Raw genomic sequence first — 68,522 nt, 5'->3', positions numbered from 1 at the left:
GGTGCCAGAGGCATATAGAAGAGAGTGGGGATGCAGAATAGAGCAGGGTGCCAGAGGCATATAGAAGAGAGTGGGGATGCAGAATAGAGCAGGGTGCCAGAGGCATATAGAAGAGAGTGGGGATGCAGAACGGAGCAGGGTGCCAGAGGCATATAGAAGAGAGTGGGGATGCAGAATAGAGCAGGGTGCCAGAGGCATATAGAAGAGAGTGGGGATGCAGAACGGAGCAGGGTGCCAGAGGCATATAGAAGAGAGTGGGGATGCAGAACGGAGCAGGGTGCCAGAGGCATATAGAAGAGAGTGGGGATGCAGAACGGAGCAGGGTGCCAGAGGCATATAGAAGAGAGTGGGGATGCAGAACGGAGCAGGGTGCCAGAGGCATATAGAAGAGAGTGGGGATGCAGAACAGAGCAGGGTGCCAGAGGCATATAGAAGAGAGTGGGGATGCAGAACAGAGCAGGGTGCCAGAGGCATATAGAAGAGAGTGGGGATGCAGAACGGAGCAGGGTGCCAGAGGCATATAGAAGAGAGTGGGGATGCAGAACGGAGCAGGGTGCCAGAGGAATGTAGAATAGAGTGGGGATGCAGAATAGAGCAGGGTGCCAGAGGCATATAGAAGAGAGTGGGGATGCAGAACGGAGCAGGGTGCCAGAGGCATATAGAAGAGAGTGGGGATGCAGAACGGAGCAGGGTGCCAGAGGAATGTAGAATAGAGTGGGGATGCAGAATAGAGCAGGGTGCCAGAGGCATATAGAAGAGAGTGGGGATGCAGAACGGAGCAGGGTGCCAGAGGCATATAGAAGAGAGTGGGGATGCAGAACGGAGCAGGGTGCCAGAGGAATGTAGAAAAGAGTGGGGATGCAGAATAGAGCAGGGTGCCAGAGGCATATAGAAGAGAGTGGGGATGCAGAATAGAGCAGGGTGCCAGAGGCATATAGAAGAGAGTGGGGATGCAGAACGGAGCAGGGTGCCAGAGGCATATAGAAGAGAGTGGGGATGCAGAACGGAGCAGGGTGCCAGAGGCATATAGAAGAGAGTGGGGATGCAGAACAGAGCAGGGTGCCAGAGGCATATAGAAGAGAGTGGGGATGCAGAACGGAGCAGGGTACCAGAGGAATGTAGAAGAGAGTGGGGATGCAGAACGGAGCAGGGTGCCAGAGGAATGTAGAAGAGAGTGGGGGCATAGAACGGGGCAGGGTGCCAGAGGAATGTAGAATAGAGTGGGGATGCAGAACAGAGCAGGGTGCCAGAGGCATATAGAAGAGAGTGGGGATGCAGAACGGAGCAGGGTACCAGAGGAATGTAGAATAGAGTGGGGATGCAGAACAGAGCAGGGTGCCAGAGGAATGTAGAAGAGAGTGGGGATGCAGAACGGAGCAGGGTACCAGAGGAATGTAGAAGAGAGTGGGGATGCAGAACGGAGTAGGGTGCCAGAGGCATATAGAAGAGAGTGGGGATGCAGAACGGAGCAGGGTACCAGAGGAATGTAGAAGAGAGTGGGGATGCAGAACGGAGCAGGGTGCCAGAGGAATGTAGAAGAGAGTGGGGGCATAGAACGGAGTAGGGTGCCAGAGGCATATAGAAGAGAGTAGGGATGCAGAACGGAGCAGGGTGCCAGAGGAATGTAGAAGAGAGTGGGGGCATAGAACGGAGCAGGGTGCCAGAGGAATGTAGAAGAGAGTGGGGATGCAGAACGGAGTAGGGTGCCAGAGGCATATAGAAGAGAGTGGGGATGCAGAACGGAGCAGGGTACCAGAGGAATGTAGAAGAGAGTGGGGATGCAGAACGGAGTAGGGTGCCAGAGGCATATAGAAGAGAGTGGGGATGCAGAACGGAGCAGGGTACCAGAGGAATGTAGAAGAGAGTGGGGGCATAGAACGGAGTAGGGTGCCAGAGGCATATAGAAGAGAGTGGGGATGCAGAACGGAGCAGGGTGCCAGAGGAATGTAGAAGAGAGTGGGGGCATAGAACGGAGCAGGGTGCCAGAGGCATATAGAAGAGAGTGGGGATGCAGAACAGAGCAGGGTGCCAGAGGCATATAGAAGAGAGTGGGGATGCAGAACGGAGCAGGGTGCCAGAGGCATATAGAAGAGAGTGGGGATGCAGAACAGAGAGTGGGGATGCAGAAATGAAAAAAAAAGGGGAATTGCACTATATGTTAAAAGCTGGCTAAACCCAAAAATAGTTGACTGTGACGAAGAGGGTAGAATACTCATAATAGAAATCGAAATTAATTTTAAAAAAAACAAATTTAATTGTGATTTATGCTCCCAATAAAGACCAAAAAACCTTCTATAAAAAGCTGTACCAAAAAATAATAAAAATTGAAAAGGGAAATATTTGTGTGATTGGTGATTTTAATATAATAATAGACTATGATAAAGACTATAAAGGTAAAGAAAAAAGTAAAAAGAAAAAAACAATACCAGAAGAACTTAAAGATATTATAGAGGAATTCAAATTAAAAGACACATGGAGGGAAAGACATAGAGATGAATGTAAGTATACTTACTACTCACATCCGCACGACTCATGGTCCAGACTAGACATGATATGGACAAGCATAGAACTACAACAAGAGATAATATCAGCAGAAATAGAACCTAACCTTTGGGCTGACCACAATCCAGTAAGTATCACAATTAGAGGAAACCAAATTAAAAAAAAAAATGGACAATGAATACAAAAATTATACAAGAAAACAAATACAAAGAATTTGCAAATAAAGAATTAGATATTTTCCTAGAAAAAAACTGGAATGAAGACACAACTATACAAAACATATGGGACACAACCAAAGCATATATAAGAGGGATAACTATTGCATACACTAGCAAAAAAAAACAAGGATAAAAATAGAGAGATGAGAGAAATTCAAAAAGAATTAGAACAAATAGAAGCCGAGTGGATAAAAAATCCGAAAAAAACCGAACTAAAGGAAAAAAAAGATGTAATTAAACATAAAATAAATTTGATAGCACAAGAAGAAATAGCCCAGAAAATTAAAAATGCTAAACAAAACTACTTTGAACACGCAAACAAACAGGGAAGGTGGCTCGCCTATAAAATTAAAAAACAGAAAGAGAAAAAATATATTCAACAATTAGAAGATGAAAAGGGAGAAAAACAAATTGACATAGAAGAGAAAAAAAAGATAATACAAAATTACTTCCAACAGCTATATAGGAAAGACGATATAAAAGAAGAAGAAATAGACCAGTAACTAAACGAGATTGAACTACCCCAAATATCGGAGAGTAATATAGTTATAATGGATAAAAATATAACTATGACAGAACTAGAACTAGCAATTAAAAAACAAAACAATAACAAAACCCCAGGAGTAGATGGAATACCAGCCGAATACTATAAAGAAATATATGAACCAGTTAAAAAATTACTGTTACAGATGCTGAATGAAGTGTTAGACAAAGGAGCAATGCCGGAATCCTGGAAGGAAGGGTTAATAACACTAATACCAAAAGACCCAGAACAAAAATATTCAATAAAACAATACAGACCAATTGCATTACTAAATTCAGATTACAAAATTTTTACAACAATACTAGCAGAAAGGTTTAAGGGGATAATTAATGAAATCATACACCCAGATCAGAATGGCTTCTTACCAAACAGAAATATAAAAAATAATTTGAGAAACATTATAAATATTTTAGAATACTATGAGGCAAACCCTGGAAAAAATTTGGCCCTAATATTTTTAGATGCGGAAAAAGCCTTTGACAATTTGATTTGGAACTTTTTTATTAAACAACTGATTAAAATGAAATTTAAAGAGAAATTTATAAAAGCAATTAGGACAATATATTCAACACAATCGGCAAAAATTATAATAAATGACCAATTAACACAAAACATAAAAATTGAAAAGGGAGTACGACAAGGATGTCCGCTTTCCCCATTAATATTTATTTTGGCCATAGAAATTTTATTAAAACAGATAAGGTTAAACAAAAATGTTAAAGGATTAAATTTGAAAGGACAAGAATACAAAATCCAGGCGTTTGCCGATGACCTAGTATTTAACATTGAAGATCCCATAGAATCAGGGGAAGTTTTATTGAAGGAAATTAATGAATTCGGCAAAGTAGCAGGACTAAAAATTAACAAACAAAAAACCAAAATATTGACAAAAAATTTAACAAATACAGAGAAAAAATTATTAGAAGATAGATTAGGTTTACAAATAGTAAAAACAGTTAAATATTTGGGAATAAAATTAACAGCAAAAGCAATTACAATAAAAGAAGATAATTATTTGGTTTTAATAAAAGAAATTAAAAGGAAACTAGAAAAATGGAACAAATTGCCTATCTCACTAATAGGCAGAATCTCAACAATCAAAATGTCTATACTACCCAAAATTCTATATTTATTCAGAACGATACCAATTATATTAAAAAAAAGTTTCTTTCAAAAATTAAATAGAATGATTACAAATTTTGTCTGGGCTGGAAAAAAACCTAGAATTAGAATTCAATATCTACAAGATAATATTAAACAGGGAGGATTTGGGCTACCAGACTTTAAATTATACTATAACGCATCGATTACGGACTGGTTGAAAGATTGGTTTAAATTAGAAAATAAAAGGCTACTAATATTAGAAGGACACGATATGAGAACAGGGTGGCATGCCATTCTATGGGAAAATAAAGAAAAAACGCATAGTTATTTCAAACAACATATAATAAGGAATTCACTATACGCAACCTGGAAAAAAATCAAAAAAATTTATTACCATCAAATACCGAAGTGGTACTCGAGCTTGAAGGCGACGATATACCCAAACTCAAGAGAATTAAACAAAATGCTAAATTACTACCAAACACTAGAAAAAAACGGGGAATTAAAAACAAGGGAACAACTAGAGGAAATTGGAATTAAAATTGACTGATGGACTTATAATGTAATTAAATCAAAATATCAAGAGGGGAAAAATAAAGAAATACAAATAAAAGAGATAGAATTAGATAAGATAATTCTAGGCCAAGAAAGGAAAATGATTTCCAAAATATATAGATACATGTTACATCACAAAATGGAGGAACATATTGTTAAAAACAATATACATAGTTGGGGCAGAAATTTAGGTTACAGCATAAGTTTAGATAAATGGGAAACAATTTGGACTAAAAATTATAAATTAACAAAATCAACAGCTTTTAGGGAAAACACATAAAAAATGTATTACCGGTGGCACCTTCCACCAGCAACATTGGCTAGAATGTACAAAGGAATAAAACCAAAATGTTGGAGATGCAAAAAAATGGGGACCTATTACCACATTTGGTGGACCTGCCCAAAAATAAAAAAAATTTGGATCAAAATGCAGAATTGGATAGAAGAGATATTACAAATAAAGATAAATAAAAAGCCCGAAGCCTTTCTACTTGGAATTATAGATCAAAAAATTGAAAAAAATAAATATTATTTATTAATTCATATACTGACAGCAATTAGAATAGCGATAGCTCAAAATTGGAAACAACCCGAACCACCAGACGACAATTTGATAATTAACAAAATTTTAGACTGTGCTGAATCTGATGCGTTAACAATTAAATTAAAAAACAAAGAAGACTCCGAACATGATAAAACCTGGAAACACCTTTATAATTGGTTCAAGAAAAGAAATAAAACTCAAAAGAAAATACAAAATTAACAATACTTTATATCCTTTTTATTACAAAATTACAAAAGACATATATACAAAAAACCTGTTTATAAAGAAAAATCTGTATGATATTAAAGAAATGGAATATGAATGAAAGAAGGCGGATAAAAAAGAAACAAATGATTGAAGGAACAGTGACAACCTACAAGAGAAAATGGTATATACTGAGGATATAAAATGCTTCACCAGAAAATAATTTAAAATTAAAAATCATTCACAACTTACCTCCTAAAGGGGTACATAAGTACAAATATTATAAAATATATTAAGTGAATAGTTATTGTCATTAATGTACTTAAATAAGCAATTAGATGTTAAGAATCTTTTTTTGTTTGTTTGTTTATTTGTTTGTCAAATTTGTTTGTCTGTTTGTTACATGTGGATTCAGATTTGTATTAATATATGATATAAAACAGATATTGTGTGTAAATGTGTATATATATGTAATAAAAAACTTTTTAAAAAAAGAGATTTGAACTGCTGACCTTCAGATCTATAAGTCAGCTTCAGTGGCCTGCACTACAGCACTCTACCTGCTGCGCCATCCCGGCTCAACTTTCCAGCAGTTATATAATTATAATTAAAATAATTAAAATCAATTTGAAAAAAAAGAAATAAACCTATCTATCTTATATCACTATGTAATATATTCAATCTTTCTTCCTCTTTCTTTGCATGCTTCCGCCCCCCTCTTCATTGTCTAGTCTTGCTCGCTCCTCACCCCACCCACTCGACATCTTTCCGGGGCCACCGCCATTGGCTGACTCCCTCAGTGGGGCCGAGCCACCCAGGTAGGAGGGCTCGCTGGCCGTGACAGCAATGGGGGGGAAGGAAAGGGAAGCGCAGCTTTGGTGTTCATCCCCCTCCTCCTCTGACAGCCCATCTGCTGTGCTGAGTGGGTGGGCAGGGGAGCGGCGTTTGCACCAGGTGGGAAAACCTATCCGCTCCTTCCAAGCAGCAGCTGGCCCGGTGTATAGAGATGGGTCCAACCTAGCCCAACGTTTTTCCTCCCTGATGGGCCTTGGGCCTTGCGCCAGGAGTAGAGAGATTGAGCGCGCTCTGCCTCTCCGTCAGAATTGCCTCGAAAGCAGGTGAGAGAGGCAATGCCCATGCCCACCAATGGAATGGTAGAGAGAGAAAGGAAAAGAGAGAAAGAAAGGGAGAGAGAGAGAAAGAGAAAGGGAGGAAGAGAGAGAGAAAAGAGATAGAAACATAGAAGTCTGACGGCAGAAAAAGACCTCATGGTCCATCTAGTCTGCCCTTATACTATTTTCTGTATTTTATCTTAGGATGGATATATGTTTATCCCAGGCATGTTTAAATTCAGTTACTGTGGATTTATCTATCACGTCTGCTGGAAGTTTGTTCCAAGGATCTACTACTGTTTCAGTAAAATAATATTTTCTCATGTTGCTTTTGATCTTTCCCCCAACTAACTTCAGATTGTGTCCCCTTATCCTTGTGTTCACTTTCCTATTAAAAACACTTCCCTCCTGGACCTTATTTAACCCTTTAATATATTTAAATGTTTCGATCATGTCCCCCCTTTTCCTTCTGTCCTCCAGACTATACAGATTGAGTTCATGAAGTCTTTCCTGATACGTTTTATGCTTAAGACCTTCCACCATTCTTGTAGCCCGTCTTTGGACCTGTTCAATTTTGTCAATATCATTTTGTAGGTGAGGTCTCCAGAACTGAACACAGTATTCCAAATGTGGTCTCACCAGCATTCTATATAACAGTATCATAATCTCCCTCTTCCTGCTTGTTATACCTCTAGCTATGCAGCCAAGCATCCTACTTGCTTTCCCTACTGCCTGACTGCACTGTTGACCCATTTTGAGACTGTCAGAAATCACTACCCCTAAATCCTTTTCTTCTGAAGTATTTGCTAACACAGGACTGCCGATACAATACTCAGATTGAGGATTCCTTTTCCCCAAGTGCATTATTTTACATTTGGAAACATTAAACTTCAGTTTCCATTGCTTTGACCATTTATCTAGTAAAGCTAAATCATTTACCATATTACAGACGCCTCCAGGAATATCAACCCTATTGCACACTTTAGAGTCATGGGCAAATAGGCAAACCTTCCCTACCAAACCTTCCCCTATGTCACTCACAAACATATTAAAAAGAATAGGACCCAGAACAGACCCTTGTGGCACACTGCTTGTAACCTGACTCTGCTCAGAATACTCGCCGTTAACAATAACTCTCTGATGTCTACGCTTCAGCCAGCTGCAAATCCATTGAATTATCCAGGGATTAAGCCCAATCTTAAGATAGGAAGGATGGAAGAGAGAAAGAAAGAGGGACAGAGAGAGAGGAAGAAAAAGGAAGGAAGGAAGAGAAAGAGGAAAGGAGAGAGAGAGAAGTAGAGAGAAAGGGAGGAAGGGAGATATAGAGAAAAGGGAAGGGTTTTTTTGCTCCATGTAGACCAAATTTTTAATCAAGAACCCACCCACCCCAATCATTGGTGTCCCTCTTTATCAATGTGAAAATCTGGTCACTTTACCACAGGTAGAAACAGTCAGATTGTAATGAGACTTGTTTCTTAAATACATTTTCATTAGGGGAAATGTAGTGAAATTGCACTCTGGGTAATGTAATTCTATATGTGACTACATCTGCACATTCCTATATTTATTGATTGATCTTCAAACACACAGGTTCAAAGGGCCTTGTGAGAATGGGCCTAAAAACAACAACAGATGGGTCTTTGCCAGTCTTAGTTATCCTATTCACTGCCTGAGGCCAGTTAGGATTTAGAGGCCAGAGCACAGACTGACCCCTAAAGGCAGCAAGAAAAACAGCTAAAGCACAAGGCCCAGTGGAGGAAGGTCCCTGACTGCTGACTGTGGAATTCTGGGTGTTGAAGTCCATTCATCTTCAGGTTGTTAAGCTAGCAAGTTTTTTCTTAACTGCTCTGTTTGTTTGGGGGGGGGGGATGTTGGTGTGTTTGTGTATGTCTCTTTGTGTGTATATATGTGTGAGAGAAAGTTTTTTTTTTAACTCTGCAAAGTTCTGGTAACTAGTTTTTCACTAAAGTTGCATCAGCCCTTTTGTGTGGGGCCTTTGAGCTTTAACTTTCAAAATAAAGTTAAATACATGTTGGCTTTAACTCAGCAGGCGGCTATTTCAGATCTGTGAGATGCTCTGGCATTAACTGGCCCCTGGGATTTTGTCTTCATGCCAAGAAATCTCAGATTTATTTTTTTCTTCAGGCATAGTTGCCATGTATTCCCTCCAGGGTCAGTTTAAAATATGGAGCTCCCAAACCTCTCATTTCTAGATGACCGGTTTAATCCCATCTCTGCCCCTGCCATTATGTGCCATATGGGGATTATTTCCCTTTCATTTCTCTCCAGAGAATTCCCCAAAGTTGAATTATCCAGGGATCTCTCCTGAGGGAGAATTATGATAAATGTTTCAGCTCTGCTCTTTGGCTGAATCCTCCAGGGGAGACTTTGGGCAGAGAAATATGGAGTTTGGGGACAGGCAGAGTCTGTGCTCTTGCATGTACGTCTCTCTTTTTTCCAGTTGAAGCTGTGTTTCGATCAGGAAAGCAACTGGGCCATATTCTACCTTCTGGAATCCTCTGAATTCTTCAAATTCTTCTTTAGGAACAGGAAGGAGATTGATTGAGTCACCCCATGAATAATGGATCTCCTTCTTCTGCTCCTGATGCTGCTTTTGTCCCATCCAGTCTCTGGGAAGCTGAGAAGGAAATGCCCGCTGAGTTTCGAGCACCAGGATGGAAAACAACCATGGAGCTTTTACAGCCCAGGAGACCATCTCATTGGTATAGTCACCAATGGAAAGGAAACACTGCATGTAAAGTTGCTTTTCAATGTGCCTCCTTCTCTTCAGTTTGTTTTCTGTGATCTGTAAGTCATTCAGGGTGATGGAATTGCGCTCCCTCCATTCTAACACTCTCCTTTTTTTCTCATCCCCCCCCCCCCATTTATTGCTATATTGGGGAAGTTGTCTAATTTCCTGAATGATTTTGATTTCCAAGGCTTCTCTCTCTTGTATGATTTTGTGAAAGACACTCAAATCAAAAAAATCTGAAAAAAAGCTGAAAGGGCTGCAGATTACTTTCATCTCTCTGTTCAATCCCTAATTTATCACTTGAATTTTATTTGAAGTAGTGGTGGAATCAGTTGTAATTTCTGTACCTCAGACAAGTTCCATATTTGTGTAACTGATCGTTGCTTTTGGTTCAATGTTAGCTTAAGGCTCAGTAGGCTCAGTAGGATTATGTATTAAAAGAAGTATTTGTTGTAATAATTTGTTGATTATAACTTTTTTTACAATAGAGATATGTATAGTTTTCAAAATGGCTTAGGATTCATTTTCAACATTCAACTGATCAATAAGAATTCCAAGCTCCTGCACAACCTCACACTGGGCTACAATGTCCATGACAACTACTATAGCACTTTCCGCACTTCTGATGCCTTGCTGGACATTCTCTCCACTGGAGAAGCCAATGTCCCCAACTACGGCTGTGGAAGGAAGGACAACCTATTGGCTCTTCTTGATAGAGTTAGAAGGGAAATCTCCATCCAGATGTCAACAGTAGGAGGCACCTACAAAGTCCCACAGGTTTGTGTGTGTTTTTCTCCACCTGGTAAACTGAGGGGTGGGTGGTGGTGGGTGAGCAACAGATGCAATCATGTCTTCTCCATGGAATTCAAGAGCTGCTTTTTTCTATATTAGCAAAAATGTCAATGTTTTACCCCATTATGTTCATGTTGAGATTAATCATAAAATGCCTGTAATGCAAGTAAGACGTTCCACAAAGAAGACTAATTAATTGGTCAAAAATATCTCTAGTTGTTGGGGCCTCTATTGGCATCTTCATTTTAGAAGACAAGACCTGTCCTATCCACTTGGATTAAAGTTGGCAATAGTAGCCTTTTATGTATCTAAAATGTGCAATAAAGAGGACTCTGGCAATTATAGACCAAATGGACTGGCAAATATTGTGGCTAAAATTTATCCCATGATCCTCTTAGTTAAACTTGAGAAAAATGCATTCCTTGCAGAAGAACCAGAAAGTTTTAGGTAAGGTTAAAAGATATATAGTTTTGATAAGAAATAATTCCTAATAATCATATATTGACTCAAATTGGTCTTGAAATATCTAATCTATATCAGTGAAGTAAAACAAGGTTTGCTGGCTTTCTAGATGTTAGTGCAGCATTTGACTCAATAGAGAAATATGGCCCTCAAAATGGAGCTCATCCTGTTGGCCCTGATCGAAGCCCTTGTTTGATAGGGAGGTTTGGGCTCAATGAAGCCACAGGAAGAAGGACCTATGCTTACCAAGCAGGGAAAGGAAAGATACATATTTGAACCCTTGTTATTCATTATAGATATGAATGACTTACTAGAACTAATGCAGGATAAAAAACAGATCATAAATAAATATTATTTCATTTTTTGACAAAAATTATTAAATTAGTGGACCAATGAAAGGCAGTGCAGGTAGTATGCAGCATTTAGATTTCAGAAAGGCTTTGACAAGGTAAACCACAACCTATTTCTTGGTAAGCTAAAAGTATGTGGGATAGAAAGCATCATGCCCAGATGGAGTCAACCTGTGGTCCTGAATGGAACTGCGTCTGCATGGAGGGAGACCAGCAGTGGGGGACCCCTAGGTTCCATTTTAGGCCCAGGACTCTTCAACATCTTCATGAATTATTTTGATGAGGGAAGAAATGGGGAAATCATCAAATTTGAAGACAACACTGAAGTGGCAGGAATAGTCAACACCCCAGAAGATAGGCTGAAGATCTGGATCGATCTAGGGAGATTTGAACACTGGGCCTATCTAACAAGATGAAATTCATTGTAGAGAAATGTAAGGTTTTACATTTAGGCTAGAAAAACCAAATGTACACTTACAGATTATGTGAAATCTGCCTCAATTGTAGTAACTGTGAGAGGGATCTTGGAGTCTTAGTTGGCAATCACTTAAACATGGACCAGCAATGTGTGGCACCGGCCAAAAATGGCAAAAACATTAGCATTAAAATCGAAATAATGTGAAGCATTAGTACCACTTTATAATGCTTTGGCAAGACCACACTTGGAATATTGCATCAAATTTTCATCACCATATTATAAAAAGGTTGTAGAGACTAAGATGATTAAGGGTCTGGAGACTAAAAAATATGAAGAACAGTTGCAGGAATTGGGTATGTCTAGTCTAGTGAAAAGCACTGGGGGTGCCATAATAACAGTGTGCAATATTTCAGGGGCTGCCATAAAGAATAGGGGAGGTCAATCTATTTTCCAAAAACCAGAAAACAAGGCAAGAAACAATGGATTGAAAGTTGAAATTAATCAAGGAGAGAAACAATCTAGAACTAAGAACACCTTTCCTAGCACTTAGAACACTTAATCAGTGGAATAATTTGTCTCCAGAAGTTGTGGGTGCTCCAACACTGGAGGTTTTTATTTATTTTTTTTCCAAATATTTTCATTAATTTTCTTTAAAATGACAAACAAACTTACAAACATTTAACATACAATGTAGGGATGTATCATCCCTGCTCTTCTCAAAAGTATAATTGCAGATACAGAAAAAGGAATACACAGTGGAATATCTAATTCAATGCTACTAATACAAAAAATATCTAGTAAAAAAGTTTAATGTCATATAAAAATTTCTAATTAATTTCAAGTCAAAAAAAATCTTTAGAAAAAACAAATTTCTATTCTATCTATGTAAACTAAATCTAATATAAATCTTAATAAGAAAAATCATCTAAAATATCTATACTTATTACTACTCTTCTTTCTTTATTTTTTTATTCTTATCTATCCATTCATAAACATTGTTCCATGTTGCGTAAAATTTGGTTTCTTCCTGTTCATTCAAGTGTCTTGTCATCATGTCCATTTCCGCGCAGTCTAATATTTTTGCAATAACTCCCTCTTCTTTGGGGATATCTTCCCCTTTCCAGTTTTGCGCGTATATAATCCTTGCCGCTGTAAAAATGTGTATAATCAAGTACAACATTTCTTTTTTATAATTTTGGTTAGTAATTCCTAGCAAACAAAACTCCGGGGTGAAATCTATTTTCTGCTTTGTGATTTCTTTTGTCATTTTTTCTATCATTTTCCAATACATTTTAGCTTTATTACATGTCCACCATTGATGGTAATAGGATCCTATTTCTTTCTTACATTTCCAGCACAGAGGTGATGTCTTTGGGAACATTTTTGCTAATCTACTTGGTGGGAGATGCCATCTGTAAAACATTTTAATTTGGTTCTCTTTCAAAGAAACTGATTTTGTCATTCTCCAGTTACACATCCAAACTTTCTCCCATGTATCTAAATCAATTTCTTTACCTATGTTTCTACACCAATGTATCATACTATCTTTTAATGTTAATTCAATATTTTTGTGGGTAATCAAATATTTATATATTTTTCCAATTACTCTGTTGTGGTTTTTAGTGATTAACTCACTTAAGAGGTTTTTACTTTTGTTAAATATGTAAAGTGTACTATCTTTCTGATATCTGGATCTAATCTGTGCGTAATGCCACCAATCAATTTGTATCCCTTCATCTTGTAGTTTAATTCTAGATTTTAATTTCATTTGATTGTCTAACAAATCTTTATATCTTATATTTCTTGTATCATTAATGGAATTTGGATGTATTATTGCGTCCAAGGGGGTAACCCAATCTGGAATTGTTAAAAAGTGGTTTTTCTTTATGTCTTTCCAGACATCAAATAAGTATTTTCTCAGCGTGTGTCTTTTAAAGTAAGAATGGTTTTTATCTTTATCGTACCACACAAATGCATGCCAGCCAAGCATGAGGTCGTGTCCTTCTAATATTGATGTTCTCATGTCCTCTAAAGTTATCCAATTTTTAATCCATGTTAAAGCGGCTGCCTGATAATATAATTTCCAATTTGGGAGCGCAAAACCCCCCCTCTCTTTTATGTCTTCTAACATATTTATCTTAATTCTTGCCTTTTTCCCTTGCCATAAAAATTTTTTAACCACGTTTGTTAAGTTTTTTAAAAAGTTAGCCCCTGGATTAATTGGGATCACTTGAAATAAAAATAATACCTTAGGTAAGATATTCATCTTGATCGTAGCAATTCTTCCCAAAAATGATATTTTTAAATTGTTCCATATTTCTAGATCCTTTTTAATTTCATTAATTAATTTTATATAATTATCATTTTTTAATGTTATTGTTTTGGCTGTTAGCCATATTCCCAAATATTTTACTTTTTTAACTATTTGCATTCCAGTAATACATTCTAAATTGCTTTCTTGTATTTTACTCATGTTTTTAGTTATAATTTTTGTTTTATTTTTATTTATTTTCAAACCTGCCACCTTGCCATATTGTTCTATTGTTTGGATTAATCTTGGTGCTGTGACTAACGGATCTTCCATTATAAAAGTCAAGTCATCTGCAAAGGCCTGGACTTTGTATATCTCTTTTCTAACTGTTAAACCTTTTATCTTTGGATCTGATCTTATTTTTATTAAGAGTGCTTCTAAAGTCATAATGAAAAGAAGAGGTGATATGGGACATCCTTGCCGCACTCCTTTATTTATTTTAAACGCTTCTAATTGTTCATTGTTTAATATAATTTTTGTCGTTTGTTCTGAATAAATAGCGTCTATTAAATTAACAAATTTGGGGCCGAATCTCATTTTATTTAATTGCATCTTTATAAATGTCCAATTCACGTTATCAAAAGCTTTTTCAGCGTCTAAGAACATTAAAGATAATATTTTGTCTGAATGTTGCTCGTAATACTCTAATACATTAATAATTGTTCTAAGATTATTTTTAATTTGTCTACCTGGAAGGAAACCATTTTGGTCTGAGTGAATTTTGCTATTTATCACATTTTTCAATCTATCTGCATATATTGCTATAAAAATTTTATAGTCTACATTCAATAAAGATATTGGTCTATAGTTTTTAATTTTTTCTTTTGGTGTATCTGGTTTGTGAATTAAAGTTATCAAAGATTCTGACCATGATTTAGGAATTTTACCATCCACTCTACATTCATTAAAAATTTGGAGCATATTATTTCTTAATACTTCATTTTCTATTTTATACCACTCTGCCGGGATAGCGTCCGGTCCCGTGGCTTTGTTGTTTTTCTGCTTTTTAATAACTATAAGGAGTTCTTCCATTGTTATTGGACTCTCCATCTTTTCTTGTTGCTCTTCTGTTATTTGTGGTAACTCTGCACTCTCTAGGTATTTAAATACGGCTTCTTCTTCAATATTATCATCTTTATACAATTCTTTAAAAAAGTTTTGAACTATATTTGCTTTTCCCTCTGGATCATATTTTATTATTCCATCTTTATCTTCTAATTTTCTAATTAATTTAGATTGTCTCTGTTTTCTCAGTTTATATGCTAACCATCTACCTGATTTATTGGCATGTTCAAAATATTGTTGCTTAGCTTTCTTTATTTTTTCCAGTATCTGATTTTGTTCTTGTAATCTAATTTTGTGTTTAATTAAATTTATTTTTTTCCCCAAGTCTTTATTTTTCACATTTTGTTGTGATAGAAACTCTAGTTGTTTTAATTCATTTATTAATTGTTCATATTTTCTTTTTCTTTCTTTATTATATTTTGCAGTGTAGGATATTGTTAATCCTCTTATGTATGCTTTAGTTGCATCCCACAAGTTCTGAGGGGTGGTATCTGTATTTTTATTAATTTCAAAAAATATTTTTAATTCCTTTTCAATCCATTCTTTATATTCTTTCTCTTTCAAAATATTTCTATTCATTTGCCAATTACGATGTTTTTTAATATTTCTCATATAGACTATAACTGGATTATGGTCTGCCCAAGTATTAACATCTATTTCTACGTCTTGTATGTACTCTGCTGTTGTTTTGGGAGCCCACACCATATCTATTCTAGTCCAAATTTTGTGGGGGTTTGAGTAAAAAGTATATTGCCTGCTGTGGGGATGCCTTTCCCTCCATATATCATTCAATAGCAATTCTGCTTTCATTTTTTGAAAAGTTGAGGGCAATAAATTCTTTTTTTTCTTTTTACAACTTTTCTTCACCCCCGAATGGTCTAATTGTCTATTTGTTATGGCATTAAAATCTCCAATAATTAACATATTTTCCAAATTTAATTCTAAAATTTTTTGATGTAATTTTTCATAAAATGCAATTTGGTCATCATTTGGGGCATATATAGAAACAATAGCAAGCGATTTGGGTTCAATATCAATCTGGACAATCAAAATTCTACCTTCATCATCACTATATAGTTGTTTGGAATTTATAGAACTCTCAACATACATTGCCACTCCTCTTTTCTTTTGGTCTGCTAACGCAGCATACATCTTTCCAATTTTATTATTTAACAATAAATTCCGATTACTCTTTTTTATATGCACTTCTTGGAGTATCACAATTTGAGCTTTTTGATTCTTAATTTTGGAAAACATTTGTTTTCTTTTTTTTGGTTCATTAAGTCCATTAACATTTACTGAAAAGATTTTTAAATCTCTCAATGTAGTCATTTGTTGTATTTCTTGGTTTCGCGTTGGGGTTGCTTTCTTCTGGCCCCTTGGTCCTGGTCCTCCACTTGTGCAAGTGCCCCCATGGCTTCGGCCTGCATTGCTTCCAGTTCTTTTGTTATCTGTTCCATTTCGCATATTCCACTGTTTTCATAAAAGTCTCTTGCTTGGTCTAGATTCTCCAATTTATATCTCGTTGATTTCCATGTCAATGATAGACCTTGTGGAATAAGCCAACGAAAAGTTATGTTTTCTTTAATCAGAAGTTTGGTCAAGAAATGATAGTCTCTTCTAGTCTATCGAACACGTCTTGGAATTTGTTTTAATATTTTTATTTCTCTGCCTTGGTGTTGTAGTTGTCCCGCTCTTGACCAATGCAATATATCATCTCTCATGCTTTTTCTTACAAATTTGATGTGAATCTCGCGTGGAAGATTAAAACGGCGAATATAGCTGTTAGAAATTCTGAAGACTTCATCGATTTCTTTTTTTATGTCATCTGGGTCCATCTGGAGGATTTTCCCAATAATGTCAGCCATAATGGCCTTTAAATCTTCATCTTTTTCTTCTATTACGTTTTGAAATCGAAGTCCATATGACGCACGTTGCATTTCCAGATGTGTAATTGATTCATCATACCCTCTGTAACGTGAAGCAGCTTTGTCCTCCAAGTGACCAATTCTTTTCTCCACCTTTTCCGCCTTTTCTTCCACTGCCTTCATTCGTACTTCATTGTCTTGCAAGGCTTGCTTAATCTCCTTCATCTGGTCTTTCATTTCACCTGTGTCAACTTTCATTTCCGCCATCTCTGCTTTGATTTCATCTCTCTGTTGTGTTGCATCTTGTTGAGATTTTAGCATAAAGTCATTTAATGTTGTTAATGTCTCTTGGATTGAAGCCAGAGATGGTTGTTTCTCCCTGTCCTTTTCCTTGGTGAACATAGTTGCAGATAAAGTCTGCTGTGCGGGAGATGGATGTGGTGAACTTTGCGGGGAAGAAATAACAGTTGTTTGCTTCTTGATTGTTTTAGTATGGGTGGAAGAACTTGACATTTTCAGATTTAAATTTAGTGTTATTTTATGTTAGCAGTATGTAAAGAGATTCTGTAAATTCCAAACCCACAGTAACAGTTATACTAAATTAATAGCAATTAATTAATAGCAATAAAAATTCTAATTCAAATAAAAGGCTAAATTTCAAATACACTTAAAATTTAAAATATATCTAATTAATGCTCAACTTGTTAATTCTTATTACTCTAATAAAAGTTTATATCAAGAAGATGTGAAGAAGAAAAGGGGAAAAAGGGGAAAAGGTTAGTTTAACACAGCAGCAAAGATAAGAAGGAAAATTCAGCAAAGTGAGAAGGAGGGTAAAAACATGTGAAGAAAGGGGGCAATCAGAGTTAAAGACTATTATTCAATTAGGAGGGACAGGGGACCAAAGACCAAAAGAAAATTTAGCAATGCATAAACAGAACCACTTGTAATATAATGTAATATAGAATTAAAATTCAAAAATTAAAATTATCAAAGGGAAAACGCAAAAAAAAACCAATTGATTGAAGATCTAATTTGTTGTCAGAAACACCTTAATGAGTACTGCAAAGGTATTCCGTTTTTTGAAGAAAGGTATAGTCTGTAGAAAATTTATAAAACTTTTTCCAAGCAAATGCAGTTTAATTTCACGAAGTTAAAATGAAGTCGGTCCGTCTCTCACAGCCCAGGAAGAAATCTCTCCGCAGTAAATCCAACGAAAATGCTGTTAATCCACAAACAACTATTAATCCAAACGAAATCCAATGGAAATAGTCCAACAGAATAATCCAAAAAAAAGTCGATTAAATAATCCAAATTTTAGAGTTCTCAAATGTAGGAAAAGAGTTTTTTTCCCCTTTATAAATGTTTATTCAGAATTTGTAGGTAAATAGTGAGCAGTCTGGTCCTTCCGCTAGAAAAATCCCAGCCCGGACTTCATTTTTCAACTTTCGGTAACCAAATGTTTCAAAAATGTTTCAAAAGAGGAAAAAAATTTTTTTTCAACCAAATAATGTCATTTTGTAAATAATAAATCCTTTAATGTCTCATTCTAAAATCTTCTAGATCTCCTTGTTTGCAAAAATTTAACAGTTCAAAACAAGTGAAAGTGGTTAGAATAAGTTCCGGCTGTTAATTCGCGCCTGGATACAATGTTGTTTTAACAACTTTCTCTTTCGCCTTCGTTTAGACTCCGATTCAATTTTCTTGTTTTTTAAACTTCTTGTTTAGCATGGAACATAGAAAAAACTTTTACCTTAATTGTAGCTTCTTTGGCAATATTCCTTTTTCGATTAGGGTTGTTCAGTTTCTCTGCTTTTTACTCTCTTGATGTTTCTTGCTTCCCACTGGTTAGGTGGGATCGCAATGGCCGTGTCCTCTTGGGAGAGGACCGGTGCTCCCTGCACCAGAGCTGCAGGATGAACCCTCTGTCCTGGAGCCTCGGCGATGGCTCCCCGGGCAGAGGGGAATCCCCTTTTCTAGGACCGAGCCATCCGGACTCGATCCGATCGCGCTGGGGCGACCTCTGGGAGGGTTGGAGGGGTCTCGAGGCAGAGCCCTGCCAAGAGACTCCGCTGCGATCCTCAGCGAAACCGGAAACTCGGATAGTATACTATCAAATACAGAGTAGATATAACAAAAACTTGGTAGAATTTGGAATTATTTGTTTGTTTATTTTATTTTATGTATGTATGTATGTGTGTGTGTGTGTGTGTGTTTGTTTGTTTGTTTATTTATTTATTTATTTATTTATTGGATTTGTATGTCGCCCCTCTCCGGAGACTCGGGGCAGCTAACAGCAATAATAGGACAGCGTATAACAATAATCCAATACTAAAAAAAATTAAAAACCCATTATAATAAAAAACCAAACATACATAGAGACATACCATGCATAAAATTGTAAAGGCCCAGGGGGAAAGGGTATCTCAATTCCCCCATGCCTGGCGGCAGAGGTGGGTTTTAAGTAGCTTATGAAAGGCAAGGAGGGTGGGGGCAATTCTAATCTCTGGGGGGAGTTGGTTCCTGAGGGCCGGGGCCGCCACAGAGAAGGCTCTTCCCCTGGGTCCCACCAAGCGGCATTATTTAGTGACGGGACCCGGAGAAGACCCACTCTGTGGGACCTAACTGGTCGCTGGGATTCATGCAGCAGAAGGCGGTCCCTGAGATAATCTGAATTAGTAAAAAAATAATATAATAGACAAATTTTTATTAGGTTCAGAAAGGAAATTTATTACCAAGATGTATAATTTTTCTTAAATTATGAAAACTTAGAAGAAATGGCAAAGGAAAACATGATTGCCTGGATGACCAACTTTGGCTACACTATTCAACTAGAAGATTGGGAAAAGATCTGGAAAGTTAATTTTAACCCAGAAAGAGGTGATGTAATTTTTTAAAAAACATATTCGGGTTAAAAAGTTATTCTAAAAATTATCCTAAAATAATTTTACTTATTCTGAGATTCCTTTGATTCCTATTTTATTTCTTTATCAAATTTTAACGTCTATCGTGAAATTATTTATGTCATGTTATCTGTCATATTACCTTTTAGAATTCTAAATCCTAGAGTCAGCCACGGAAGCTAACAAGCAAACAAATAAAACTGAAGATCTCTTACCTCAAATACAGCTTTTCCTACATAATAGAGGAAAATATCCATGATGGAAATAAAGTAAACCCTAACTAAGCTAAACTACTGTTTAATATATTAAACAAATATAATATGCGAAATATATGGAAACAAATATAAATATATATTTATAATATATATATATATATAATATGAAGTAAATAGATGAATAAGAGGGTAGAATACTCATAATAGAAATCGAAATTAATTTAAAAAAAAACAAATTTAATTGTGATTTATGCTCCCAATAAAGACCAAAAAACCTTCTATAAAAAGCTGTACCAAAAAATAATAAAAATTGAAAAGGGAAATATTTGTGTGATTGGTGATTTTAATATAATAATAGACTATGATAAAGACTATAAAGGTAAAGAAAAAAGTAAAAAGAAAAAAACAATACCAGAAGAACTTAAAGATATTATAGAGGAATTCAAATTAAAAGACACATGGAGGGAAAGACATAAAAATAATTTGAGAAACATTATAAATATTTTAGAATACTATGAGGCAAACCCTGGAAAAAATTTGGCCCTAATATTTTTAGATGCGGAAAAAGCCTTTGACAATTTGATTTGGAACTTTTTTATTAAACAACTGATTAAAATGAAATTTAAAGAGAAATTTATAAAAGCAATTAGGACAATATATTCAACACAATCGGCAAAAATTATAATAAATGACCAATTAACACAAAACATAAAAATTGAAAAGGGAGTACGACAAGGATGTCCGCTTTCCCCATTAATATTTATTTTGGCCATAGAAATTTTATTAAAACAGATAAGGTTAAACAAAAATGTTAAAGGATTAAATTTGAAAGGACAAGAATACAAAATCCAGGCGTTTGCCGATGACCTAGTATTTAACATTGAAGATCCCATAGAATCAGGGGAAGTTTTATTGAAGGAAATTAATGAATTCGGCAAAGTAGCAGGACTAAAAATTAACAAACAAAAAACCAAAATATTGACAAAAAATTTAACAAATACAGAGAAAAAATTATTAGAAGATAGATTAGGTTTACAAATAGTAAAAACAGTTAAATATTTGGGAATAAAATTAACAGCAAAAGCAATTACAATAAAAGAAGATAATTATTTGGTTTTAATAAAAGAAATTAAAAGGAAACTAGAAAAATGGAACAAATTGCCTATCTCACTAATAGGCAGAATCTCAACAATCAAAATGTCTATACTACCCAAAATTCTATATTTATTCAGAACGATACCAATTATATTAAAAAAAAGTTTCTTTCAAAAATTAAATAGAATGATTACAAATTTTGTCTGGGCTGGAAAAAAACCTAGAATTAGAATTCAATATCTACAAGATAATATTAAACAGGGAGGATTTGGGCTACCAGACTTTAAATTATACTATAACGCATCGATTACGGACTGGTTGAAAGATTGGTTTAAATTAGAAAATAAAAGGCTACTAATATTAGAAGGACACGATATGAGAACAGGGTGGCATGCCATTCTATGGGAAAATAAAGAAAAAACGCATAGTTATTTCAAACAACATATAATAAGGAATTCACTATACGCAACCTGGAAAAAAATCAAAAAAATTTATTACCATCAAATACCGAAGTGGTACTCGAGCTTGAAGGCGACGATATACCCAAACTCAAGAGAATTAAACAAAATGCTAAATTACTACCAAACACTAGAAAAAAACGGGGAATTAAAAACAAGGGAACAACTAGAGGAAATTGGAATTAAAATTGACTGATGGACTTATAATGTAATTAAATCAAAATATCAAGAGGGGAAAAATAAAGAAATACAAATAAAAGAGATAGAATTAGATAAGATAATTCTAGGCCAAGAAAGGAAAATGATTTCCAAAATATATAGATACATGTTACATCACAAAATGGAGGAACATATTGTTAAAAACAATATACATAGTTGGGGCAGAAATTTAGGTTACAGCATAAGTTTAGATAAATGGGAAACAATTTGGACTAAAAATTATAAATTAACAAAATCAACAGCTTTTAGGGAAAACACATAAAAAATGTATTACCGGTGGCACCTTCCACCAGCAACATTGGCTAGAATGTACAAAGGAATAAAACCAAAATGTTGGAGATGCAAAAAAATGGGGACCTATTACCACATTTGGTGGACCTGCCCAAAAATAAAAAAAATTTGGATCAAAATGCAGAATTGGATAGAAGAGATATTACAAATAAAGATAAATAAAAAGCCCGAAGCCTTTCTACTTGGAATTATAGATCAAAAAATTGAAAAAAATAAATATTATTTATTAATTCATATACTGACAGCAATTAGAATAGCGATAGCTCAAAATTGGAAACAACCCGAACCACCAGACGACAATTTGATAATTAACAAAATTTTAGACTGTGCTGAATCTGATGCGTTAACAATTAAATTAAAAAACAAAGAAGACTCCGAACATGATAAAACCTGGAAACACCTTTATAATTGGTTCAAGAAAAGAAATAAAACTCAAAAGAAAATACAAAATTAACAATACTTTATATCCTTTTTATTACAAAATTACAAAAGACATATATACAAAAAACCTGTTTATAAAGAAAAATCTGTATGATATTAAAGAAATGGAATATGAATGAAAGAAGGCGGATAAAAAAGAAACAAATGATTGAAGGAACAGTGACAACCTACAAGAGAAAATGGTATATACTGAGGATATAAAATGCTTCACCAGAAAATAATTTAAAATTAAAAATCATTCACAACTTACCTCCTAAAGGGGTACATAAGTACAAATATTATAAAATATATTAAGTGAATAGTTATTGTCATTAATGTACTTAAATAAGCAATTAGATGTTAAGAATCTTTTTTTGTTTGTTTGTTTATTTGTTTGTCAAATTTGTTTGTCTGTTTGTTACATGTGGATTCAGATTTGTATTAATATATGATATAAAACAGATATTGTGTGTAAATGTGTATATATATGTAATAAAAAACTTTTTAAAAAAAGAGATTTGAACTGCTGACCTTCAGATCTATAAGTCAGCTTCAGTGGCCTGCACTACAGCACTCTACCTGCTGCGCCATCCCGGCTCAACTTTCCAGCAGTTATATAATTATAATTAAAATAATTAAAATCAATTTGAAAAAAAAGAAATAAACCTATCTATCTTATATCACTATGTAATATATTCAATCTTTCTTCCTCTTTCTTTGCATGCTTCCGCCCCCCTCTTCATTGTCTAGTCTTGCTCGCTCCTCACCCCACCCACTCGACATCTTTCCGGGGCCACCGCCATTGGCTGACTCCCTCAGTGGGGCCGAGCCACCCAGGTAGGAGGGCTCGCTGGCCGTGACAGCAATGGGGGGGAAGGAAAGGGAAGCGCAGCTTTGGTGTTCATCCCCCTCCTCCTCTGACAGCCCATCTGCTGTGCTGAGTGGGTGGGCAGGGGAGCGGCGTTTGCACCAGGTGGGAAAACCTATCCGCTCCTTCCAAGCAGCAGCTGGCCCGGTGTATAGAGATGGGTCCAACCTAGCCCAACGTTTTTCCTCCCTGATGGGCCTTGGGCCTTGCGCCAGGAGTAGAGAGATTGAGCGCGCTCTGCCTCTCGGTCAGAATTGCCTCGAAAGCAGGTGAGAGAGGCAATGCCCATGCCCACCAATGGAATGGTAGAGAGAGAAAGGAAAAGAGAGAAAGAAAGGGAGAGAGAGAGAAAGAGAAAGGGAGGAAGAGAGAGAGAAAAGAGATAGAAACATAGAAGTCTGACGGCAGAAAAAGACCTCATGGTCCATCTAGTCTGCCCTTATACTATTTTCTGTATTTTATCTTAGGATGGATATATGTTTATCCCAGGCATGTTTAAATTCAGTTACTGTGGATTTATCTATCACGTCTGCTGGAAGTTTGTTCCAAGGATCTACTACTGTTTCAGTAAAATAATATTTTCTCATGTTGCTTTTGATCTTTCCCCCAACTAACTTCAGATTGTGTCCCCTTATCCTTGTGTTCACTTTCCTATTAAAAACACTTCCCTCCTGGACCTTATTTAACCCTTTAATATATTTAAATGTTTCGATCATGTCCCCCCTTTTCCTTCTGTCCTCCAGACTATACAGATTGAGTTCATGAAGTCTTTCCTGATACGTTTTATGCTTAAGACCTTCCACCATTCTTGTAGCCCGTCTTTGGACCTGTTCAATTTTGTCAATATCATTTTGTAGGTGAGGTCTCCAGAACTGAACACAGTATTCCAAATGTGGTCTCACCAGCATTCTATATAACAGTATCATAATCTCCCTCTTCCTGCTTGTTATACCTCTAGCTATGCAGCCAAGCATCCTACTTGCTTTCCCTACTGCCTGACTGCACTGTTGACCCATTTTGAGACTGTCAGAAATCACTACCCCTAAATCCTTTTCTTCTGAAGTATTTGCTAACACAGGACTGCCGATACAATACTCAGATTGAGGATTCCTTTTCCCCAAGTGCATTATTTTACATTTGGAAACATTAAACTTCAGTTTCCATTGCTTTGACCATTTATCTAGTAAAGCTAAATCATTTACCATATTACAGACGCCTCCAGGAATATCAACCCTATTGCACACTTTAGAGTCATGGGCAAATAGGCAAACCTTCCCTACCAAACCTTCCCCTATGTCACTCACAAACATATTAAAAAGAATAGGACCCAGAACAGACCCTTGTGGCACACTGCTTGTAACCTGACTCTGCTCAGAATACTCGCCGTTAACAATAACTCTCTGATGTCTACGCTTCAGCCAGCTGCAAATCCATTGAACTATCCAGGGATTAAGCCCAATCTTAAGATAGGAAGGATGGAAGAGAGAAAGAAAGAGGGACAGAGAGAGAGGAAGAAAAAGGAAGGAAGGAAGAGAAAGAGGAAAGGAGAGAGAGAGAAGTAGAGAGAAAGGGAGGAAGGGAGATATAGAGAAAAGGGAAGGGTTTTTTTGCTCCATGTAGACCAAATTTTTAATCAAGAACCCACCCACCCCAATCATTGGTGTCCCTCTTTATCAATGTGAAAATCTGGTCACTTTACCACAGGTAGAAACAGTCAGATTGTAATGAGACTTGTTTCTTAAATACATTTTCATTAGGGGAAATGTAGTGAAATTGCACTCTGGGTAATGTAATTCTATATGTGACTACATCTGCACATTCCTATATTTATTGATTGATCTTCAAACACACAGGTTCAAAGGGCCTTGTGAGAATGGGCCTAAAAACAACAACAGATGGGTCTTTGCCAGTCTTAGTTATCCTATTCACTGCCTGAGGCCAGTTAGGATTTAGAGGCCAGAGCACAGACTGACCCCTAAAGGCAGCAAGAAAAACAGCTAAAGCACAAGGCCCAGTGGAGGAAGGTCCCTGACTGCTGACTGTGGAATTCTGGGTGTTGAAGTCCATTCATCTTCAGGTTGTTAAGCTAGCAAGTTTTTTCTTAACTGCTCTGTTTGTTTGGGGGGGGGGGATGTTGGTGTGTTTGTGTATGTCTCTTTGTGTGTATATATGTGTGAGAGAAAGTTTTTTTTTTAACTCTGCAAAGTTCTGGTAACTAGTTTTTCACTAAAGTTGCATCAGCCCTTTTGTGTGGGGCCTTTGAGCTTTAACTTTCAAAATAAAGTTAAATACATGTTGGCTTTAACTCAGCAGGCGGCTATTTCAGATCTGTGAGATGCTCTGGCATTAACTGGCCCCTGGGATTTTGTCTTCATGCCAAGAAATCTCAGATTTATTTTTTTCTTCAGGCATAGTTGCCATGTATTCCCTCCAGGGTCAGTTTAAAATATGGAGCTCCCAAACCTCTCATTTCTAGATGACCGGTTTAATCCCATCTCTGCCCCTGCCATTATGTGCCATATGGGGATTATTTCCCTTTCATTTCTCTCCAGAGAATTCCCCAAAGTTGAATTATCCAGGGATCTCTCCTGAGGGAGAATTATGATAAATGTTTCAGCTCTGCTCTTTGGCTGAATCCTCCAGGGGAGACTTTGGGCAGAGAAATATGGAGTTTGGGGACAGGCAGAGTCTGTGCTCTTGCATGTACGTCTCTCTTTTTTCCAGTTGAAGCTGTGTTTCGATCAGGAAAGCAACTGGGCCATATTCTACCTTCTGGAATCCTCTGAATTCTTCAAATTCTTCTTTAGGAACAGGAAGGAGATTGATTGAGTCACCCCATGAATAATGGATCTCCTTCTTCTGCTCCTGATGCTGCTTTTGTCCCATCCAGTCTCTGGGAAGCTGAGAAGGAAATGCCCGCTGAGTTTCGAGCACCAGGATGGAAAACAACCATGGAGCTTTTACAGCCCAGGAGACCATCTCATTGGTATAGTCACCAATGGAAAGGAAACACTGCATGTAAAGTTGCTTTTCAATGTGCCTCCTTCTCTTCAGTTTGTTTTCTGTGATCTGTAAGTCATTCAGGGTGATGGAATTGCGCTCCCTCCATTCTAACACTCTCCTTTTTTTCTCATCCCCCCCCCCCCATTTATTGCTATATTGGGGAAGTTGTCTAATTTCCTGAATGATTTTGATTTCCAAGGCTTCTCTCTCTTGTATGATTTTGTGAAAGACACTCAAATCAAAAAAATCTGAAAAAAAGCTGAAAGGGCTGCAGATTACTTTCATCTCTCTGTTCAATCCCTAATTTATCACTTGAATTTTATTTGAAGTAGTGGTGGAATCAGTTGTAATTTCTGTACCTCAGACAAGTTCCATATTTGTGTAACTGATCGTTGCTTTTGGTTCAATGTTAGCTTAAGGCTCAGTAGGCTCAGTAGGATTATGTATTAAAAGAAGTATTTGTTGTAATAATTTGTTGATTATAACTTTTTTTACAATAGAGATATGTATAGTTTTCAAAATGGCTTAGGATTCATTTTCAACATTCAACTGATCAATAAGAATTCCAAGCTCCTGCACAACCTCACACTGGGCTACAATGTCCATGACAACTACTATAGCACTTTCCGCACTTCTGATGCCTTGCTGGACATTCTCTCCACTGGAGAAGCCAATGTCCCCAACTACGGCTGTGGAAGGAAGGACAACCTATTGGCTCTTCTTGATAGAGTTAGAAGGGAAATCTCCATCCAGATGTCAACAGTAGGAGGCACCTACAAAGTCCCACAGGTTTGTGTGTGTTTTTCTCCACCTGGTAAACTGAGGGGTGGGTGGTGGTGGGTGAGCAACAGATGCAATCATGTCTTCTCCATGGAATTCAAGAGCTGCTTTTTTCTATATTAGCAAAAATGTCAATGTTTTACCCCATTATGTTCATGTTGAGATTAATCATAAAATGCCTGTAATGCAAGTAAGACGTTCCACAAAGAAGACTAATTAATTGGTCAAAAATATCTCTAGTTGTTGGGGCCTCTATTGGCATCTTCATTTTAGAAGACAAGACCTGTCCTATCCACTTGGATTAAAGTTGGCAATAGTAGCCTTTTATGTATCTAAAATGTGCAATAAAGAGGACTCTGGCAATTATAGACCAAATGGACTGGCAAATATTGTGGCTAAAATTTATCCCATGATCCTCTTAGTTAAACTTGAGAAAAATGCATTCCTTGCAGAAGAACCAGAAAGTTTTAGGTAAGGTTAAAAGATATATAGTTTTGATAAGAAATAATTCCTAATAATCATATATTGACTCAAATTGGTCTTGAAATATCTAATCTATATCAGTGAAGTAAAACAAGGTTTGCTGGCTTTCTAGATGTTAGTGCAGCATTTGACTCAATAGAGAAATATGGCCCTCAAAATGGAGCTCATCCTGTTGGCCCTGATCGAAGCCCTTGTTTGATAGGGAGGTTTGGGCTCAATGAAGCCACAGGAAGAAGGACCTATGCTTACCAAGCAGGGAAAGGAAAGATACATATTTGAACCCTTGTTATTCATTATAGATATGAATGACTTACTAGAACTAATGCAGGATAAAAAACAGATCATAAATAAATATTATTTCATTTTTTGACAAAAATTATTAAATTAGTGGACCAATGAAAGGCAGTGCAGGTAGTATGCAGCATTTAGATTTCAGAAAGGCTTTGACAAGGTAAACCACAACCTATTTCTTGGTAAGCTAAAAGTATGTGGGATAGAAAGCATCATGCCCAGATGGAGTCAACCTGTGGTCCTGAATGGAACTGCGTCTGCATGGAGGGAGACCAGCAGTGGGGGACCCCTAGGTTCCATTTTAGGCCCAGGACTCTTCAACATCTTCATGAATTATTTTGATGAGGGAAGAAATGGGGAAATCATCAAATTTGAAGACAACACTGAAGTGGCAGGAATAGTCAACACCCCAGAAGATAGGCTGAAGATCTGGATCGATCTAGGGAGATTTGAACACTGGGCCTATCTAACAAGATGAAATTCATTGTAGAGAAATGTAAGGTTTTACATTTAGGCTAGAAAAACCAAATGTACACTTACAGATTATGTGAAATCTGCCTCAATTGTAGTAACTGTGAGAGGGATCTTGGAGTCTTAGTTGGCAATCACTTAAACATGGACCAGCAATGTGTGGCACCGGCCAAAAATGGCAAAAACATTAGCATTAAAATCGAAATAATGTGAAGCATTAGTACCACTTTATAATGCTTTGGCAAGACCACACTTGGAATATTGCATCAAATTTTCATCACCATATTATAAAAAGGTTGTAGAGACTAAGATGATTAAGGGTCTGGAGACTAAAAAATATGAAGAACAGTTGCAGGAATTGGGTATGTCTAGTCTAGTGAAAAGCACTGGGGGTGCCATAATAACAGTGTGCAATATTTCAGGGGCTGCCATAAAGAATAGGGGAGGTCAATCTATTTTCCAAAAACCAGAAAACAAGGCAAGAAACAATGGATTGAAAGTTGAAATTAATCAAGGAGAGAAACAATCTAGAACTAAGAACACCTTTCCTAGCACTTAGAACACTTAATCAGTGGAATAATTTGTCTCCAGAAGTTGTGGGTGCTCCAACACTGGAGGTTTTTATTTATTTTTTTTCCAAATATTTTTATTAATTTTCTTTAAAATGACAAACAAACTTACAAACATTTAACATACAATGTAGGGATGTATCATCCCTGCTCTTCTCAAAAGTATAATTGCAGATACAGAAAAAGGAATACACAGTGGAATATCTAATTCAATGCTACTAATACAAAAAATATCTAGTAAAAAAGTTTAATGTCATATAAAAATTTCTAATTAATTTCAAGTCAAAAAAAATCTTTAGAAAAAACAAATTTCTATTCTATCTATGTAAACTAAATCTAATATAAATCTTAATAAGAAAAATCATCTAAAATATCTATACTTATTACTACTCTTCTTTCTTTATTTTTTTATTCTTATCTATCCATTCATAAACATTGTTCCATGTTGCGTAAAATTTGGTTTCTTCCTGTTCATTCAAGTGTCTTGTCATCATGTCCATTTCCGCGCAGTCTAATATTTTTGCAATAACTCCCTCTTCTTTGGGGATATCTTCCCCTTTCCAGTTTTGCGCGTATATAATCCTTGCCGCTGTAAAAATGTGTATAATCAAGTACAACATTTCTTTTTTATAATTTTGGTTAGTAATTCCTAGCAAACAAAACTCCGGGGTGAAATCTATTTTCTGCTTTGTGATTTCTTTTGTCATTTTTTCTATCATTTTCCAATACATTTTAGCTTTATTACATGTCCACCATTGATGGTAATAGGATCCTATTTCTTTCTTACATTTCCAGCACAGAGGTGATGTCTTTGGGAACATTTTTGCTAATCTACTTGGTGGGAGATGCCATCTGTAAAACATTTTAATTTGGTTCTCTTTCAAAGAAACTGATTTTGTCATTCTCCAGTTACACATCCAAACTTTCTCCCATGTATCTAAATCAATTTCTTTACCTATGTTTCTACACCAATGTATCATACTATCTTTTAATGTTAATTCAATATTTTTGTGGGTAATCAAATATTTATATATTTTTCCAATTACTCTGTTGTGGTTTTTAGTGATTAACTCACTTAAGAGGTTTTTACTTTTGTTAAATATGTAAAGTGTACTATCTTTCTGATATCTGGATCTAATCTGTGCGTAATGCCACCAATCAATTTGTATCCCTTCATCTTGTAGTTTAATTCTAGATTTTAATTTCATTTGATTGTCTAACAAATCTTTATATCTTATATTTCTTGTATCATTAATGGAATTTGGATGTATTATTGCGTCCAAGGGGGTAACCCAATCTGGAATTGTTAAAAAGTGGTTTTTCTTTATGTCTTTCCAGACATCAAATAAGTATTTTCTCAGCGTGTGTCTTTTAAAGTAAGAATGGTTTTTATCTTTATCGTACCACACAAATGCATGCCAGCCAAGCATGAGGTCGTGTCCTTCTAATATTGATGTTCTCATGTCCTCTAAAGTTATCCAATTTTTAATCCATGTTAAAGCGGCTGCCTGATAATATAATTTCCAATTTGGGAGCGCAAAACCCCCCCTCTCTTTTATGTCTTCTAACATATTTATCTTAATTCTTGCCTTTTTCCCTTGCCATAAAAATTTTTTAACCACGTTTGTTAAGTTTTTAAAAAAGTTAGCCCCTGGATTAATTGGGATCACTTGAAATAAAAATAATACCTTAGGTAAGATATTCATCTTGATCGTAGCAATTCTTCCCAAAAATGATATTTTTAAATTGTTCCATATTTCTAGATCCTTTTTAATTTCATTAATTAATTTTATATAATTATCATTTTTTAATGTTATTGTTTTGGCTGTTAGCCATATTCCCAAATATTTTACTTTTTTAACTATTTGCATTCCAGTAATACATTCTAAATTGCTTTCTTGTATTTTACTCATGTTTTTAGTTATAATTTTTGTTTTATTTTTATTTATTTTCAAACCTGCCACCTTGCCATATTGTTCTATTGTTTGGATTAATCTTGGTGCTGTGACTAACGGATCTTCCATTATAAAAGTCAAGTCATCTGCAAAGGCCTGGACTTTGTATATCTCTTTTCTAACTGTTAAACCTTTTATCTTTGGATCTGATCTTATTTTTATTAAGAGTGCTTCTAAAGTCATAATGAAAAGAAGAGGTGATATGGGACATCCTTGCCGCACTCCTTTATTTATTTTAAACGCTTCTAATTGTTCATTGTTTAATATAATTTTTGTCGTTTGTTCTGAATAAATAGCGTCTATTAAATTAACAAATTTGGGGCCGAATCTCATTTTATTTAATTGCATCTTTATAAATGTCCAATTCACGTTATCAAAAGCTTTTTCAGCGTCTAAGAACATTAAAGATAATATTTTGTCTGAATGTTGCTCGTAATACTCTAATACATTAATAATTGTTCTAAGATTATTTTTAATTTGTCTACCTGGAAGGAAACCATTTTGGTCTGAGTGAATTTTGCTATTTATCACATTTTTCAATCTATCTGCATATATTGCTATAAAAATTTTATAGTCTACATTCAATAAAGATATTGGTCTATAGTTTTTAATTTTTTCTTTTGGTGTATCTGGTTTGTGAATTAAAGTTATCAAAGATTCTGACCATGATTTAGGAATTTTACCATCCACTCTACATTCATTAAAAATTTGGAGCATATTATTTCTTAATACTTCATTTTCTATTTTATACCACTCTGCCGGGATAGCGTCCGGTCCCGTGGCTTTGTTGTTTTTCTGCTTTTTAATAACTATAAGGAGTTCTTCCATTGTTATTGGACTCTCCATCTTTTCTTGTTGCTCTTCTGTTATTTGTGGTAACTCTGCACTCTCTAGGTATTTAAATACGGCTTCTTCTTCAATATTATCATCTTTATACAATTCTTTAAAAAAGTTTTGAACTATATTTGCTTTTCCCTCTGGATCATATTTTATTATTCCATCTTTATCTTCTAATTTTCTAATTAATTTAGATTGTCTCTGTTTTCTCAGTTTATATGCTAACCATCTACCTGATTTATTGGCATGTTCAAAATATTGTTGCTTAGCTTTCTTTATTTTTTCCAGTATCTGATTTTGTTCTTGTAATCTAATTTTGTGTTTAATTAAATTTATTTTTTTCCCCAAGTCTTTATTTTTCACATTTTGTTGTGATAGAAACTCTAGTTGTTTTAATTCATTTATTAATTGTTCATATTTTCTTTTTCTTTCTTTATTATATTTTGCAGTGTAGGATATTGTTAATCCTCTTATGTATGCTTTAGTTGCATCCCACAAGTTCTGAGGGGTGGTATCTGTATTTTTATTAATTTCAAAAAATATTTTTAATTCCTTTTCAATCCATTCTTTATATTCTTTCTCTTTCAAAATATTTCTATTCATTTGCCAATTACGATGTTTTTTAATATTTCTCATATAGACTATAACTGGATTATGGTCTGCCCAAGTATTAACATCTATTTCTACGTCTTGTATGTACTCTGCTGTTGTTTTGGGAGCCCACACCATATCTATTCTAGTCCAAATTTTGTGGGGGTTTGAGTAAAAAGTATATTGCCTGCTGTGGGGATGCCTTTCCCTCCATATATCATTCAATAGCAATTCTGCTTTCATTTTTTGAAAAGTTGAGGGCAATAAATTCTTTTTTTTCTTTTTACAACTTTTCTTCACCCCCGAATGGTCTAATTGTCTATTTGTTATGGCATTAAAATCTCCAATAATTAACATATTTTCCAAATTTAATTCTAAAATTTTTTGATGTAATTTTTCATAAAATGCAATTTGGTCATCATTTGGGGCATATATAGAAACAATAGCAAGCGATTTGGGTTCAATATCAATCTGGACAATCAAAATTCTACCTTCATCATCACTATATAGTTGTTTGGAATTTATAGAACTCTCAACATACATTGCCACTCCTCTTTTCTTTTGGTCTGCTAACGCAGCATACATCTTTCCAATTTTATTATTTAACAATAAATTCCGATTACTCTTTTTTATATGCACTTCTTGGAGTATCACAATTTGAGCTTTTTGATTCTTAATTTTGGAAAACATTTGTTTTCTTTTTTTTGGTTCATTAAGTCCATTAACATTTACTGAAAAGATTTTTAAATCTCTCAATGTAGTCATTTGTTGTATTTCTTGGTTTCGCGTTGGGGTTGCTTTCTTCTGGCCCCTTGGTCCTGGTCCTCCACTTGTGCAAGTGCCCCCATGGCTTCGGCCTGCATTGCTTCCAGTTCTTTTGTTATCTGTTCCATTTCGCATATTCCACTGTTTTCATAAAAGTCTCTTGCTTGGTCTAGATTCTCCAATTTATATCTTGTTGATTTCCATGTCAATGATAGACCTTGTGGAATAAGCCAACGAAAAGTTATGTTTTCTTTAATCAGAAGTTTGGTCAAGAAATGATAGTCTCTTCTAGTCTATCGAACACGTCTTGGAATTTGTTTTAATATTTTTATTTCTCTGCCTTGGTGTTGTAGTTGTCCCGCTCTTGACCAATGCAATATATCATCTCTCATGCTTTTTCTTACAAATTTGATGTGAATCTCGCGTGGAAGATTAAAACGGCGAATATAGCTGTTAGAAATTCTGAAGACTTCATCGATTTCTTTTTTTATGTCATCTGGGTCCATCTGGAGGATTTTCCCAATAATGTCAGCCATAATGGCCTTTAAATCTTCATCTTTTTCTTCTATTACGTTTTGAAATCGAAGTCCATATGACGCACGTTGCATTTCCAGATGTGTAATTGATTCATCATACCCTCTGTAACGTGAAGCAGCTTTGTCCTCCAAGTGACCAATTCTTTTCTCCACCTTTTCCGCCTTTTCTTCCACTGCCTTCATTCGTACTTCATTGTCTTGCAAGGCTTGCTTAATCTCCTTCATCTGGTCTTTCATTTCACCTGTGTCAACTTTCATTTCCGCCATCTCTGCTTTGATTTCATCTCTCTGTTGTGTTGCATCTTGTTGAGATTTTAGCATAAAGTCATTTAATGTTGTTAATGTCTCTTGGATTGAAGCCAGAGATGGTTGTTTCTCCCTGTCCTTTTCCTTGGTGAACATAGTTGCAGATAAAGTCTGCTGTGCGGGAGATGGATGTGGTGAACTTTGCGGGGAAGAAATAACAGTTGTTTGCTTCTTGATTGTTTTAGTATGGGTGGAAGAACTTGACATTTTCAGATTTAAATTTAGTGTTATTTTATGTTAGCAGTATGTAAAGAGATTCTGTAAATTCCAAACCCACAGTAACAGTTATACTAAATTAATAGCAATTAATTAATAGCAATAAAAATTCTAATTCAAATAAAAGGCTAAATTTCAAATACACTTAAAATTTAAAATATATCTAATTAATGCTCAACTTGTTAATTCTTATTACTCTAATAAAAGTTTATATCAAGAAGATGTGAAGAAGAAAAGGGGAAAAAGGGGAAAAGGTTAGTTTAACACAGCAGCAAAGATAAGAAGGAAAATTCAGCAAAATGAGAAGGAGGGTAAAAACATGTGAAGAAAGGGGGCAATCAGAGTTAAAGACTATTATTCAATTAGGAGGGACAGGGGACCAAAGACCAAAAGAAAATTTAGCAATGCATAAACAGAACCACTTGTAATATAATGTAATATAGAATTAAAATTCAAAAATTAAAATTATCAAAGGGAAAACGCAAAAAAAAACCAATTGATTGAAGATCTAATTTGTTGTCAGAAACACCTTAATGAGTACTGCAAAGGTATTCCGTTTTTTGAAGAAAGGTATAGTCTGTAGAAAATTTATAAAACTTTTTCCAAGCAAATGCAGTTTAATTTCACGAAGTTAAAATGAAGTCGGTCCGTCTCTCACAGCCCAGGAAGAAATCTCTCCGCAGTAAATCCAACGAAAATGCTGTTAATCCACAAACAACTATTAATCCAAACGAAATCCAATGGAAATAGTCCAACAGAATAATCCAAAAAAAAGTCGATTAAATAATCCAAATTTTAGAGTTCTCAAATGTAGGAAAAGAGTTTTTTTCCCCTTTATAAATGTTTATTCAGAATTTGTAGGTAAATAGTGAGCAGTCTGGTCCTTCCGCTAGAAAAATCCCAGCCCGGACTTCATTTTTCAACTTTCGGTAACCAAATGTTTCAAAAATGTTTCAAAAGAGGAAAAAAAATTTTTTTCAACCAAATAATGTCATTTTGTAAATAATAAATCCTTTAATGTCTCATTCTAAAATCTTCTAGATCTCCTTGTTTGCAAAAATTTAACAGTTCAAAACAAGTGAAAGTGGTTAGAATAAGTTCCGGCTGTTAATTCGCGCCTGGATACAATGTTGTTTTAACAACTTTCTCTTTCGCCTTCGTTTAGACTCCGATTCAATTTTCTTGTTTTTTAAACTTCTTGTTTAGCATGGAACATAGAAAAAACTTTTACCTTAATTGTAGCTTCTTTGGCAATATTCCTTTTTCGATTAGGGTTGTTCAGTTTCTCTGCTTTTTACTCTCTTGATGTTTCTTGCTTCCCACTGGTTAGGTGGGATCGCAATGGCCGTGTCCTCTTGGGAGAGGACCGGTGCTCCCTGCACCAGAGCTGCAGGATGAACCCTCTGTCCTGGAGCCTCGGCGATGGCTCCCCGGGCAGAGGGGAATCCCCTTTTCTAGGACCGAGCCATCCGGACTCGATCCGATCGCGCTGGGGCGACCTCTGGGAGGGTTGGGGGGGTCTCGAGGCAGAGCCCTGCCAAGAGACTCCGCTGCGATCCTCAGCGAAACCGGAAACTCGGATAGTATACTATCAAATACAGAGTAGATATAACAAAAACTTGGTAGAATTTGGAATTATTTGTTTGTTTATTTTATTTTATGTATGTATGTATGTGTGTGTGTGTGTGTGTGTTTGTTTGTTTGTTTATTTATTTATTTATTTATTTATTGGATTTGTATGTCGCCCCTCTCCGGAGACTCGGGGCAGCTAACAGCAATAATAGGACAGCGTATAACAATAATCCAATACTAAAAAAAATTAAAAACCCATTATAATAAAAAACCAAACATACATAGAGACATACCATGCATAAAATTGTAAAGGCCCAGGGGGAAAGGGTATCTCAATTCCCCCATGCCTGGCGGCAGAGGTGGGTTTTAAGTAGCTTATGAAAGGCAAGGAGGGTGGGGGCAATTCTAATCTCTGGGGGGAGTTGGTTCCTGAGGGCCGGGGCCGCCACAGAGAAGGCTCTTCCCCTGGGTCCCACCAAGCGGCATTATTTAGTGACGGGACCCGGAGAAGACCCACTCTGTGGGACCTAACTGGTCGCTGGGATTCATGCAGCAGAAGGCGGTCCCTGAGATAATCTGAATTAGTAAAAAAATAATATAATAGACAAATTTTTATTAGGTTCAGAAAGGAAATTTATTACCAAGATGTATAATTTTTCTTAAATTATGAAAACTTAGAAGAAATGGCAAAGGAAAACATGATTGCCTGGATGACCAACTTTGGCTACACTATTCAACTAGAAGATTGGGAAAAGATCTGGAAAGTTAATTTTAACCCAGAAAGAGGTGATGTAATTTTTTAAAAAACATATTCGGGTTAAAAAGTTATTCTAAAAATTATCCTAAAATAATTTTACTTATTCTGAGATTCCTTTGATTCCTATTTTATTTCTTTATCAAATTTTAACGTCTATCGTGAAATTATTTATGTCATGTTATCTGTCATATTACCTTTTAGAATTCTAAATCCTAGAGTCAGCCACGGAAGCTAACAAGCAAACAAATAAAACTGAAGATCTCTTACCTCAAATACAGCTTTTCCTACATAATAGAGGAAAATATCCATGATGGAAATAAAGTAAACCCTAACTAAGCTAAACTACTGTTTAATATATTAAACAAATATAATATGCGAAATATATGGAAACAAATATAAATATATATTTATAATATATATATATATATAATATGAAGTAAATAGATGAATAAGTAAACAAATAAATTTTGTAAAATAGAACAAACCTAAACTACATCAATAAAATTAAATAAAAACTGAAGCAACTTAACCAACCAATCCTCAGTAACTAAGTGAAGCACCCACACAGAGATAAAAGCTCAGGTGAATAATACCTTTCATTCAGCCCACCCTAAGGTTTCATTTACTTCTCCTTTGTGAGCTCATGCACCTGTCAGAAGGATTATGAGGCATGACCTCATGAGGGAAAAGCCAAGCAAACTGAATAGCTGAATTAATGCTACTCAGTGTTTTATCTATTTTTCAATTTTGGCAGAAAAGTAAATACCAAATCCTGCTGATGCGTTTGGTGGAACAAGAGGCTGAAGTAACAAGAAAAATGCAACAGAAAAATTAGTGTCCCTGAAGAAAGCAGGGAGATGTCTGGAGAAATACGCACCGTTAAGAGTGCAAAAGTGGTAAAAGAGCAGGAGTTATTTATGTCTCTGGGAGAGTAAATTACTCTGTGGATGTTGCTCCTACAAACTTCAAGAAATACACAGTATTTTAACTTAACCTTTCAGAGCGTCCCTTCATTTTCTGGCCTGAGCTGATGAATTACATAGAGATAGTCCTCAATTTACGACCACAATTAAGCCCAAAGTTTATGTTGCCTAATGAAAAATTTGTTAAGTAAATTTTGCTCCATTTTAGGAGGGTTTTTTCTACACTTGTTAAGTGAATCACTAAAATTGTTAAATTAGTAACATGGTTTGTTAAGTGAATGTGGCTTCCCCAATATCTTTGCTTGTCTGCAAGTTTGCAAAATAGAATAAATAGAATTCTTTATTGGCCAAGTGTGACTGGTCACACAAATTTGTCTTTGGTGCATATGTTCTCAGTGTGCATAAAAGATACATTTGTCAAGAATCATGAGGTACAACCAGTGATGGGCTCCTACAGGTGTGGTCGGTACGCAGTATCAGTAGCAAAAATTTGGTCAGGTACATAGTACCAGTAGCAAAATTTTGATTTTTTTTCCTTTTTTTCCCTTCTGGGCTCTGGATATGTTTTTCCTATCGCAGTAAATGAGGTTGAATGTATATAATTTTAGAAGAGCTGTGCGTATGTGTGTGTACATACTCTTTATATAGTAGATAATTACCAAAACATAATGAAGGTTACAGAGGATATACTCATAGTAAAACATCAAAGAAAGAATAGAAGAAAGGATTTAAGAATAAAATATACCAAAGAAAGAATAGAAGAAAAGATATATAAATAAATATAGGAGAGACAATAGGACAGGGGACTGAAGGCACTTATGCACACCCCTTACTGACCTCTTAGGAATCGGGAGAGGTCAACCGTGGATTGTCTAAGGATAAAATGTTGGGGGTTAGTGAAGTAGCGAAAATGGAGCTCCACCCCAGAGCACCCAATTTGCACTGAAAGATGTTGAAACAAAACGCATAAGCCACACCCACAGTGTGGTAGTAAAAATTTTAGCAGCCCATCACTGGGTACAACACTTAATGATTATCACAGGAAACAACCAATACTAATATAACTAGTAAGGATACAAGCAACAAGTTACAGTCATACAGTCATAAGTGGGAGGAGATAAGGATGGGAACAAGGAGAAAAACTAATAGTAATAGTAATCCTTAGTGAATAGTTTGACAGTGGTGAGGGAATTGTTTGTTTAGCAGAGTGATGGTGTTTGGGGAAAAACTGTTCTTGTGTCTAGTTGTCTTGGTGTGCAGGGCTCTATAGCGACGTTTTGAGGGTAGGAGTTGAAACAGTTTATGTTCAGGATGCGAGGGGTCCGTAAATTTTCATGCCCCTCTTTTTGACATGTGCAGTAAGGGACGCTGCAACTATCATAAATATGAACCAGTTGTCAAGCATCCAAATATTAATCACATGAGCATGGGGCTGCATGCACAGAAGCAAAAAAATTGCCAAAATCTCTATGCGCATCACCTTGCAAGATTTCGCTTCCTGTGCATGTTCAGAAGCAAAATGTGAAAATCCACTGGCTGTTCAGCAGGCAGCTGCCGGGGAGAAGGATCCCCACCCTGGGAGTGCTGGGTCGGACCAAGTCCAGGGAAGGGATTAATTTGGGGGGGGGGACACAAAGGAAGTCTGTGCATCCTTTCAAATGGGAGGGGGGAAGAATTGAGATTGTCAGACCTTTTACCTTGCACAACAATGTGATGGTTGGTAAAGATCTGAGCTAATTTGGTTGTCAGTTTTTCTTTATTTTTCTTTTTAAAATACATCCTGTTATTGTTTTTGTTGTTATTTAATTCTTAATGGTTTTTGAGGTTTTGCATTTCTTGCTTTGGAGTTTTGGGAAGGGGTGCTTGGACTATGGAAGCTAACAGGAGAGAAAACTAGGAGCCTTTAATCTTCATTTGGTTGCTCGGTTTTGTCCATTGTTTTGTTTCGTGCTTACTATTTCATCATTATTAAAATATTGAATCTGTGCTTCTTTTGCCCAATGACAAATTGCGGCAACCATCACATTGTTGACCAGGGCTGAAGGTCTGACATTGTCTTTCATCAATTATGGTGATGTTGGAACTGATGGATTGCTGTATGGGGATTCCACAGTGATGGAGGCCTCCTCCTCATCTTCAGCTGGTGGTTCTGGTGACGCAACACCCTGAACGCAGAGGACAAACAATGTCACTTTCCAGGGTCTACAAGGAACTTTGGTGGGCTCTCACTGCACACCAGTTCTCTATTTATTTATGTAAACATCAAATTATAATTTTATCTTATCTTATCTATATCTTAAATTATTATATTATGTTCAATTTAAGTTTAGAATGTATTTTATTCCAACTTCTTTTTAAACCGTATGTTATTTCAATTTCATTTTAAATTGTATTATATTAAATTCAATTTTAAATTATTTTATCAAATTTTAATAATAATTTGTTTCTGCAACTTTGCTTTTTGATATGCTCCAAGAGCTAATCAATAAAAAACTCATATTATGTCAAACTATGACCAGCATAGAATATTTGTTCCTTTTTCTCACAGGGGCCACAAAAGGCCCAAAGCCCTTCAAGATGCTTCCCAGAGGGAGGGGGAGGGATGGAGGCAGGAGGGGGGAAAGGCCTCCCTCCCCCCCAATCTGTGGGCATTTTCGGACCCCAAAAAGTCACCACAGGCAGAAATAGTCAGATTGTATTGAGACATGTTTCTTAAAGACATTTTCATTAGGGGGAATGTAGTGAAATTGCACTCTGGGTGATGTAGTTTTACATGTGACCACATCTGCACAATCCAATATTTATTTATTTATTTATCTTCAAACAAACATATTCAAAAGGCCTTGTGAGAATGGGCCTAAAAAAAAAGATGGGTCTTTGCCAGCTTTAGTTGTCCAACTCACTGCCTAAGGAGGCCGGTTATAATTTAAGGCCTGATCCCAGAGTGCCCCCTACAGGCAGTGAGAGGGACAGCTAAAGCATGGAAGGTCCCTGAGTGCTGACTGTGGAATTCATCTTCAGGTTGCTAAGCTAGCCAGGTTTTTTTTCTAACTTTTCTCCGGGTTCTTTTGTCTGTGTGTGTGTGTGTGTGTGTGTGTGTGTGTGTGTGTGTGAGTGAGAGAGAGAGAGAGAGAGAGATAAAGTTGTTTTTAACTCTGCAAAGTTCTGCCAACTAAGTTTTCACTAAAGTTGCATCAGCCCTTTTGTGTGGATCATTTGAGCTTTAACTTTCAAAATAAAGTTAAATATATGTTACCTTTAACTCAGCAGGCAGCTATTTCAGATCTGTGAGATGCTCTGGCATTAACTGACCCCTGGGATTTTCTCTTCATGCCCACAAATCTCAGATTTATTTGTTTCTTCAACCACAGTTGCCGTGTATTCCCTCCAGGGTCAGTTTCAAGCATGGAGCTCCCAAAACTCTCAATTCTAGATGACCGATTTAATTCCATCTCTGCCCCTGCCATTATGTGCCATATGGGGATTATTTCCTTTTCATTTCTCTCCAGAAAATCCCCCAAAGTTGAATCATCCAGGGATCTCTCCTGAGAGGGAGAATTATTACGATCAACGTTTCAGCTCTGCTCTTGGGCTGAATCCTCCAGGGGAGACTTTGGGCAGAGAAATAGGGAGTTTGGAGACAGGCAGAGTCTCTTGCATGTACGTCTCTCTCTTTTCCAGGTGAAGCTGTGTTTCAATCAGGGAAGCAACTGCATCATATTCCACCTTCTGAGAGTCCTTTGAATACTTCTGTAGGAACAGGGAGGAGATTGATTGAGTCACCCCATGGATGATGGACACCCTGCTTCTGGTTGTGGTGTTGCTTGTGTCCTATCCAGTCTCTGGGAAGCTGAGAAGGAAATGCCTGATGAGTTTAGAGCACCGGGATGGAAAACAACCACCGAACTTTTATAGCCCAGGAGACCATCTCATTGGTATAGTCCTCTCTGGAGGTAAAACGTTGCCTACAAAGTTGCTTTTCAACGTGGCTCCTTCTCTTCCTCATCCGTAAGTCATTCAGGGTGATGGAGTTTCACTCCCTCCATTCTAACACTCTCCTTATTTTATGTTTTTTCCTCATTTATTCCTATATTGTGAATATGTCTAATTTCCTGAACGATTTTGATTTCCACGGCTTCTCGTTTTTGTCTGATTTGGTGAAAGAGACTCAAAAAGGGGTCTGAGAAAAAGCTGAAAGGGCTGCAGATTATTTTCTTCTCTCTGTTCAATCTTTAATTTATCATTTGAATCATGAATTTTATTTAAAGTAATTGGGGAATCAGTTGTAGTTGCTGCACCTCAGTCGATTTCCATATTTGTGTAACTGATCATTGCTTTTGGTTCACTAGGCATGTGGAAGATTATACATTGCTCAAAATAAATAAATAAAGGGAACACTTAAACAACAGAATATAACTCCAAGTCAAACTGTCCACTTAGGAATCAACACTGATTGTGTTGCTTTTCACCTGCTGTTGTCAGCACATTCAACTTTGTACAGAACAAAGTGTTCAATGAGGATATTTCATTCATTCAGATCTAGGATGGGTTCTTTGAGTGTTGCCTTTATTTCTTTTTTGAGTAGTATATATTAGAAGAAGTATTTGTTGTTCCTGTTGATTATAATAACATTTTGTCTTACAATAGGGATATTTATAGTATTACTTATACCTTAATATTAATTTTCAACATTCAACTGATGAACAAGAATTCCCAGTTCATGCACAACTTCACACTTGGCTGCAATATCCATGACAACTATGTGAACACTTTCCGCACTTCAGATGTCTTGCTGGACATTCTCTCCACTGGAGAAGCCAATGTCCCCAACTACGGCTGTGGAAGGAAGGACAACCTTCTGGCTCTTCTTGATACAGCTAGTATCGAAATCTCCATCCAGATGTCAACATTAGGAGGCATCTACAAAGTCCAACAGGTTTGTGTGTGTTCTTCTCCGTCTGGTAAAAGTAAGTGGTGGGTGATGGTAGATGAGCAATAGATGCAATCATGTTTTCTGCATGGAATTCAGGAACTGATTTCCTCCATATTAGCAAAAATGTCAATGTTCTACCCCATTATGTTCATGTTGATTAATCATAAAAGGCCTGAAATGCAAGCAATACCTTCCCTGGAGAAGACATTCTACCAACTAGTTAATTGATCCAAAAATATCTCTAGTTGTTGGGGCCCCTATTGGCATCTTCATTTTAGAAGACAAGACCTGGCCTATTTTTATGTAACTAGAATATGGAATAAAAAGGACTCTAGCAATTATAGACCAAATGGACTAGCAGATATTGTGGCTAAAATTTATGCCATGATCCTCTTAGTTAAACTTGAGAAAAATGCATTCCTTGCAGAAGAACCAGAAGGTTTAAGTAGAATTAAAAGCTATGTAGACTTTATAAGAAACAATGCATGTTAATGATCATATATTGGCTCAAATTGGTCGTGAAATATCTAATCTATATCAGTGAGGAAAAACAAGGTTTGCAGGCTTTCTAGATGTTAGTGCAACATTTGACTCAATGAACAGAGAAATAGGATAGAGAAACTGGATTGCCCTCCAAATGGAGCTCAGCCTGTTGGCCCTGATCCAAGCCCTTGTTGGAGAGGGAGGTTTAAGCTCAATGGGGCCACGAGAAGAAGGACCTATGCTTACCAAGCAGGGAAAGGAAAGATACATATTTGAACCCTTGTTATTCAGTATAGATATGAATGACTTACTAGGACTAATGTAGGATAAAAAACAGATCATAAATAAATGTTATTTCATTTACTAAACTAGTGGACCAGTGAAAGGCAGTGTACTTTCTGGATTTCAGAAAGGCTTTGACAAGGTAAACCACAACCTATTTCTCGGTAAGCTAAAACTATGTGAGATAGGCCGCCTGATGCCCAGATGGAGTCAGCCGGTGGTCCTCAATGGAAGTATGTCTGCCTGGAGAGAAACCAGCAGTGGGGGACCCCCAGGTTCCATTTTAGGCCCAGGACTCTTAGCATCTTCATGAATGATTTGGATGAGGGGAGAAATGGGGAAATCATCAAATCTGAAGACAACACTAAAGTGGCAGGAATAGCCAGCACCCCAGAAGATAAGGTGAAGATCCAGAAGGATCTAGATAGACTTGAACCCTAACAAGATGAAATTCAATGTAGAGAAATGTAAAGTTTTACACTTAGGCTGGAGAAACCAAATGTTCACTTACAGATTAAGTGAAATCTGACTCAATTGTAGTAACAGGGAGAGGGATCTTGGAGTCTTAGTGGACAATCACTTAAAAATGGACCAACAATGTTTGGCACCAGCCAAAAAAGCCAAAAACATTTGCATCAACAGATGGATAAAATCATATGAAGCATTAGTATCGCTTTATAATGTCTTGGCAAGACCACACTTAAAATACTGCGTCCAATTTTCATCAAAATATTATTTTAAAAATGCAGAGACTAAGATGATTAATGGTCTGGAGATTAAAACATATGAAGAACAGTTGTAGGAATTGAATATGTCTAGTTGAATGAAAAGGACTTTGAGTGACTGAGAGGAAAATGTAAAGATGGTTTATTTTGTGTAAAGAAGGGAACCAAAGTGAAGCCATATTGTGATATCAAGTTGTCTTTTAGACTCAAATGACCTTCCCTCTCTACCATTATATAACCATGCATGTGAAGCAGTATTATGATCATATATTGTATTTTTAGCACATTGTGTGAAAAACAGGATAGGAAACTGGGGCTAGCCCCTAAGTAAGGGGAAAAAATACATTAAGAACATATGTCATTGTTCACGTCATGACTTATGAGCGTGTTCGGTATACTGGGAGTCACGTATGAATTGTCGATTTGGTATAAAAATGGAGGTGTGAAGATGTCAATTGCCTTCTTCAGGGGTGATTCTCTACCTCAGTTGGCCTCTCCTTGATTAACGAGATAGTAAACATCTGTTCCTGTTCACCTGGCTCCTGTGTCATTATTTTTCCTTTTCTCACTGTGACCTAATAACAGTGTGCAATATTTCAGGGGCTGCCCCAAAGAATAGGGGGGATGGGTTAACCCATTTTCCAAAAACTGGAAAACAGGACAACAAACAATGGATTGAAACTAATCATGGAGAGAAACAACCTAGAACTAAGGAGAACTTTCCTGACACTTAGAGCAATTAATCAATGGAATAACTTGTCCCCAGAAGTTGTGTGTAGTCCAACACTGGAGGTTTTAAAAAAGAGACCACACAGCTACTTGTCTGGAAGAGTATACGGTCCCCTGATTGAGGAGGAGGTTAGACTAGAAGACCTCCAAGGTCCCTTCCAATTCTTTTATTCTGTTTTAAGTTCTGTTATAGGTACACATGTTGAGCATGCTAAATACCTATTGGAACTCACTAATTTACACGAACAAAATGATATTATCATACTTACACATTGGATTGTATACTCTGTGAACAAGACTTGGATACTTTTGGTTTCCCCCATGTTCTTACATCCATCTGATGTTTGGGGCTTCAGAGAGGGGGATGGGAGTTTTTGCCTCCGCCAGTTGGACGAAGTTCTTTCTTCCGCCGCAGCTGATCGGCCGCTGCCTTCTCTCCCTCGCCCAAAGGCCCCTAGCTCTTGGCCCCAGCCCTTTCGTCACACAAAGCCACAGCCTTTTGGCCACATGGGACACTTCGCCACCATCCAATCAGAACGGTTCTTACAAAACGCTACTTTGGGAAGGAAAGAATGGGACAGTTTGCTCTTTCATACACACACACACACCAGTTGAATGATAGAGATGGAAGGGACCTCAGTGGCCATCTAGTCTGACCCCCTTCTCATTCAGGAGACTTACAGAATGATAGAAAGGGAAGGTACCTCAGTGGCCATCTAGGCTGACCCCACTTCTCATTCAGGAGACTTACAGAATGATAGAGAGGGAAGGGACCTCTGGGGCCATCTAGTCTGACCCCCCTTCTCATTCAGGAGACTTACAGAATGATAGAGAGGGAAGGGACCTCTGGGGCCATCTAGTCTGACCCCCCTTCTCATTCAGGAGACTTACAGAATGATAGAGAGGAAAGGGACCTCTGGGGCCATCTAGTCTGACCCTCCTTCTCATTCAGGAGACTTACAGAATGATAGAGAGGGAAGGGACCTCTGGGGCCATCTAGTCTGATCCCCTTCTCATTCAGGAGACTTACAGAATGATAGAGAGGGAAGGGACCTCTGGGGCCATCTAGTCTGATCCCCTTCTCATTCAGGAGACTTACAGAATGATAGAGAGGGAAGGAACCTCAGCGGCCATCTAATCTGACCCCCCTTCTCATTCAGGAGACTTACAGAATGATAGAGAGGGAAGGGACTTCAGTGGCCATCTAGTCTGACCCCCAGCTCAAGCAGATACAGAAACAGAAAAAGATGCACCAATCCTCAAAAATAATAATAGGCCCCTTATTGGAATATAATACTTCAGTCAGCATTTCAATATGTTAATCTAATTGTGGTAAATTGTAGAGGTGGTACAGTAATATTATTCACAATGTTTATAGTTTTTAAAATTTATTCTTTTTCATTTTTATTACACAATCTTGCTAATATTCTGTTTTTAATAATGTAAACAATGTCTAACTACAAATTGTTCTAATACATTTATGAGGAGCAGGTTGGATTTATTAAAATGCAATATTTTGGATTTGATCTGACCCCAAATATGACACAGCATTTTCATTGCTTTTTCAGATCAAATATTTAAGTGCTTCAGACGCTCTGAGTGATAGAAGCAAATTCCCCTTTTTCCACCAGACAGACATCAAAGAAGGGTTCCACTACCCAGCCATTGTCCAACTGCTCCTCCATTTCAGATGGACCCTGATTGGCCTCTTTGCTTTAGACACAGAGAAGGGAGAGAATTTCATGAGGACTTTCCCTCCTGTGCTTGTCAGAAATGGAATTTGTGTGGTTCTATCACAACGATTCTCAACAACAGGGTATACAGCCTCCCTCAGGGATGCCCTCTCTAAGTGGAGACAAGTCAATGTCTTTGTTCACTTCATGGAATTTGATCCCCTTTGGGGCAGAATTCTTCCTTTCCATGAAACATTTCTGCACTTGCCGGGACTCATTGAAGAGAAAATCTGGATCCTCACAACTTTTGCATGGCATGCAATAGACAAGCACAGACTTCTCAAATACATCCACAGTATTTTGAAGTTTGGTTATCTGGGCAAAGAAAGGCCACGAGATGAAGCCTTTGAACCTCGTTTCTTTGTGGAAGAAAACTTTCAAGATCACAATTTTCTCTGTTCTCTTTCAAAGAACGTCTTTTCTGTCAAAGGCCGCAGAAGATGCACCCAGAAAGCCCCACTGGAGACCCAGGAGAAAAGGAACAGAAGAGGGTTCAGAAATCAATATGAAATTTACACCTTCATAAAGACTCTGGCCCATGTCTTGAATGCCGCCTATTCCCCCAGATCGAGGAGGAGAAGGATGGAGGGAGAAAAGAGGTTGGGGTCTCCAAGGCTGCAGCCGTGGCAGGTAGGGGGTCCCGATATGGATCCATGAATCTCAGATCCTTTGGAGGAGGAATCCCGAGGAGAAGGAGGGGAACCACCTCAACAGATCTGCCCCATTGAATTACTCAGGGAATAATGGTTCCAAAGTAGTGTGTGTGTGTTTGTGTGTTTCCCAAGTATTTTACTACCACTCTGTGGGTGTGGCTTATTTTGTGGCTGTGGCTTGATGGTCATGTGATTGGGTGGGAGGGGCTTAGTAGCCATGTGACCAGGTGGGGAGTTGGCTTCACGGTCATGTGATTCAGCAGGTGATGCTTGGTGGTCATGTCACGGAACAATTAAAAATAATAGGATTTTTCTCTTTTGCTCTTTCTTTTTCTTTCTTTCTCATCTATTTCTTCCTTGTTTCCTTCCTTTCTTTCTTCCTCCCTACCTCCCACCTATCCACCCAAGCAACCTCCGTCTTCACTCCTTTCTTCCTTCCTCCCTTCTTCATTCCCTCCTTCCTTTCTCTCTCTTTTCCTCTTTTTTACTCTCCCTCCCTCCCACTCACCCAACTTCCTCCATCCATCCATCCTTCCTCCCTTCCTCCCTCTTGCTTCCCTCATTCCCTCATTCCTTCCTTCCTTTTTCTCTTTCTCTTTCCCTCTTTCTTACTCCTCCTCCCGCCCACCCACCCATCCAACTTCCTCCATCCTTCCTTCCTTCTTTCCTTCCTTCCATTCTTCCTTCCTTCCTCTTTTCTTTCTTTCTTTCCCTCACTCCTGATTACCCACCCAACTTTCCTCTTCCTTCCTTCCTTCCTTCATCCCTCCCTCCTTTCTTTCTCTTCCTCTTTCCCTTTCTTATTTTCCCTCCCTCCCATCCAAATTCTTTCCTCCTTTCTTACTTCCTTCTTTCGTCCAACCCTCCCTCACTTTACTCTTTCATTCATTCCTTTTCTTTTTTCTTTCTTTCTCTCTCCCTCCTTTCTTTCTTTTTTCTCTTTCTCTCCCTCCCTCCCACCCAAACCTCCTCCTCAGTCCTTCCTCCTTCCACTCACTCCCTCCCCCTCCCTCCCCTTTCTTTCTTTCTTTCTCTCTCTCCCGCTCTCTTTTTCTATCCATTCCTTCCACCCTCCCACTCAACTTCTCGTTCCTTCCTTCCTCCTTCCCTCCATCCCTGCCTCCTTCCCCCTCCCTCCCTTCCTCTCTCTTTCTCTCCCTCCGTTCCTTCCTTCCTTTCTCTTTCTCTTCCCCATCTTTCTTTTTTCCCTCCCTCACTGCCACCCACACAAACGTCCTCCTTAGTCCTTCCGCCCTCCACTCCCTCCCTCCCCATCCCTCCCCTTTCTTTCTTTCTTTCTTTCTTTCTCTTTCCTTATCTTTCTCTCCCCCTATTTCTTTCCTTCCCTCCTTCTTTCCCACCAACCCAACCACCCAAACCTCCTCAGATCTTCCTCCCACCCTCCTCTCTATTTCTTTCTTTTTTCCCTCCCTCCCACTCAATCTTCCTTCTCACTCTTTCCTTCCTTGCTTCCTCCCTCCCTCCCCTTTCTTTCTTTCTTTCTTTGTTTTTATTTCTTTATCTTTCTCTCCCCCCTATTTCTTTCCTTCCCTCCTTCTTTCCCACCCACCCACCCACCCAAATTTCCTCCTCAGTCCTTCCTTCCTCCTCTCTCTCTCTCCCTCTCTTTCTTTCTTTCCCTCCCATGCTCCCACCAACCCAACCACCCAACCCTCCTCAGTTCTTCCTCCCTCCCTCCTCTCTATTTCTTTATTTTTTTCCTCCCTCCCACTCAATCTTCCATCCCACCCTTTCCTTCCTTGTTTCCTCCCTCCCTCCCTTCTTTCTTTCTTTCCTTCCTTTCTCTTTCTTTCTTTCTCTTCATTCCTTCCACCCACCCAACTTCTCCTTCCTTCCTTCCTCCTTCCCCCCTCCCTGCCTCCTTCCCCCTCTTTCCCTCCCTCTCTTTCTCTCCCTCCGTTCCTTTCTCTTTCTCTCCTCCCTTTCTTTCTTTCCCTTCCTCACTGCCACCCACCAAAACTTCCTCCGCAGTCCTTCCGCTGTCCACTCCCTCCCTCTTTCTTTCTTTCTTTCCTTCCTTTCTCTTTCTTTCTTTCCATTCCTTCCACCCACCCACTCAAATTCTTTCTTCCTTCCTCCTTCCCTCGCTCCCTGCCTCCTTCCCCCCTCCCTCCCTCCATCTTTCTTTCTCTCCCACTTTTCCTTCCTTCTTTCTCTTCCCTCTTTCTTTCTTTCTTTTTCTTTCTTTCTTTCTTTCCCTCCCTCACTGCCACCCACTCAAACTTTCTCCTCAGTCTTTCCACCCTCCACTCCCTCCCCTTTCTTTCTTTCTTTCTTTCTCTTTCTTTCCCCCTTTCTTTCTTTCCCTCCTTCTGCACATGCTCAGAAAAAGAAAAAAATAAATAAATCCCCCCCCAATCAAAAAATATTCAGAAAAAAAATTGGGGAAAAATGCCAGCCTCCAGGGACCAGTACCAGGCCAGTGACCATCATGAATGGGCCGAAAAACAGAAGGAAAAACATTTAAATTTATTTTTTTAAAAGCCACCAAAAACAAAATGGTGACACATGTGCAGTGCTGGAAACCTGGCTTCTGTGTATGCACAGAATTAGAAAAAAAATAAAGAAATCCCCAAATCAAAAAGACATTCAAAACAACTTGGGGGGAAATGGCAGCCCCTGGGGACTAGTACGAGGCCAGTACGAGGCTACCGTTGTGCCTGGACTGGACTGGACCGGTAGGAACCCGCCCCTGTTCCAAAGACCATGGAATTTCTATATTAAACACTGTTAATTTGAAAATGCTGTATAGGTTTGTGATTAGCATTGTGGAATTTGATCTTTATGAATTTGGAGGAGACCCCTGAGACCATCTAGCCCAACCCCTCTTCTCTGCAGCAATCCCAGTTAAAGCTTCTCTGACTGATGGCGGCTCCGTCTTTGCATTCAGAGAATCCACGAAGGGAGACTGAACTTCTCTGCTTTCCTGGCTCAGCTCTAAAAGAGCTCATCCTTTTGTGATATTTTTCTCTCGCGTTCATCTAAAGTCTCATCTCCTGTAACCGAGTTGATTTTTCCATGTCTGACACCCTGGAGTAACAGTGAGCAGATCTTAGGCTGGTGTGTGACGTGTGTCAGTGATTGGAAGAGGGCTGCATCCTCCCCTCCTCAATCGAGAGATGGTGTCAGTTGGAAAAGGGGCTCCCAGACTCCTCCTGATCTTCAGCTCTCCTCCTTCTTGTCTTTCCTCAAGGCTACGAGCAGCTCCTTTGATCTCTTCCTTGCCTTACCTTATTTATTTATTTATTTATTTATTTACTTACTATTTGTTTATTTATTTATTCATTCATTCATTCATTCATTCATTTATTTATTTATTTAATAGATTTGTATGCCACCCATCTCCATAGACTCGGGGAAGCTCACAACAGCAATAGAACAATTCATAACAAATCTAATAATTTAAAAACATTTTAAAAACCCCATTATTAATCAGACATACATACAAACATACCATACATAAATTGTATAGGCCAGGGGGAGATATCTCAATTCCCCCATGCCTGACGGCAAAGGTGGGTTTTAAGGAGTTTACGGAAAGCAAGGAGGGTGGGGGCAGTTCTAATCTCCGGGGGGAGCTGGTTCCAGAGAGTCGGGGCCGCCAAAGAGAAGGCTCTTCCCCTGGGACCCGCCAAACAACATTGTTGTCGACAGGACCCAGAGAAGGCCCACTCTGTGGGACATAATCAGTCACTGGGATTCATGCGGCAGAAGGCGGTCCTGGAGATATTCTGGTCCGATGCCATGAAGGGCTTTATACGTCATAACCAACACTTTGAATTGTGACCGGAAATTGATCGGAAACCAATGCAGACTGTGGAGTGTTGGTGTAATATGGGCATATCTGGGAAACCCCATGATTGCTCTCACAGCTGCATTCTTCACGATCTGAAGTTTCCGAACACTTTTCAAAGGTAGCCCCATGTAGAGAGCATTACAGTAGTTGAATCTCGAGGTGATGAGGGCATGAGTGACTGAGTAGTGAGTCCCGATCCAGATAGGGCCGCAACTGGTGCACCAGGCGAACCTGGGCGAACGCCCCCCTCACCACAGTTGATTTTTCGGAGTATAAGATGCACTCTCCCCCACACGGGATGGATTCCCATTCTGCATGGACACAAGCAAAATCTAGCAGGGACTCACACGGGCATCTCAACTTATGCTACCAAAAATGGCTCTGTTCAGTGTATAAGATGCACCAATATTTGCACCCTCTTTTTGGGGCGAGAAGAAGTGCGTCTTATACTCCAAAAATATGGTATTTAAGAAGTGAAATTGTATCTGAGAATGACCTTAGGGATGAGCAGAAGAGAGGCTGCCTAGGGAAGGATCAGATCAGAGGGGAGAATCCTGCAGCTGCATAATGGGAGAGAAGGAAACTCAGAAAGGATCCTGGATAACTCTTCAGGCTGAGAAAACAGTTGGTGGGTGATTTGGTTTTTCAGATTTGCAACATTGGGTTAATGTCACATTACCATTAAGTAGAATTAGCACATCTGGAGGTGTTTTCCATCAGGATGACCAGGGAGATTAGCCTGACACCTTTCTTCTTGATAAACCCATGCTTTCTGGAAATCTACCTGTGGTTTCTAAAGAGTTTATGAATCACTTCCCCACTATCTATTCATTTTATTTCTCATCTGCTCTAGAATGTTCCCTATAATTGACCAATTGTGTCAATTATATTTTCTCTATATTTTGTCAGTACAGTGATCCCTCGAGTATCGCGAGGGTTACGTTCCAAGACCCCTCGCGATACTCGATTTTTCGCAATATAGTGGTGCGGAAGTAAAAACACCATCTGCGCATGAGCACCCTTTTTTCCATGGCCGCGCATGCGCAGATGGTGTTTTTACTTCCGCACCTGGGAAGACCCAGGGAAGGTTCCTTCCGCCGCCCAGCAGCTGATCTGCTCGGCAGCGCCGCAGCAGCGAGGAGCCGAAGATCGGGGTTTCCCCGCCGCCCACGCAAAGGGGAAACCCCGATCTTCAGCTCCTCGCTGCTGCCGCGCCCGCCGCTTGTCCGCCCGCCGCTTGTCCGCCGCTTGTTCGCCCGCCGCTTGTCCGCCCGCCGCTTGTCCGCCGCTTGTCCGCCCGCTGCTTGTCCGCCGCTTGTCCACGTGCCGCTTGTCCGCCGCCCGCCTGCCCGCCGCCCGCCTGCCCGCCGCTTGTCCGCCCGCCACTTGCCCGCCGCTTGTCCGCCCGCCGCTTGTCCGCCCGCCGCTTGTCCGCCCGCCGCTTGTCCGCCCGCCGCTTGTCCGCCCGCCGCTTGTCCGCCCGCCGCTTGTCCGCCCGCCGCTTGTCCGCCCGCCGCTTGTCCGCCCGCCACTTGTCCGCCGCTTTTCCGCCCGCCGCTTCTCCGCCGCCTGCCTGCCCCCCGCTCGGTGCACGAGAGGGGGAAAGTGAGAAAAAGAGGGAGAGCAAGAGGGGGAGAGATAGAGAAAGAGAGAGAAGGAAAGAAAGAAAGAGATGAGAAAGGAAGGAAGAGAGTGAGAGAGAGGAAGAAAGAGAGAGAGAGAAGAGTGGAGTATTTTTTTGATTAATATTTTCTGAAAAACCGAGATATAGCGTTTCGCGAATATCGAGATCGCGAAACTCGAGGGATCACTGTATATGAGTGACAAACTTTTTCATTCACTTTTGAACATAAGGGCAGTTTTATTTAACCATATTTGGAGATTAGACAATTATAGAACAAAGACTGAATGTGGGATAAGAAACAATGTTTTCTGTATTTCAAATTCCTGGATGTTTCCATTCTAGTTTCATCCCTTTCTGGAGAAGAATGAATATTGGAATATTTCACAAGAAAAACTGTACTTGGACCAAAATGGAGAGATAAAAGCAGATCTGTTCATTGACAGCTACTTGGTTCTCCCCAAGGGGGATGTCAAGAGAGAGAGACTGGCGTATTTTGTAAGAGAGAGACTTTCTTTCAACCAAGATGCTCTTTCACGGCTAAAGTTGCTCAATAAGGTGGGAGAAATTTTGCTGTCTTTTCTCTGTTTTCCAAAGCCTGAGGTCCCATTTCAAGTGGGGAAAGCCTAGAGTCTGCAGGGTGGTTGGCCTTCCATGCCAGTTGGTGTCATCTAATAGATGTTCTTCAATATATAGGAACTAAGTGGAGCAGCTTTGCCATGTTTTATGGAAATCTTTTAAGATCTTACTGGTCAGAGGTTTCTTTCTTCATCACATTTATTCTACATTAAAAAAACTGAATGAAATAAAAGTTTCCTAAACCTTTTACAGTGAACTTTATTCTCAGTTTTAATATGAATATGTCATCATACTTAAATCTTTTTTCTCCAATTCCATCCCTCCAGACTTTATTAAATATAAAGGTACTTTATGGTAATGTTAAATTCCAAAAACAAAAGGGAGGAATTAAATGAAGAATCTGCCAGTTGTTATACCTCCTGTATCTGTTCAGAAGTAGTCAGAGATTTCATATTAACCTCAGTGAAGACCAGAGGCTAATTGTCTCCTGCCATTTTTACCTACATTTTACATGGATGGAGAGTCCTAACGTATTTCCTAACACATTCTCTTTTTTCTGCTTAGTCTTTCCCTGAGTCTAAATGTGTGGAAAGTTGTCATCCTGGATTTGTCAAGAGGGCTCGAGAAGGAGAGCCAGTTTGCTGCTACGACTGCATTCCTTGTCCGGAGGGGACCTTCTCCACTCAGGAAGGTGGGTGACACTGAGGAAAATGGGAGGCTTGGTGGAACTGGATCCATCCAGAACATTTTCATGAAAATACAAGTTAAAAGGGAGATTGAAGCAAACCTGGATTTTTAGTTGTAACCTGCACATTTTTTATCTAAAAGGAAGTAAATCAAAAAGACTTTGAAGGAGGGCTGGGAACAGGTGGAAGGATGGGGTGGCTGACTGGGCAAGCTTTACTAACAGCAGAGGAAATATCTCTTACACTTTTTAGTTTGGATAATTGCTTCTAAATTTACCTTTCTAGGAACATCTGAGATCTTTGAAACTTAATGAATTCTTTCAGGTCCACCTCCTGAAAGACCTTGCAATTCACTGTATATTGGCCTCCCCTTGAGGATCACTGAGAAGGTCAATAATGTGGTGTTGTAGATAGTTATGGGGGGAACTCGATACACAAATATTCTGCCAGTCATATCAATCAATCGATCAATCAAAATGGATCTGGAAGGAACCTTGGAGGTCTTCTAGTCCCACCCACTGCTCAAACAAGAGAACCTATACCAGTAATAGTGAACCTTTTTGGCCCTGAGTGCCCAAACCAGAACATGCAGATACACATGTCGGAGCATCAGAAACCCAAAGACCAGCTGTCCAGTCTGCATATGCCTATTTTGGCCATTTTTCAGGCCATTTTCTGGCTGGTTTTCAGGTCATTTTTGGTCTGAAAAAATCATCTGAAAACTATCTTTCTTTTGACTGTTTTCTGGATCATTTTTCAGGCTGTTTTCAGGTTGATTCCCAATGCTCCAGTGCTTTCAAAGACTGTTATGTGCACTGGTAATCAGAGATCTGGCAATGGCATGCATGCTCACAGTGAATGCTCTGCCTGCCACCTCTGCCACTCGTGCCATAGTTTGTCATCATGGACCTATACCATTTCAGACAAGTGACTGTCCAGTCTCTTCTTAAAAACCTCCAAGGTTGAAGAACCCCAAACCAGCTGTTCCACTGGTTAATTGTTCTCACTGTTAGGAAGTTTCTCCCTAATTCCATATTGCTTCCAGATGTTAGAGGATACTGCAGGAATCCTCCAAGTCCCATATATATAGCTGCCATGGGGCAGGATGTTTGCCTAAAAAGATGTTATGATTCATTATTAACCTCTAATAATATAGATTCCTATGAACATTCTACACACTACACAGAAAATAATTAACATCCTATGACTCCCCTCAACTTCATATACCTAGCTACATTTTAAAAAATACCCTTCTTAGCTCTTTTGAATGGAATTGCTTAGAAATACTTCTTGGAAAATGTTTGTGGAATTAGGTGTGGGGTTTTTTAGTTTTTTAAATTTATTATTAGATTTGTATGCTGCCCCTCTCTGAAGACTCGGGGCGGCTCACAACAGTAATAAAAACAATATAGCAGTGGAACAAATCTAATATTAAAAAAACATATAAAACCCTATCATTATTTTAAAAACGAAACAGCACATTCATACCAAACATAAAACAAAGTATAAAAAAAGCCTGGGGGAAAGGTGTCTCAACTCCCCCATGCCTGGCGGTATAAGTGAGTCTTGAGTAGTTTACGAAAGACAGGGAAGGTGGGGGCAGTTCTAATCTCCAGGGGGAGTTGGTTCCAGAGGGCTGGGGCCGCCACAGAGAAGGCTCTTCCCCTGGGGCCTGCCAAACGACATTGTTTAGTCGACGGGACCCGGAAAAGGCCAACTCTCTGGGACCTTATCAGTCGCTGGGATTTGTGCGGTAGCAGGCGGTTCTGGAGATACTCTGGTCCAATGCCATGTAGGGCTTTAAAGGTCATGACCAACACTTTGAATTGTGACCAGAAACTGATCGGCAGCCAATGCAAGCCACGGAGTGTTGAAGAAACGTGGGCGAATCTTGGAAGCCCCACGATGGCTCTCGCGGCTGCGTTCTACACGATCTGAAGTTTCCGAACACCTTTCAAAGGTAGCCCCATGTAGAGAGCGTTGAAGTAATCGAACCTCGAGGTGATGAGGGCATGAGCGACTGTGAGCAATGACTCTCTGTCCAAATAGGGCCGCAACTCGTGCACCAGGCGAACCTGGGCAAACGCCCTCCTCGCCACAGTCGAAAGATGATGTTCCAATGTCAGCTGTGGATCGAGGAGGACGCCCAAGTTGCGAACCCTCTCTGAGGGGGTCAGTAGTTCCCACCCCAGGGTAATGGACAGACAGATGGAATTGTCCTTGGGAGGCAAGACCCACAGCCACTTCGTCTTGTCTGGGTTGAGTTTGAATTTATTGACACCTATCCATGCCCCAACAGCCTCTAAGCACCGGCACATCACTTCCACTGCTTCGTGGACTGGACATGGGGTGGAGATGTATAACTGGGTATCATCGGCATATTGATAATACCTCACCCCATGCCCTTGGATGATCTTACCCAGCAGTTTCATGTAGATATTAAATAGCAGGAGGGAGAGAACTGACCCCTGAGGCACCCCACAAGGGAGAGACCTCTGACCCCCCACTAACACCGACTGCGACCGACCGGAGAGGTAGGAGGACAACCACTGGAGAACAGGGCCTCCCACTCCCAACCCCTCCAGCCGGCGCAGAAGGATACCATGGTCGATGGTATCAAAAGCCACTGAGAGGTCAAGAAGCACCAGGACAGAGGACAAGCCCCTGTCCCGGGCCCGCCAGAGATCATCCATCAACACGACCAAAGCTGTTTCCGTGCTGTAGCCGGGCATGAATCCAGACTGCTGAGAACCTAGATAATCGGCTTCTTCCAAGGACCGCTGGAGTTGGAGCGCCACCACCTTCTCAACAACCATAAAGGAAAGGTGGGAGAGTGGACGGTAGTTATTAAACATGGCTGAGTCCAGGGAAGGCTTACCATTTCGAAAATGGTATTTCTTGTAATGTTTAAAAACAAGGAAATATTACTTTTTATTTTTCAGATACTGAAAAATGCACCAAGTGTCCGGATGATAAATATCTTAATGAGCACAGAGTCCAATGTATCCCCAAAGTTATAACCTTCCTGTCTTATGAAGAATTTCTGGGCATCATCCTGGTCTCTTTTGCCCTACTGTTGTTCTTAATCACAGACCTTGTTTTAACCATCTTCATTCAGTACCGAGAAACTCCCATTGTCAAAGCCAACAACAGGGACCTCTCCTACATCCTCCTGGTCTCCCTCCTGCTTTGCTACTTGTCTCCTTCTCTCTTCATTGGTCAACCAAGCAAAGCCACCTGCCTTCTCCGACAGACAGTTTTCAGCATCATCTTCTCAGTTGCCATTTCTTCTCTCTTGGCCAAAACCATCATGGTGGTGCTGGCCTTCCTGGCCACAAAACCAGGAAACCGAGTGAAGAGATGGTTGGGGAAGAGCTTGGCCAACTCCATCATCCTTTCTTGTTCTGCTGTCCAAATTGTCATCTGCTCCATCTGGCTGGGAGTTTCTCCCCCGTTCCCTGACTCTGACCTCCACTCCCAGCATGGACAGATCATCCTGCAATGCAACGAAGGGGCTGTTGTCATGTTCTACATCACCCTCAGCTACATGGGCTTCTTGGCTGGCATCTGCTTCACGGTGGCTTTCCTGGCCAGGAATCTGCCTGGGGCCTTCAACGAAGCCAAGCTGATCACCTTCAGCATGCTAGTCTTCTGCAGTGTCTGGGTGACTTTTGTGCCCACCTACCTGAGCATCAAAGGGAAATACATGGTTGCTGTTCAGGTCTTCTCCATCCTGGCCTCCAGTGCTGGTCTGCTAGGCTGCATCTTCATCCCCAAGTGCTACATTATCCTTCTGAGGCCAGACCTGAACACAAAGGAGCATCTCACAGCCAGAACAAATGTAAAAACATGATATATAACACCAATGTAATATTGGAAAAATTGTTAATGTGACTTTTATTTCCATTTAGATAGTATGCAGGTGTCAAAGAAAACCATATCTATATGTTTCAAAATGGGAAATTGTTGAATGATGGGAATTCTTGCAGCTCTGTCCTCTTTCAATAAATCTTGCTAAAGAGATCTTTGTAAAATTCAGAAGAATTCAGCTATTTAGCAACAGCTACTGAATGTAAAAGCTTATAGAAAATAATGTGGGCTTTAACAAAATCATAGGGCCTATACATAAGAACGTTATTTTAAATTGTAAACTTGTGAACCTTTGTTTTAAAAAATCAGGCTTTGCTGGGAATGGATTTCAAAACAGTGTGAAAGGAGAAAAACAAGTTGTTTTGGGAAAATATTTTGCTCTAAAATTCTAGGAAATGATTGGATAGTAAGATAAGGGCACATCGACCTCCAAAATTGAGCCAGGAAAACATGATAGATGAGATGGAAACCCCCCCAAGAAACAATGGTGAAATATCAGAATGAAGTAATATCTTATGTGAAAAACTACTACAAATACGGGGAGGTGGAAACAAAAGGTCTTTTATATTGTAAGACACTATATATATATTTAGATTCTTTGTAACCAAGATAGCTTGGAATCAGCAAGCCTGAGCCGAGATCCTTTAATGCATAATCAGTCTTGTTCTGTATTTTTGAAGCTTCTTTAACAATAAAGTTTCTTTCTTTATTGTGCACTTTTCCTGGGCTTTTCTTTCTTGTTCATCTTGACAGCAGCTAAAAGTGTTTGTGAGAGAAAATGAGTAGGAAAAGAGGTCAGGAGGAAGCTGTTGGGACCAAGTACCAGCCTGGTTGGTTGCCTGATCCTCTCCATGAGAATGCCAGAATGATGTGAAATGACATGTTTGATCTGTTCTCAGCTTGGAAGGGAAATCTTCATCCCTTTTATATAATTCTTTCTTTCTTTGGGATTTCAGTTTGGGATTATTATTTTTTATTTCTGTACTTCACACCAAAATAAAAATGTAAACTAAATTTAAAAAATAAAGTTCGTAATGAAATTTCCACTGTTTTTTTTCCTTTCAAGCAGAGAAATAAAATAGCAGTTTTCAGGCCCTTTAATTTCTACAATTTCTGCCTAAAGCATTTTCTCTGATTCATTTCCAAGCTTGTCTTGTGTATGAAGGGCTGGAGAAGATGTCCAGAGAAAAAGGACCTGGAGACTCTTCCCAGGAAGAGATTGAAGGGATCCTGTTTAAAGGCAGGTCACAAAAGTTCAGTGCTGCATAATATTCATCCAGGTTCAAGAAGGGGGCAAATAAAGGTGGAAACCAGTGGTGGGATTCGAGAAATTTAACAACCTGTTCTCTGCTCTAATGATTTCTTCCAACAACCAGTTTGTCAAACTGCTCAGAAAGTTAATAACCAGTACTCCTGAAGTGGTGTGATCTGGCTGAATCTCATCACTGATGGGAACATATAGATTTTTGGAAGAGGCACCCATGGAAACTGTTCTGCTCTCCAACCACACAGATTGCTGATCCCTTGGGAATCAATGTTTAGGTCTCAGAATGCCTCCTAATAGCGAACGGAATCCCTTTGCAACGTCCATTTTAAGGAGATAAGAAAAGCTCTGATGGATCAGATGAAGGTCAGTCCAAGATACGCAGTAACCACACAAATACCTCTGGTTCTCCCACAAGCAGAAGGTGGAGACTTATGGCTTTGCTCAACATGAAACAGGCATTTTCCCTCAATTTAACTGTCCTCCATGTCACCACACAGGAGTGGACACTCAGCCATCTTAAATTTTATTTATTTATTTATTTTATTTATTTTGACCAATACACAATACATATTGAAGAGGATAGACAGAGAAGATACAAAAATAGAGGAGAAGATATATGAGGGAAGAAAATATATATGATATATGAGATAAGGAGAGACAATTGGACAGGGGGAAAAAGGCAGGCTAGTGCACTTATGTACGTCCCTTACTGACCTCTTAGGAACCTGGAGAGGTCAATCGTGGATAGTCTAAAAGAGAAATGTTGGGGGTTAGGGGTTGACACTACTGAGTCCGGTAATGAGTTCCATGCTTCGACAACTCGATTGCTAAAGTCATATTTTTTACAGTCAAGCTTGGAGCAATTAATATTAAGTTTGAATTTGTTGCATACTCTTGTGTTGTTGCGGTTGAAGCTGAAGTAGTCATTGACAGGCAGGACGTTGCAGCATATGATTTAGTAGGCAATACTTAGATCGTGTTTTAGGTGATGTAGTTCTAAGCTTTCTAGACCTAGGATTGATAGTCTGCTTTTGTATGGCATTCTGTTTCGAGTGGAGGAGTGAAGGGCTCTTCTGGTGAAGTATCTTTGGACATTTTCCAGGGTGTTGATGTCCGAGATGTGGTATGGGTTCCAGATAGATGAACTGTATTCAAGGATGGGTCTGGCAAAAGTTTTGTAGGCTCTGGTGAGTAGTGTGAGATTGCCAGAGCAGAAGCTGCATAGGATCAGGTTAACAACTCTAGAAGCCTTTTTGGCGATATTGTTGCAGTGGGCTGTAGCACTTAGGTCATTTGATATTAGTATTCCAAGGTCTTTTACTGAGTGGGAGTTGGCTGTGAGATTTTGTTTATTCAGTTTATATATGAGGTTTGGATTCTAGGCAGTGAAGGGCTGCACAAAATTTTACTAACACAGTCACCTTTATTTTGTGACCAGGGGATAGCTTAAAGGTCATGTGACTGACTTAAAGGTGGTCAACCTGATGTTACTCACATCAAGAGTTTGGGTTAGGATTTCTGGCCTCTCCTTGCCTCAAAGAGACACAATTTCCCTATCTATTTACTATTACTGAACATCCAAAGTATACTGTTTAATTCTATGTATATATGCCATATGTGTACATGCATATTACACACAGGCACACAAAAATATACATAATCTACTGTATAAACTGTATGTGTATCTACACACACATGCACAGCTCTTCTGAAATTATACATATTGAACCTCATTTACTGCAATAGGAAAAACAGTGCCCAGAAGGGGGGGGAAAGGGGGGGGGATTAAAAAAAATTCTACTGGTTCTGCATAACTGACCGTACCTGTAGGAGCCCATCACTAATTCCAGGAATCCCCAATTCTGGTATCCCACATTAATCTGAGACATTTTTTTGCAAGTTTCATACTTCCAATCAAAAAGCACTTAGGCGGGACTGGAACACAGGAGTCTCCTGGTGATTGGCTCAAAGTCATCCAGGACATTTATATGCTAAGGGAGGATTAGAACTCTGAGCCAGAAGATTTTCATGCCTAAATGAGGATTAGACGTCAAGGTGGACTTGGGCCAAACGGGAAAATAGACTGAAAAACACGAAAACCTTTGAATATGTACCACACTTTACACCCACGAAATGACATCGGCAAGTTGTACCTGCCAAGAAAAATAGGAGGCAGAGGGCTCTTGCAAATACAGAAGAAGAAAAACGAAGTTTGAATGATTATATGAACTAAAGTACAGAGAAATTGCTGCAAGCTGTGAAAACATGAACATTATAAAAACAACAGAAACAAAGGCAGAATAGAACAGAGTTCCAGGCAGAGAAGAAGCCCCAGTTGGTTCTTCAGGCCAAGATTGAAGAGGAGCTGGTCAAGGGGGAGAGAAAGCTCCAGGGAGGCTTCCATCTGCGGACACCTCTGAGAAAGCCAGGTGTTGGCTCCTCTCTTTCCCTCCAACTGGAAGGACCTTGGAAGGAAGGAATGGGGGGGGGGGCATCAGTTTGAGAAAGTAGCAGGAGCTGCCAGACCCCCTCTCCCCCATTGACACTGTCAACCACAAGGGAGGGAGGGAGGAAAGGAGGAAAGAAGGAAGGAAGGAAGGAAAGAAGGAAGGAAGGAAGGAAGGAAGGAGACCCATCAGGAGAAGAGGGAAATCAGAGGTTCCTTTAGGCTGAGTTCAGAGCTGGGAGGAGACAAAGATCAGACACCTGGGCATGGCAGGAAAAAAGCAGTTAGTGGGAGTCCTCGACTTACGACCACAACTGAACCCAATATTTCTGTTGTTAGAGGAGATATTTGTTAAGTGAATTTTGCCCGACTTTATGACCTTTCTCACCAGAGGTGTTAAGTTTGTAACACGGTTGTTGAGTGAATCTCGCTTCCCTGCTGAATTTGCTTGTGCGAAGGTTGTAAAAAGGGATCCCATGACCTTGGAACACAGCAGGGGTCATAAGTCTGAACCATTTGCCAAGTGTCCAAATTTAGATCAAAGGATCATGGGATGCTACAAAGGGGGCAAGTGTGAAAAATACTCATAAGTCACCTTTTTTCAGTGATGCCATTGTAACTTTGAATGGTCACTAAATGAATGGCTGTAAGTCGAGGACTTTCCTATATTATATTCATTAGGGGAAACTAAGGAAGACCCCTGTATGAACCCCTCCCTGCCTGGTATTCAACCCAGAAGGATTTCTAATTTGTAGGTCAAAGGGGAGGGGGGAATCCTTTGGATTCTGGGCAAGATCAGTGGGATCTTGCCAATCTCAGGGAAGAGATCCCTTGGATCCTCAGCTGGGAGAAACCAAAGAAGAAGAAGGAAGAGTGAAGGCAGCAACCTGGAAAGAAAGTTGAATGGAGGCAGAAGCCACCACAGCCTTTGATTCTGGGACAGCCGACCGATCAGTTTGGTCAGGACGTGGATTTTGATGCAGTTTCTTCTACAGCATTTTGGAATTAAGAGGCTGGTTTTGTTTGTTTGGTCATTTGATTTTAATTAGTTTGTCTCGCAAGGAGTCCAAAAAGTGCTGGCTTCCTTGGGCTTTTCACCTGGTTGAACCAATGTCATTCACTCTGGATGCTGGCTTCCTCGGGGCTGTAATCCTGGCTAACAGCTGAAAGGAATCCAATGATCCCTCTCTCTTTAGTGGGGCTGATGTGGCTGGAGAGCTTTCTTTGGGAATAGACAGGCCGGATTCAAAGTTCCTTCCCTGACCATTTATTTCCCTGATACCTTCATTTCCTATTTTATACCCGGTTAACCTTCATAAAAATAATAAAAGAGGAGCCTTTGTTTTAGGGGTGCTTCCTGTTTCACAGCCCAAATATGCAAATTCCTGGTGGGAAAAACTCATCAGTGTCCACATTGTATCTGCACACTTATATGTCATTTTCCCCCCTCCCAAATGTTTCCTTCTCTATTTTTCTCTGCTGAAAGAGAGGCTGCTTGGCGAGGAAAAGGGGATCCTGACCCACAGAAAGAAAGAGGGAGATTCCGACACAATCGGGGTTGAGGGGCGGGAAATCTGAAGGGGCTGCTTCGTCCAGACGTTCTGAGCAAGAGAGACGCGTGTTTGGGGGAAGGAAATCGCCTTTCCCGAGAGAGCCCAGTGGAGGATTCCCCAGGGAAGATTAGAGGATCTAGAGAGAGGATCCGGCAGGATTAGATCCCTGCAGATCCTCTCCTCTTTCTGGTTCAGCTGAGGGCTTTCCGTAGCTTCCCTTCGGATTGGGGGTGTGTGTTTCTGTGACCCCCCAAGTCTTCCCTGGCTGTGGGGCGCCTCTCCCCTCTTCTCCTCCAGCGCAGCGCCTCTTCCTCTGGCAGAAATCTTCTCTAGGAAATGGAACCCACTGCAGCCCCCCTGCATGATGGATGGATGGGGGGAGGGCAGAAGGAAGTCCACCCTCCCCTCCAGGGCTGCCATGACCCCCCCTTTGAGCTGCGGCCACCCAAGACTGAAAATATCCCATCCCCCACTTCTCTCTCTGTCCCTGAAGTCTCCTCCCTCGGCTAAAGTCCAGGGAGACTCTGCCCGGAGATCGATGACGCTGAAGAAAGGGGAATTCCCATTGGTCCTTCCGCTTCAGGTGATGCTCAGCCCTATTCCGAAATTCCAGGCAGACGCTGCCCCCCCCCCCCACACACACAACTCAGCCCCTCCCGCAGCGGCCGAATCCTCTCCGTCCCTTCCAAAAGAGCCGCCGGGGCTTCGGGGGTTTCTCTCACAACGGACCTGGCTGGTTGTAGGCGGCCTTTCTCGGCCCCTCCGGCGTTTCTCCGGCTGAGCATCACCTGAAGCCCCATTCTGGGTTGGGCAGCCTCTCCGCGACCCCTTCGCTTTGCCCAGAGGGGGAACCGGCGGAGAATCCTACTGCCTGAGCCAAAGGGATCCCGGAGATCCTGAGACTTGGCTCTTCAGCCCTTTCACTCCACTCCATTCCCTTTCTGTCCTTCCTCTATCTTCTTTCTTTTCCCTTTCTTTTTTATTTTCTATTTTATGCCATGATAATAAAAATAATAAAAAGGAACCTTTTTGTTTTAGGATGGATTATGCAAATTTCACGGGGGGGGGGAACGTCTCTCTCTCTGTCTGTCTGTGTGTGTGTGAGAGAGAGCGTGCGTACGTGCGTACGTGCAGCCAGATGTTTCCAGCCCCAGAGGAAGAATCCGCGGTTCTGCATAGGGCGGGGGGGGGCGGGGGGGGTCGCGAGGAAGCGTTTATCTCGGCCGTTGGAGGTGGGAGGGGCCAGAACGAGGGACAGCACTAATGGGAATTCTGCCTGTTGAGCGTCATCGGCTTCTAGGCAGAGTCCATTGTGGCTTCACCTGAAGGAGGAGAGAGAGAAGCGGAGAAAGTGGGAGCGGGGAGGGAGGGGGGATCTTGGCTTCTTCTCTGGGCGAAACTCTCTTCTCCGGTGGGTGAAGTCAAGGGAGAGTCTGCCGGGAGACCGATGACGCTGAAGAAGGGAGAATTCCCATTGGTGCTGTCCCTCGTTCTGGCCCCTCCCACTTCCAACAGCAGAAATAAACGCTTCCTCGCGACACCCGCCCTCCCCCGCCCCATGCAGAACTGCGGATGCTTCCTCTGGGGCTGGAAACATCTGGTTGCACACACACACGCACACACACACACACAGAGAGAGAGAGAGACGCCCCCCCAGTGAACAGTTTTAAAAATATATAAATACAAATATACATATGTACAAAACCAACTTTCAAAAGACACCACATGACATTACATAACACAAGAAGACCTAAACAGTAAAAATTAATACCAGTAATGCATACATTTTAGTAGTAACATAGTTCAACCAAAGCTTACAAGGTTTGCTAAGACTTTTATCTTATCAATAATATTTCTACACTCAGAGCTTTCCTGAGAACTTGGTACCTGGATCTTGTCCATCACCTTAATGGACAACCATTCTTCAGCAGGAAGGCAGATGGTGGGGCTTCCATCAATTTCTATTATCCCTACCTAACAAAGCAGCTCAGTCAGTGGATAACCATGCCATCTCCAAAACTATTGCTATATGCTAAATAATAATTAATATATGAATTAAAATACAGTGGGTTATCTCTAAACTCTCATGAAGTTGCTGGCATCATGCTTAAATATGTATGGAGAACAAAAAGCACCTGCCATTACTGCCTTTTACTTTGCAAGAGTATCAGGGGTTCAGTTTTGATTTATTCTGATACCGTTCTTGGTGAAATCCATTTCAACAGCAGCAAGTCCCTCCCTTTTGAACTCCTACATTATCCTTAAAGCGTGTAGACTTTTTAGTCTTTTGATATACAAGACAACTCAACTTGGACAAACTGAACTTGCAGAAGACCCTCACTCAGTCAAAGACCTTGGAGTACTCATTTCCAATGACCTAAGTGCCACAGCCCACTGCAACAGCATTGCCAAAAAAGCACTAAGAGTCACAAACTTAATTCTACGCAGCTTCTTCTCTAGAAACACCAAACTACTAACCAGAGCATACAAAACATTTGTCAGACCAATTCTTGAATACAGCTCACCTGTATTGAATCCACACTGCATAACAGACATTAATACAATTGAAGGAGTCCAGAAATACTTCACAAGAAGAGTCCTCCACTCCTCCTCACGCAACAAATTACCTTACTCCTCCAGACTTCAATTACTATGTTTAGAAAATTTACAACTACCCCACCTCCGAACTGATTTAACGGTTGTTCATAAAATCATACATCACAATGTACTCGCTGTTAGCAACTACTTCACCTTTAACAACAACAACACAAGAGCACGCAATAGATACAAACTAAATGTAAATCGCTCCAAACTAGACTGCACAAAATACGATTTCAGCAATAGAGTGGCCAATGCCTGGAATTTACTACCAGACTCTGTTGTTTCCTCCCCCAATCCCAAAATCTTCAACCTTACATTATCTACAATAGACCTCTCCCCTTTTCTAAGAGGTCTGTAAGGGGTGTGCATAAGTGCACCTTTCCTGTCCTAATGTCTTTTTATCTTTTCTATCTCTACTTTGTACTTATATTATGTTAAACATACTACAACACAATACTATATTTGTATGACAAATAAAATAAATGAATGAATGAATGAATAAATAAATAAATAAATAAATAAATAAATAAATAAAATAAGTTTGTTAGAAGCTTCCTAAAATATGTGGTCATGTATGTTAGATGGCAGGTGACTCAGATGTGTTTTATTTTCCTTTCCTGAGGGATCTTTTGTGCTATGAAATGCACCGGAAAGAAGAGAAGGAAGCTTTACATTGTATTCCTTCTTTTGCTTACAGGAGAATACTGAGGGTGTATTCAACAAGACTTGTGCTATCAGCTATGGCTCCTATCAAAATGTCTTCCCCATCTGGACCTTGGGGTCCCTCTATCATGCCAGCCCCCTTTCAGGCAAATGCTCAACAAAGGCAAGAAATGGGAGGAAAATACTGGCTGCAGAAATGACCAAGAGACATAGTTCAGGATTTGCTGCTCTGTAAATGTGGGGTTTGTAACCGATTTTAAAGGAACACCCTACTTGTTTGTCTGAGGTTCTTTTTGAGACAGGAACTTGTGGCCAATCAAAAGACTCTTTTCCAAGGAACCAGTAAAGAGAGCAATCAGTGAAACCCTGCTGCTGCTGCCCTGTTGATTATTGCTCCTTATAAGGTACCTCTAAATTCAGCTACATTTAGAAGAAAAGAGCCCTAATCTGGCAAAGACAAACATATATAAGGAAGAATGCAAATATGGAGTCTTGAAGGCTTGTGGAACTTTGCTCTTCTGACTAGTTGAAGCTCCCTTCTCTTAAGTAGAAATAAGAGGAAAAATATTACCCACTTTTATTCTGTCCAGTCATTTTTATGCCCTATTTGGACAAAACCGTAACCCTAAGATTTCCCCTCTTCTTTCTTCTTTTTAATATTTTTAAAGATATCCCTACTTCCTTTTGCGATTTTTCTTTATCTCTCTATATTTCATCCCTGTCCACTATTTCTCCCCACCCCTTGAAGAATTTGTGTTATTAAGATCCTTATTAAATAGTTTTCAATTCCTCTGGATCTCTGCTTTTTAAATGCTTGACTTTTATATGTATGATCCAAATTTTCTGACTTTTCATTCATCCTAGGTTTGCTTTAATAAACAATGTTTAAAATATTTGTAATCTTTGATGTCCTTAGTTTTAGTTTTCAAGTTTTTCTAGGTTCGCTCAGCTCATTATCAAAAAGATCATATTTGCATACAGCATGCAAAATTTAGTGTATTAACACTTTGTTTGCATAAACAGGAATTATCCAAATAACATTAGCTTTCAGACTAATCCCAAGCCTGATCTACTGCAAATAGTTGTGTAAGCTAAAAACCAAAAATCCCTATACTAGTGTATAGGCTATTTTATATTAAGGAATATAAATAACATTAGGGAGATATGACTTGGTTCATCCACAGTTTTTATAAGTAGTAATAAATAGTATAGGTTTTAGAAAAATTAAAAAGATGACGGGTGAAAGGATTTTTTTCTTCTTTACTTAAATATGGATTTATTTTCTTTCCCTTCATTTTTTAAAGGGAATGCTAATTTTTCCAGAATCAGATGGGGTTCTCCCATAGATCAACATACATGCATACATACATATTGTATTTCCCTGAAAATAAGAACTTGTTTTATATTTTTTTGAACCCTAAAATATGCACTTGGCCTTATTGCCATGCACTCAAAAGCCCAAATGGCCTTATTATCAGGAGATTTCTTATTTTGGGGAAAACATGTAGAAAAAGATGGCAAATTGAAGACTTAGAAAATTCTGAGAAAAGTCCATAAATATTGCACTTTCTTCTAATACTAGAACTTGAAGCATTGTATAATGGTTATAGTATCTTATTTATTCAGTTTGATTTGTGTGGCCATCCACTAATTGCACAACTTTGGTTAAGTAACATCCAGTTAAAAAAACAGATTAAAATCTATAAGCTCTAAAAATTGGGGCTTGTTTTAAAGGTGTATTTTTATGACTTAATTATCCTGCCTCCAAGCATTTGAGGGCACATTGAAAAGACTGTGCATTAAAAACCCATAATTACTGAAAAGCAGTTGTTTATGGTCTAAAATTAAAAAAAAACAAACACCAAGCAAAACCGCCCACAGGTTTACTGATGGCACAGTTTTATCTACATCTGGAAGAGTTTTGAGGGTGCCACCAAAATAGCTGTCAAGTAAACTAAACATGAGACTCAAATTGTAGCCTTGATTGCTTTTGGTTACTTTTGAAGACCTCAGAAAAATTCACCTCACAAAGGAGTGAGGGAGAAGAGGGGGCGCCTTCCCACAAACGCCCCATATCCAGCGCTCCTGCGTCTCCCCTCCTCAGATTTAAGCGGGGGCCCTCTCTCAGGTTTGAGCAGAGCCCCCCCCCCCCCTGAAGGCATGGGGTTACCTTCCATGCCGGCCCATCTCCCGAAGAAAGCGGCGCTGCCTCTGAGCGCGGGCAGAGCGCGCGCCGTTCCACAGCCACCCACCCACCCGCTCCCAACCGTATGTGAGGCCAACTGACCTGGGAAGATGGCGGCTGATGGTAAACCGGAAGCCGGCAACGCCATGTCTGCCTCAGGGTCGCCCTCTCCAAATGCGCCAAGCTAGCGCACAGGCCAATGGCGCAACCTGAGGAAACGTGTCTCTGAGGCGAGGGGCCCCTGCGAGGGGGACGTTCAGGGATCCCTCCTGCCTCATTTGTTTTTGTGGGTGGCGGTCTCCCTCCTTTTGAGGCTCTCTTCTTTGGAAGGGCTGTTTCCCCGCTGTGAGTGACCATTCGCCCCCCCCTCC

General features: G+C 39.2%; 1 protein-coding gene across 1 annotated transcript; it reads left to right on the top strand.

Moving 5' to 3' along the window:
* The first annotated feature begins 10,027 nt into the window (after positions 1–10,027).
* LOC139155144 (vomeronasal type-2 receptor 26-like) lies at positions 10,028–57,419 on the top strand. The gene is made up of 5 exons (XM_070730226.1): positions 10,028–10,312; positions 26,835–27,062; positions 42,034–42,261; positions 53,445–53,571; positions 56,509–57,419. Exons 1-5 carry the CDS (start codon positions 10,028–10,030, stop codon positions 57,417–57,419), a joined length of 1,779 nt encoding a protein of 592 aa, XP_070586327.1.
* Positions 57,420–68,522: the final 11,103 nt, after the last annotated feature.

This window comes from Erythrolamprus reginae (genome assembly GCF_031021105.1).
Source record: "Erythrolamprus reginae isolate rEryReg1 chromosome 13 unlocalized genomic scaffold, rEryReg1.hap1 SUPER_13_unloc_12, whole genome shotgun sequence".
Taxonomy (NCBI): domain Eukaryota; kingdom Metazoa; phylum Chordata; class Lepidosauria; order Squamata; family Dipsadidae; genus Erythrolamprus; species Erythrolamprus reginae.
The sequence above is the reverse complement of the archived record's forward strand: the minus strand, read 5'-3'. Positions and strand labels throughout refer to the sequence as shown.

Excerpts from the sequence above, each read along its gene's own strand:
- LOC139155144 (XM_070730226.1), top strand. The coding sequence starts at position 10,028 with ATGTATAGTTTTCAAAATGGCTTAGGATTCATTTTCAACATTCAACTG. Across the intron at positions 10,313-26,834 it reads GCACCTACAAAGTCCCACAG|AATTCCAAGCTCCTGCACAA; the intron begins GTTTGTGTGTGT and ends CTGATCAATAAG. Across the intron at positions 42,262-53,444 it reads GCATCTACAAAGTCCAACAG|TCTTTCCCTGAGTCTAAATG; the intron begins GTTTGTGTGTGT and ends TTTTCTGCTTAG.